Genomic DNA, 67,941 nt, shown 5'->3' with positions numbered 1-67,941 from the left:
TTATAACTGCTGAATCAGAAATGATTTGGCGTGCTAATCAAGCAAATTTGTCTGGCAAATCAAACTCCCAAACTTCAATGGACATTGATAATAGTGACATTGGAAATCCAGAAAAGGTAAATTCTGAGATAGTTCCTTGTGCCATTCCAAAAGAGTCCATCTGCTTCTACTGCCAAGAGAAGGGGCATTGGAGACGAAGCTGTCCTGTTTACCTGAGAGATCTAAGAGATGGGAGAGTCAAGACGTATGGCTCTACTTCAGGTAAAATCCAATAACTAGCTCTATAAGTTCCTATTCTTTGATTTTCAATACATGATGTGATAAGATGACATTTTGATGTTTTGTAGGATCGAAGAAAAGAGAGGAAGCTTAAGGGAAGAAGTAAGCCGAATATGATCGTGAAGAAATGGATTTCGATCGCATTGCTTGAAGATCGGATTTTTGAGCTACTACTTTAGAGTTAGAATAGATTGCTTAGAAATTGAAATAGCATAGTTTTCATTTGAATTGCATTGTAAGGACAAGTTTTTCCGCAATAAAATGAATTTTGATTTCGTCCTATTTATTTATCCTTGCAATGGCATATGTGAAAATGGATGTTTATGTATTTCTAATTTTAGCAATATTGAATTGGATGTGATTCTTGATTATGTTATTTGTGAAATGTCGAGGATTTTCCAAATAAAGGAAGATTCTCATCGCCCAAGTTTCAGTTGGACAGAAACTTGGAATCATGGAACTTGGTTGCGTGATGAATGAGAAACTTCATATTTGGAAATTAGACTAATTCTTTGACAAAGTGTCAAGAGAAGGACTAGGAGATCGAGTACACTAGGTTGTGCGTTGATCAAGTCCACCACAAGAGTGATAAAGATATTCGTCATGATTTACTAAAGTTTATTAAATATGGTTATACTTATAAGATTAAGTATAATTCTGAGTTGATTCAAAGAGTTTCAATCAATAGCAGAACGAATAAGAAGAATCGAGTAGGCAGAAAGATAAAAGTTTCTCCATTCCAAGAAGAAGGGAGAGTACCTTTTATTGTGTTTTATGATAAGTCTTAATGATTAAGAACCATATCTCAATAGATCCTCTAAGTGAGTCTTAGTGCAATTGCATGTCTAAGAAGAGGAATCGAGAATTGTAGAAATGGTTAAATCAAGAAGTCAATCATACTTCGTTCCAATATCAAGTCTTAGAGTCAAGATTCTGACATGAGTGACAAGTCTTAAGTAGGTTTATAACACTCGACAAATGTGGAATTTGGAAAAGTTTTCTTATTCTTGCACATTTGAAATTGGTAAGTTGTGATGTCTTGGATAAGACAAAGACCAACCAGGACCAATTGTGTGAAGTGTTGAACTTGACAAAAGGCTACACTAACTCTTGAATATTTGTTTGTCAAGAAATGTTTCTTGACAGGAGAATCTTATATGTCAAGGAGTCAGTGGGAGTCTTAATGGTCTTGAAAAGTTTCAAGAACAAATCAAGAGTAAACCTAGTTGATCATCACTAGCACACGACTTGAGGTCTAAAGCCTATCGTGGATGACATACTCTTTTTCTGTGCCATTCCAATTGAGTTAATTATGCATGTGACTTCTTTGAGTTCTCATTTGAATGCATAAAGACAAAGCACCTTGATCAATGGAAAGTACATTGATACGAAAGGGTGAGTTGCTTGGAAGACATGGTGGGCATTCATGTTACCATGAGGCAAGAAATCAAGATTGAACAAGTTCAGTCCATATGGTTCTAGATTTGCCGCAAACTTTCGTTTTGACAAATTCACATGGATAGGAACACATACATCATAAAATCTAAGTGTCGTAAGGTTTTCCTCCTTCATGAAAATGATTGTGAGGAAATGCTTTCACTAAGAGAGATTTTAAGAAGATAGCAATTGAGAAAATTGTATTCTCAAATTCGATTATGATTACGGCATCCCTTTTCATAGTTCGAATTGTGAGATTTGGCAATTGATTAGAACATTTGGGACTTAGTAACATAAATTCTGAATTGTTTAGACACACATGTGAGATATCTAAGGCAAAGGTGTATGAGCTTAAAAAGCTTAGATAAAGGCTTATCAAAGCATTAGGTATTAGAAATATGAACTTAAGGAATTCAATAAGCATTGTTTTCTAGAAGTTCAATTGTTTTCTGAATACATGTCAAAGCTAGTGGGAGCATAAGTGTTATGCTGGTAAGAAGATAATCATCATGTTAGTGGGAGCATGATTATTATGGTAAGTATTGCAAGTTAGCAATATTAATTATAGAAAACAAAGATTCACTTTGCAAAGTTGCAAGGGTTGAAAAGTTGTTTTGCTATAATTAAGGGAGAGAATATTATACTTCGTTTCAAAATTCTAAAGCTTAGATCGAGAAATGTTAATAAATTTAGTCAAGGATACATAGTGAATTCTCAAAATTCGATTATGATTACGACATCCCTCTTCATAGTTCGAATTGCGGGAACATGGCACATAAAATATTATGGCAGAAGGCTGATAAAGTATCACGTCTTTATATGAGACATTATGCATCGTGTCCAATACGCTTCGGGTATAGGATCGATTGCATATGCTATAATATTTGACCATTCTAAAATTTTCCAAATGCCTAGGGCATTAAGAGGGAAAAGGGACTAGAACTGGTTCTGACTAAAATAATTAAACAACTATCAAAGGACGATCTGAGGTTCACTGAGGATTTGTCGCTTGTGAGTAGTTGGAAGTATAGTACTTGATGGACTATATTGACATTATTATGAGTAGATAAGATTCTATGAAGAATGAGGTGTCATATGGCAAATATGGAAATGTTTCCATTAATGGGAGTTGGATATTAAGAAATATGTCTAGATTAGAAACTTTTATGCAAAAAGGATGTTCAAAGGAATGTACTTTGAGTGAGAGACATCACATCTATATAATTGTTTTGTAACAATTTCAGATAGAGTATTTTGTGATTTCATTGGCCAAGTCTTGATGTCTTTTGTGCTATGACTTTACGAAAAGATCGTTGCATAAAATGTTAGAATCTGACATATTGGGGATTGTGAAATGAGTATCATTGGAAAAGTTTTCCAAGTGATCTATTTCATAAAGTATGGACCATAGGAAACCAAAGTGTGCATGCTTGGAGCATGGGACAATTGTGGTTATAATTCGAGTAATAAGTTGATTTTCTGAAACAGTAAGCAATGAATAATGAGTAATCAATATGGTGTTTAAATAAAAGTGTTTTTATTTACGCTCAAAAGTTTTGGGGCCATATAGGATTAATATTATTATTGCGTTTCATTTTGCATGTTTTGACTTCCAGAATAACTAGGTTATTCGAACCTCCACAGTCGGTCATACGTTGGAAGTAAGTATGAAGGAAGACTGTCATGAATCTGTCTGTAGATTGTCTAAAGTGTTTAGACATAGCACAAGTTTGCTGCAGAGTTCATGAGTGCTTTGATAAGATTAAAGTATTGGATTAAACCCACGCTCACTTGAATCACTTCATGGTTTTATCACGAGTGATTGGTGAGACGATAATATTGTATATTCTTGAAACCAAGACGTGTGAGTTGTTACTTGCTGATCAGTTGCACATTGATGATAAGTAAACGCACCAGTAACTTGGTGTTATAAAACTTATTGGTGTGTGTGATTCGATTAGTAGGTGCAAGCAAGCATTTGAGTCAAAGTTTATCCATTCCTTTTACCCAAAGTGGGATAAAAGCGATATCTGTGGGCCCCTCGATGATTTAGTGATGACAAAGGAAAGTGCTCGGCCGGGCCAGGACTGATTTGATTTGTTCAATTAGTCAGTTGTCATAAATTGGAAATCGGGAAACGACACGTAGACTGAGAGAATGATTTCAAACCATGTCTCATGTCTATACGATATCTTGTAGAATGGAGGAATATATAATCCCTTATCTAAAGGACACGCGTATCTGATAAGATCAGAGTTGACAGCGGCTTTGAAAGCTACGATTGCTGATCAGGTTCTGAAGTCATACGCAGAATAGTTATTAGACTTATCCAAGTGGGAGACTGTTGGATTAGTGTCTAAGTCCATAACTATTTTGGTATGTACTTGACCCGATTATGAGCATGGTCCTTTTGGGTTGCCTTCACCATAGCAATATGTAGGATGAATTAAGGAGAATTATGATTTATTAATATATTATAAGAATAATATATTAAAGGAGAAATCATATTGTTTAATTAATATTAGTCGAGAATTAATTATGAATTAATTTTGTGACTAAAAGAGATTAATTAAACTTAAGGGACTGGAATTGTAATCATAAGATAATTGCAAGAGTGGGCTAATGGATTCCATAGAGTGGAGTGGACAAAATTTATGGGGAAGCCCATAAGATTTCGTCCATGACTCTAAAGAAAGGGATTCATGGGCTGCTTAGGGCCTAAGCAGTCAGATTAGGGTTTCCTAGTTGTAAACCCTAATAGCCTACACCTATATAAAGAGCCCTTTATGCCCAAAAACGTGGACAACTCTGAGATTAAGGTTTCTGGACGTTTTGGCTGCCTCCTCTCTCCTCCCTCTTCATCCAAGTTGCTTAGTGGTGTTTGTGACTCCATTAGAGGTGCAACACTTGAGGCACTAAGCTTTCTGAAGCAAATCAAAGTAAGGATTGATTGTTATTGCTATATAACAATCAAAGGTAATTACTAAACCCTTTATTTCAGTTCTTATTTGATAGATCTAGGGTTTGTAAGTCTTGGATTCAAAGCATGTACAATAGAGAAACCTAGATCCAAGCATTAGGGTTTGTATGAGCACATAGGATTGTTTCTTATGCATAAAACCCATCAGCTCAAACTATAACGATTGGATGCGCAACATCAAGATGGCTCTTCGTTTTGAGAACAAAGAATATGTTCTTGAAAAGGAGCTCAAAGAGCTTGATGAGTCTGAAGCTACTCCTGAAGATCTTGCTGCCTACAAGAAACATTACGATGATGCTACCAAAGTGGCGTGCATCATGGTGGCAACCATGTCCCCAGAACTGCAGAGGTACTATGAGGACTACTGGGCTTTTGAGATGAACAAGGACCTTATGGAAAAGTACCATAAGCGAGCTCGTCAAGAAAAGTTTGAAGTAGTCAAGTCACTCATGGCTTGCAAGATGAAAGAAGGGGAATCGGTTGTGTCACATGTGCAAAGAATGCAACGCTACATAGAGCGTTTGGTCAAGCTCAACATTCACTTTGATGAGGAATTGGCCATTGACATGGTCTTGAACTCACTACCTGATTGTTATGGTCAGTTTATTCTAACTTACCATTTGAACAATACTGAGCAGACCTTGGCCCAATTGCACAACTTGTTGCAGACAGCTGAGGCAGGAATGAAGGGTAAAAGTATACCCTCCACGCCTACAAGTGCCCCTGTGTTGGCTATTGAACAGGGAAAGGGGAAAAAGAGGAAAGGTCCTGCCAAGCAAAACTGGAAGAGCAAGGCTCAAGCTGGGTCGTCTAGTAATGGCCCAAAGGCTAAGCCCAATGGTTCCACTCCCCATGTTTCTGATCCAAAAGAGGCCGTTTGCTTTTACTGCAATCAAAAGGGGCATTGGAAGAGATCTTGCCCACAATATCTGCAAGATATCAAGGATGGCAAAGTGAAGCCATCTTCGGCAGGTATTTACACTATTTCTGCTAATAACTCATTATCTTCTCGTTCATGGGTCCTTGATACAGGATGTGGTTTTCATATATGTTCTGATTTGCAGGGACTAAAGGAAAGTGAGGAGATAGAGCGAGGAAGGATAAACTTGATCATGGGAAACAGAAAGTCTTCACCAGTGACCAAGATCAGAGTTTATCAGCTTCTGCTTAGCAATGATGTTAGATTAGATTTAATAAATTGTTGCTATTCGTCTGAGATGACGAGAAACATTATTTCATTTCATGCATTGTTCAGACAAGGTTTCAAATATTCTTTTAATGATTTGAATGGTTCAATTTCTGTTTATAAGAATGGTGTTTTTATGTTTGAAGCTTTACCTTGTGATGGTGTGTATGAAACAGTGACTTGTGTTGATAGCTTAGGAAATAGTGTACTTAATATTGACTTGTCTAATAGTGTAGACAAGGCATGCTTGTGGCATTGTCGTCTTGGACACATTAACAAGAAACGCATAGCCCAACTCCAAAAGGATGGAGTGTTGGAATCATTTGACCTAAAATCAGATGATATGTGTGAATCTTGTCTTTTGGGAAAGATGACAAAATCACCATTCACAGGGTCTTGTGAAAGAGGTGAAGGTCTGTTGGATCTCATACACACAGATGTGTGTGGGCCCTTCAGATCAACTACAAGAGATGCTAATCGATTCTATGTGACTTTCACTGACGATTATAGCAGATATGGATATATCTACTTGATCAAGCATAAGTCAGAAACTTTTGAAAAGTTCAAAGAGTTTAAGCATGAAGTCGAAAATCAATTGGGCAGAAAGATAAAGATACTTAGATCCGATAGAGGCGGGGAGTATCTTAGTATCGAGCTTAACGACTATCTGAAAGAATGTGGGATAGTCTCACAATTGACTCCTCCTAGGACACCACAGTTAAATGGTGTAGCTGAGAGGCGTAATCGAACCTTGTTAGACATGGTTCGTTCTATGATGAGTCGGGCTTCGCTTCCCATTCACTTCTGGGGGTATGCCTTAGAGACAGCCGCCCACATCCTCAATCTTGTCCCTACAAAGAAGGTTGCCAAAACACCTCACGAAATGTGGACAGGGAAAGTTCCCTCGTTAGCACATATTAAAGTCTGGGGTTGTGAAGCTTTCGTAAGACGAGAGACTCACGACAAGCTAGCAGCTAGAAGTGAGAAATGTGTTTTCATTGGTTACCCAAAGCAGACTTTTGGATATTTGTTCTACAGGCCTAGTGAGAACGTGGTCTTTGTAGCACGAAGAGGAGTCTTTCTTGAAAGAGAGCTCATATTCAAAGAGGACAGTGGGAGCACTATTGACCTTGAAGAAATTCAAGAGTCAGCCAATGAAGGAACCTTAGATGACACTAGCACTCAACCAGAGGAAACAGTTCCTGTTGAACCAATCGATAACTCATTACCTCTTAGAAGATCCACTAGGGTGAGTGTGCCACCTGAGTTGTATGGTTTTCATATTACTTCAGATGGTGACACATTCATAAGTGACAGAACACTGGTAAACTTAGATGAACCAGTCACTTATAAGGAAGCAATGGCAGGCCCAGAGGCTTCCAAGTGGAAAGAGGCAAGGGACAGCGAGATTAAGTCCATGTATGACAACCAAGTTTGGAATTTGGTTGATAGTGCACCAGGTCGTAAGACAGTTGGGTGCAAATGGATCTTCAAGAAGAAGACAGACATGGATGGAAATGTGCACACATTCAAGGCTCGACTGGTTGCAAAAGGTTTCACTCAAACCCCAGGGGTTGACTATGATGAGACCTTCTCGCCAGTGGCTAAGATTAAATCTATTAGGATATTGCTCGCCATAGCTGCCTTTCATGATTATGAAATCTGGCAGATGGATGTCAAAACTGCTTTCCTTAATGGGAAGTTGGCTGAAGATGTTTACATGAGTCAGCCAGAGGGTTTTGTTGATGCAAAGTTCCCCAATAGAGTGTGCAAGCTTGAGAAATCCATTTATGGATTGAAACAAGCATCTCGCAGTTGGAATCTTTGCTTCCATGAGAAAGTCAAAGAGTTTAGTTTCTCTAGAAGTGAAGATGAGTTATGTGTGTATATCAAGGCTAGTGGGAGTATAGTAACTTTTCTGGTGTTGTATGTCGACGACATATTACTCATTGGTAACGACGTTCCAACCTTGAAAGAAGTTAAGTCTTGGCTTGGAAAGTGTTTTGCCATGAAAGACCTTGGAGAAGCTGCCTATATTCTTGGGATTAGAATATTGAGAGATAGAAAGAAGAGACTAATTGGACTTAGTCAGAGCACATACTTGGATAAGGTACTAAAGAGGTTTAGTATGGAAAATTCCAAGAAGGGAGAGCTACTTATCCAGAGCAATACCAAATTGAGTAAGACTCAATGCCCGAGTACAGATGTTGAAATAGATGACATGAGTCGTGTACCTTATGCTTCCGTTGTAGGATCGATCATGTACGCTATGACATGTACTCGCCCTGATGTGGCATTTGCTTTGAGCATGGTCAGTCGCTATCAGGGAAACCCAGGTAGAGCTCATTGGATAGCAGTTAAGAATATACTCAAGTATTTGCGAAGGACAAAGGACTGGGTCCTTGTGCTTGGTGGCAGTGATACTTTGAGAGTAGATGGTTACAGTGATGCCAGCTTTCAGACGGATAGAGATAACTTCCGTTCTCAGTCGGGCTGGGTGTTTTTACTGAATGGAGGAGCAGTTACTTGGAAGAGTTCCAAGCAAAATATGGTGGCTGATTCTACTTGTGAATCAGAGTACATAGCAGCAAGTGAAGCGTCGAAAGAAGCAGCTTGGTTGAGGAACTTCATCGGGGATCTCGAAGTTGTTCCAACCATCCAGGAGCCTATGGAACTGTTCTGCGATAATGAAGGAGCGGTTGCCTTGGCAAAGGAACCGAGAGATCATGGTAAGACCAGACAAATCGGCAGAAAGTACCATTTCATCAGACATAGAGTTGAAGAAGGCCATCTTATAGTAAAGAGGGTGTCATCTGAAGATAACCCAGCAGATCCCCTCACAAAGGGTCTGAGTAGGGCTAAGCATATTCAGCATGCTCGGAGCATAGGACTGAAAGATGATATTAGTTTTAGTAGTTAGATTAGTTTTATTCTGAAACTTGTAACAAAGTAAATGTAATTGACTTTTGGTGATTAAATAATAAAGTATTGTTTATAAGTTTGGTTACTGCCTTCTGTCAATTGTTTATTATTGTGTTTCATATTTTGCATGTTTTACTTCCTGAATAATAAGATTATTCAAACTCCACAGTCACTCGTACTTTTAGAAGTAAGTAGTGAATTAAGACTGTCATGAACTGGATTGTAGATTGTCTAAGGATAGACATGGCAATAGAATTGTTGCAACATTCATGAGTACTCAGAAATTGAGATTTGAGTATTGGATAAACCCTCGCTCAGAGTATCACTTCATGGAATTCATCACGAGTGATACTGAGACGATAATATCTTATAATCTTGAAACGAAGATATATGACTTGTAATTTACAAGTCGGTTATGCATTGGTGATACGAAAACGCATCAGTAACTTGGTGTTATAAAACGTATTGTCATGTATAATTTGATGAGTAAAAGATACAAGCATATGAGTCAACGTTTATTCGTTCCTTTTGCCCTAACAGGAAAAGCGATATTTGTGGGCCCCTCGATGATTTGGTGTTGACTTATGAGCTGGGCCCAGCCAGGACTAGATTGATGTGTTCGATTAGAAGTCCTACATCATCACAAATCAGAAATCGGGAAACATAGATTCTGGACAAAGAGATTGATTACATCCCATGTCTTTTGTCTAGGGATATCTGCAGAACGAAGGATTATATGATCACTTATCTTAGGACACGTAACTGACTGGGTCAGAGTTCGGCAGCAGCTTTTTGGAAGCTACAATTTGCTGGTCAAATTTAGAAGGCATACTAGCAATTATAGTTACAGACTTATCCAAGTGGGAGACTGTTGGATTAGGTGTCTAAGCCCATAACTATAATTGGTATGTACTTGAACTGATAGCAACACAGTCCTTTTGGGTTGCCCTCAACCTAGCAACTGGACAAGGAAATTATGAAAGGAGAGATATTAATTTATAAGATTAATAAATTAATATGTAAATGATTTATTAATATGTTAATGGATTAATATATTAATTAGAAATCATTATGTTTAATTAATAGTTAGCCAGAAATTAATCAGAATTAATTTTGGGGTTAAAAGAATTAATTATAAAGTGCAGGGACTAGTTTGCAATTAACTAATAGTTGAGTGGAAGGATCCAGAACCCCCTTGGAAGGAGGTGGACGAAATTCATAGGGGAAACCCTAGAGATTTCGTCCAAGGGGTCCAGATAAGGCCCTTGGATCTTGCTTAGGCCCTAAGCAAAGGATAACTAGGGTTTTCCCTAAACCCTAGATCCCTCAGCTATTTAAGGAGCCTCCTGGCTCACATTTGAGGACACTGATTTCTTCGGAAGAAACCCTAAGGCCGAAATTGCATACTCTCTCCATCCTCTCTCCTCCAAGTTTCCTTCTTGCTAGTTCTTGGGTGTGATTCCATTAGAGGCATTACATTTGTGGTGCTAAGCTTCCAAGAAGATCAAGATCAAGATCAAGAGGATTATCAACTGTTTGCTATAACAATTGAAAGGTATGTAACTCCTAAACCCTAGTTTGTTAATTTCGAAATTAGCCTCTCTCCTCTAGGGTTCTTGTTTTGCAATTCAAAGTTATATGTTCAATAGTTAAAACATAGATCCAAAGTAGGTTGCATGTGAACTTAGGAATTGTTTTCTAGTTTATTTGTTTTACCTAAAACCCATCAGTGGTATCAGAGCCATTGTTTGTTTTAAATTGAATTGCTATAATTGTTGAATTGCAAATTAGGGTTTATAGCTATTAAACCCTAAAGGCCAAATTTTCGATTTCTAGGGTTTTGGATAAAAGGGTTTTTTCGAAAACCCTAGCCTCCTCCCTTGTAAATTTCGAAATTAGGGTTAGAGTTTTGAAAACCCTAGCCTCCTCCCTTGTAAATTTCGAAATTGCTAGAAGTTTTAGGGTTTCTTGTTTTGGATAATTGTTACTTAATTAGATTAATTGGATAATTATTTAAGCTTCCCGGTTCCGTCGCGAAACTTCGACGGGTCATAACTTCTTCGTTATAACTCGGATTTCGGCGTTCTTTATATGTACGGAACCCTTGAGACATATTCTACAACTTGGTTAAGATTATTTATTCTAAATAATCTTTTGTCGAAAAGTCATTTTCGACCCCTATTATCTCTAGATTGACTAGCCCGGATCTACGGACGTTACAATTATCTCCCCCTTAGGATGATTACGTCCCGGAATCATCAACGAAACAGGGCTCACATGATGACTCCATCCGTTATCTCTTCATCCTAAGTGATAACCATAACTTTGATGTTTCTTCGAACGAGTATCTAACTCTTAGACTCCTTGACTACAGGCGGTACTCGATCTCGTACCTGTTCGTTAGACTCCAAATTATGACATTCGAGTCACAATCTCTCTGGAGACTCCTTCTTCTTCTTAGGAACTGAAGATAAGTTCTTTTATTACTACAATAGACTGATGTGTCGTATTCTAATGACCTATCATCGTATATTGCAATTAGACTCAGGTCTCCAGAACAGACTTTACTTTCCTTCATGTACTAATCTCATCTTAAAAGGTAGCATTTCTAGCTACAAGAAACTATCGCGATACCTCTACCGATCGCTTTGATTATCCTTCATTTTAATCTTCCGGTTTAAGTCAGATGCTACTTCAAACTTGGTTCTCTGAACCATTTAACATACTCGTCGTAGTCGGACTCAATTCGATATGACCACTAGGGTCGGAATAACAATCATATTTTTAGTCTTTACCGAAACGATGGTAACGACATATTTGAATAAAACGATATCAATTACTAGCTTCTTGGTAACCTTGTGACTTTCCCTGATCCAAGTGTGAGTCCTGTGATTCCGGTAGTATAGGCCTCTACTACCATTCACACCTACTCATACTCGTCTTAAGTATTGTCTCGCAGTTTCCCCAAGTCACCATACAAGAAAATCACATAACAGTTTAACACATCAGATAACAAAATGAAGGTTTTATATTATTTCTTGAAACGATTACATGGGTGTTCAAGTTCACCCTAGACTATGCCTCTAATAGGCTACACCTCCTGATACTAACCGCTTGACTACTTTATAACTTGATCTTCGGATATCAGTTCTTATTCCCGATTCCTTGCATTGCCATCTGCTTCGTCAAGGATCATATGAAATGCTCTTGCCTTCGGCTTTGGCGGTACATTTGGCTTGGCGGCTTCTTCTTTCCTTGGGCAGTCTTGCTTGAAGTGTCCTTCTTCACCACACTTAAAGCAGACTTCTCTCTTGGTGGTGCATTCGCTGGCATAATGACCAGTCTTCCCGCATTTGAAGAAGGTCATTTCTTTAGAGCATCTTCCAATGTGCTTCCTTCTGCACTTGTCACACCATTATGATCCTTCCCCAGACTTTGGTAATTTTCTCTTCTCGTTGGATCTTGTGGATCCTTCAAACTTTCTCTTATCGCCAACTTCAACCTTGCTGGCGGCTCTTCCCTTGATCATATCTTCAACAGACTTGGCAGCCTAGATAGCTGCCTCTAGAGTAGGTGCCTGACGTACCGGCACTGCATACTCCCAGGGAAGTCCCTTTGCGTACTTGTCAACTTTTTTCAGCTCGTCTAGGACAAGGCGAAAAGCAAACTCCATTTTGTCCGTGAAGTTGTTGGTGTATTCATCGATGGACATGCTTCCTTTCTTCAAAGTTAGGAATTGGTTCTCTAGCTCGAGCAGGTTTTAGGCTGAGCAGTACTTACGCTTGAATTGCACCAAAAACTCTGCCCAAGTCAATTGTAGGGGCTCATTGGGGCTTAGAGTCTTCCCCAGGGTGTTCCACCAGCGAACAGCGCCTCCTCTGAATTGACGTACTGCAAACATGGTTTGTAGCTTGCCTTCGCAACCACATGTCATGAAGGCTAATTCCATCTCCGAGATCCAATCCATGACTCCGATCGGATCTTCCTTCCCAGTGAAAGTCGATGGCTTGCAAGTTAGAAAATCTTTGTACTTGCATCCATTCCTCTTGACTCCGTCATCTTGATTGTTTCTCCTAATCACCGGTGGATCAGCTTGATCAACGGTCCTGCTGTCGTTCCCTTCCTCAGACTGCCCGTCACTCAGCTCGGGATGTTCAACAGGCATCGTGGGCTCATCCCGATTCTGTTGAAGTAATCGCCTTGTTTCCTCCCTTTAACGATCCAACATTGTCTGGATCATCGCTTGCACTCCGGCCATTGTGATTGGTTCGGGAGCGGCTACCACCACGGGTATTTGCTCAACCACTGGTGGTTGATTCCTATTTCCATTCGCATTCCCAGCTCCACTGCAGGTTCTTGCCATCTTGATCTATACACCGAATACGGTGAATTTAGATCCTTATTTAGGATAGACGTTTAAATCATCCTTATCTTTCTGAAACGTTTACATGCTAGTTCTAATATCGTAATCGTACGTTTAGAATCCTAAACACATAAGGTCTCCAGATCCGGTCGGCAACAGACCATAGATCCAAAGAAATAACAACATATAAGGCATAAATCATTTAGCACATAAAGCATATTAGGCATTTTCCTAAATAAGCTAGTGCTTGTGTCTATTCAGGTGTATTACCTAAATTTATTCCTCACGATCATCACTTAGCATTCTAAGTTTAAGTCTAGAAATAAATCCATATTCCTAGTTCGCTTAAACTAATGTTCTGATACCAACTATGACATCCCCATTTTCACGGCCAGAAAAGACCGATTTGTTTATGCTTTATTTTGAAAATCAGAGTTGTGACAACCCGAAATTTTTTGCCTTGTAACGCCAGTACAATCAACCTTAAGTCATACTCACTCATGCTATCATTCAGCACTGTTTAGAGTCTGTTTGGGTGTTTTAAGCCTAGTTCATTCAAGGAAGGAGTGTTAAGATATAGCTGTTGAAGTTCAAACCATCAAACAAAGCCATAAACTTCATCATGTGGAGTTTACGGCCGTAAACATGGAGTTTACGGCCGTAAACTCAACCATGGCCGTAAACCCCTCCTATATATATATATATATATATATATATATATATATATATATATATATATATATATATATATATATATATGAGAGCACTTCATTCTTCTCATTCGTTTCCTTCCTTGGCTGAAATCTCCCCATTCTCTCTCAAGTATCATCGAGACTTCACTCCCGATCTTCATCAAAGGGCCTCCAAAGTGTGAGTAATCTTCCTCTAACTAAGTTGTATGCTAGAAACACTTGATCTACACTTTGAAATCATCCAATTCTCAAGAACAAAAGGAGTTTACGGCCAAGAGCATCTCCCTTGGCCGTAAACCCCTATAAAGGTGCCATTTGAGCCTTAAACTCTTCCTAAGGCTTGGATTTGAGGCTAGAACACTCCCTTGTGCTTTTTAAGACCTTGAATCATCACCAAACTCATCATCAAAAAGAGTTTACGGCCAGGAGTTTACACCTTGGCCGTAAACCCTTGTAGTTGTCATGATTTGGACCTTAAACACATCTAGATCTTTACTAACCATTGGAACACTTGAGCCTTTGAAATTCCTTGCCTTTAAGACCCAATAAGACACCATTTGGTGAGTTTAGGGCCATAGGGTTTATGGTGTGGCCGTAAACACCTCAACACCCTCCATTAAGTTGGTCTTTCTCATCCTTGTGTAGAGCAATGGTCCCTCAAGATTCCCTAACCTTCAAACACCCACTTATGCATGTTTGACCATGACTTTATGGCCGTAAACTCCCTTGGCCGTAAACACATGGCCGTAAACACCAAACCATGGCCTTAAACACCTTTTAGATGAATCACATGTGATTCCAACACTTGGTCAAAGTGTTTTCTAGTCCTGGAAGGTGTTTCCTTGCATTTGGTTGCTTCTAGACACTATATTTATGTCAATATATGCCATTATATGTCATTTAGGACTTGTTAAGTCTCGGGACTTCATTCGTGGAACTTCTCATCCTTACGCGCATATTCGTTGAATCACCCACATCAGGTGAGTTCATACCCCTATATTTTCCGTGTTTTAATGTTTTCAGGGGGGGATACAAGCCAAACTCAAAGTGTTTTATTAACTTTTAAACTTATTAATACAATCCAACGATTTCTACGTTTAATAACATATTCGGATATTTTATCCCTTTTTAATATGTTGAGCATAAGGGAAACTTTTATATTGGAAATCTAATTTCATAGCTTTCAGAAAGGTTTTTACAAAGCATTTTCATATCAATTCTATTAAACTATAATGGGTATAGTTTGGGATAACCCGCTAGGTAGTTTTCACCAAATCAGATTTCATGAATAAATATGTATAAACTATGGCAGATTTAGTTTATGTTATATATTTTCTCAGGAGTATAAAGTACTATTATTCAAGGTTAATTATTGTTTTATACTGTTTCTCGCTAGTAAACTAGATTATACAGAATTGTGAGGCTCTACTTCAATACTGTACCCTTTAGTGTACGAAACTAAATCCTATCATAGTATAACTAGAGTCTCCTGGAGGGAGAGCGTGAGATTTGTGAATAGATCTATTCGGGACTGACAATCCCACACCTGAACTTCTAGCTACAGTTAGGCGGGCACGCCTGGGGTGAACAAATGTCATTTAACTTAACGCCTGAAGAACGTTATAAAGGTCTCTAGGTCATATCAAGTATAGTTATACGACTCGCAAATAAGTATAAACTAACTTTGGTTTACGAACTCTAATCTTCATTTGTTTTATTTTGAGTAATAAAACTACTTTTATATATGCTAATAGTAATCGGGGATTTCTAAACTGACATCTCTACCTCTAGGACAGATAACCTGCTTTGGGGAAAATATGGGATTTTCCCAGGATAACACTGGCATTTCTAAAACTGATGATTTATCTTCTACTAATAGATACTCTTACAACACTGCTTTTCATAAGAAAATATTGGATTTTCTTGAGGAACACTTTTCAAACAGGATCAAAGAAACATTTTCCATAAAAACTAAATGCTTATGAACTCACCAGCTTTATGTTGATACTCTTTCAAAACTGCTTGTATTCTCAGGGAATTAGTAGACAGGTACTTCGAGGCTTTTGGAGAAGTCGGCGCGTTAGAGTCACGTCTTTCGATTTTACTTTTGTTATAAATAAAACCTTGTATTAAAACAATGTAAACCTTTTTCATATATGTATTCAATGTTTGGTTGTGTTTACTATGCTTGCTATGATACAACTGTTGTGATACTACGCATGACGTCAACCACCCCCGAACGTTTCCGCCGTTCCGGTTTGGGGGTGTGACAGATTGGTATCAGAGCCCTTGTTTATAGCGAACTAAGTATACCGAACCATACATGGTATACAACTATAAACACTAAGGGGCCTAAGTGCTCTAAACTAAAAGTATATTTTCGAAATATAAAGTATTTTTGTAACAAGTATACTAGTATGCATACATAACAGAACCAGAGTCATAGATAGAATGAAACAAAAGTATTTGGATGTTGGGACACTGCGGTTAAACCTGGGCAGTTATGTAATCATGTCTAGGGTCAATATAGTCTGATAAACTATATTCATTCGAGACATGACCAACATGTGCTTGAGAGTGACTGTGGTGTTGCAGCAAGCCTAAAACTTACCTAGATACCAGGAGAGTTCTAGAATCAAACATAAGGGTTAAAAATACTATAGGAGTATTTTAGGGTGCTATAACGACCGAACCGGAAACTTACCCAGGAGAATCAATCATGTAACTATAACACATTGGAAGTATTATAGATTCGATGCCTATTAACTATCCCTTTACCATCACCTCGCGTAGATAGCATGGCTGGATTCCATCTCCCTGGCGACCCGTACTTTCCCAACCAAGGAGATGGCGGATGGATCGAGCCAGAGCCAAAAGAAAACCATGAAATTCCTTTGGACGATGATTTTGCCAAACCATTTCCTGAAGAGACTGACTCGGAACCCGAAGTCGAGAACCTACCTCAAGTGACCCCAATACCAAATCCTAACCCTCAAGTTGGATTCCAAGGTCCAACGCCTATGTGGGTCGGGAGTTTGAATAGGTGGAGCCACGAGCAAGACCAACCCCTCCCATACGACGAAAACCGCAACTTCTACAATTTAAACGAAGGAGGCCCCGCGGACAGGGCCCTTCCAATCCTGATACGCCAAGTGACTCGCAATGAGGAACTGGGTATGGCAACCCTTCAGCGAACTATGGAGCTCGAAGCGGATTCGAACGCCAACACGGACCGCATTCATCGCCTCGAGATTTCTCATGCGAGAACTGTAAGGAACAATGAAACTCTGCAACGAGAGTTAGCTACAACCCGAGCCGAAGTCATAGAGCTCCGAGCACGTCAGTCAGAGTATGAGAGACGCCTGCTTGGTGTGGAGCGTCAACTGGCCGAATTAAGGTTTCACTTGAGGAGTACCCGTCGCCGATAGGGGGATACTCTACTCATCCTTCCTTTTTGGTCTAAGGAATAACTTTCATATTTAATTTCTAAGTAGATCTTTTCTGTAAACATCTCTGTCTTTCTTGTTGCCAAGATTTTCTCCTTATTAGTATGACTTAGACCTACTTTTAGGTCAAGGCTTCCGAAATATGTGTAATCTCAGTTTCAGTTATGATGGCAACAACCATATTTCAGTTAATGATGATCTTTGTCAAAAGTATACCTTAGATCGTTAGCATGCAAATTAAGCAACATTATCAAGGTCCTATCACTGTTTTGTCTTCAAAACACGTATCATAGGATGTACTTAGACGATCATTCCTTTTCCCCATCAATTTCATAGCAGTCCTCATGAAAAATTCGATGTCCTAGTCGGCACGGGATGGTTAAGCACCAAATCGTGCTGATATCATTTTCTTCGAGAAAGCAATTCGTCTCAATCTTTCCCTCTGACGAGGTCCTCCCTGGTTATAGTGATAAAAATTTGTTCAAACCTTCGTATCATTTCCTACGCCAAGGCCCAAAAGTATCTGTGAAAGGGATGCCATGCATTCCTGGCTCATGTGATTGATGAGACGCAAAAAGTTAAAGACCTCGAGAGCATCTCCGAAGTCTGCAACCTTCCTGATGTCTTCCCCAAAGACATTCCAGGGATTTCTTCCGAGTGTCAAGTTAAATCCCGTATCGACTTGATCCCCAGAACTACCCTTATAGCTAAATCTCCATATCGTCCAGAGCCGACGAGAATGTGAGAGTTATCCAGCCAGCGCAATGAGCCGAACAACAAGGAGTCTGTAAGTTTATTGTATGTGAACTTTATTGCGTTCAAATCTTTTTCTATTCTTGCTAGGACCACATCATGGGGATGTGGGTCGAATCAATGAGAGTTAGATAGCAAAACGGGAAATCCCAATGCATAGATAAATATTTAGGATACATCCAAAGGCAACCGTTGTTGCTCACAAGCTTCTTTTCTTGACATATAGCAGATCATGCCTCCGAAGGAACATATCCAACCCACTAGTAAGACACCAGTCCTCCAGATGGACTCAGCTACATTCCAAGCTACTGTCACGGCAGCCGTAACAGCCGCCCTAGCTGTTCTTAACGCTAACAACACAAATATGGGTGGAAGTGTTAATGGCAATCCAAATCTTGGTGTCAACCAATCTCAACAACAAGTGCCTACTAGAAAGGACACACCTGATCTCCAACCTAACATCCTAAAATGAAAGTTCAAAGGGAGTTGTTCGAACCAAAGACCTACTGAGAGGCAACGAATTGGGATAGTCAGTACCCCAGTCATCCCTGCTGTTCCAACACCAACCATACCCTACTGTGGAAACCCACTGCAACAAATGCAACTACCATCATCATGGAGTCTGTCGAGTGCTGCATTGCACCAGATGCAACAGGAAGGGGCACACCTCCAGCAGTTGTAGGACCCTAGTCAAGTTCATCACTCTGACTACCAATGTTGGGACAAGTACAACCTGTTACCTCTGTGGTAGTGTAGGACATTTCAAAAGAAATTGTCCTAAGGCTAAGGATGGCAAGGAAGCTCGCTTCGCAAAGACCCCGACCCAACACATCACTTCCACTACCGATGTTAGCTTAGTTCAAGTGTGCAGTACATGTGGAGAAATGGGACATATCAAAAGAGACTGCCCAACAGAGAAGAACAATGAGGAAACTGGAGGAGTCTGACCTCAGGGAATGAGGAAGCATCAAAGAACCCTGCTATGTTTTGGTATGTTTTCGCAAACCCCAATAATTGCTCATAATTGTGATTAACTCCCTCGTCCAAATTGAATCACGATGTTCTTATAAGATTTAAAGCCCTAACAAGTAAATTATGATAGCTTAGTGAATATGTTAGGTTCAGTTGTAGTTATACATGGCTTGTGTACACCAAACAATCATAGAGAGATCTAGTAAGAACCATTTCATGAAAGTTCATAGCTTCAAAACATCAGAACCCTCGTGTTAGTAGTACCTGTTAACTTCGAGTCAAACATAGAAAACACCAGAGACATTCCTCCAGGGGCATCAATGTTCTAACAAAGCGATCCTTCCAAACCAACTTAACGCGCGATCCTACGACGTCATCCTGTTTAGTCCGACTGAGTCTATGTTATACCAAACCCTGTTGTCTTAAATCGTTTGATCGCAAAACTCTCATCGCTCGTAACAACAAACTAGATGAGAACTTCGAAAATTCATCTCTCTTCGAAAATCGAAGGTATCCATGCGAAGAGTATGAATCAGAACCAGCGGGTACAATAGTGAAGATCCGCTGAAACATTTGGCGAGAGCCCGAATACAAGAAGGAGAGACTCACCTGTGTCTACCTTCGAGAAGTAATCCGTTTTCATGGTATACCTGTAATCATTACCTCCGACCGGGTTAGCTAGTTTACTTAGAGAACTTAGCAACATACATACTGTCTTTCACGTGTCGAACCTAGATAAGTGCCTGTCCGATGAGACACTTGCAATTCCCCTCGACAATATTGATTTAAACGAGAGTCAACGCTTCGCGTAGGAATCATTTGAACTCATGGACCAGAAAGTTCAAGCGCACGAAACGAACGTCGTATCCGGATAGTGAAGGTTCACTGGGATACCAAACGAGAACTTGAATTCACTTCGGAGCACGAGAATCCAAGGAAACAGAAGTAACCCCATCTCTTTTAGGTCCACGAGTCGTATCATTATTCTTGAATTTCGGGACGAAATTCCATCTAACGGGGGGATGATGTGACAACCCGACAATTTTTGCCTTGTAATGCCAGTATAATCAACCTTAAGTCAGACTCACTCCTGCTATCATTCAGCACTGTTTAGAGTCTGTTTGGGTGTTTTAAGCCTAGTTCATTCAAGGAAGGAGTGTTAAGATATAGCTGTTGAAGTTCAAACCATCAAACAAAGCCATAAACTCCATCATGTGGAGTTTACGGCCGTAAACATGGAGTTTACGGCCGTAAACTCAACCATGTCCGTAAACCCCTCCTATATATATGAGAGCACTTCATTCTTCTCATTCGTTTCCTTCCTTGGCTGAAATCTCCCCATTCTCTCTCAAGTATCATCGAGACTTCACTCCCGATCTTCATCAAAGGGCCTCCAAAGTGTGAGCACTCTTCCTCTAACTAAGTTGTATGCTAGAAACACTTGATCTACACTTGATCTACTCTTCCTCTAATTGAAATGTGACAATAGAAACATGTTTGTGATATATAATCATGGGGTTAAAATGTAACACCCGTGTTCTATATTGGTTAAACTTACTTTTATCAGGGATCACAGATGAAGTTTTGGAGAAAATCATGTGTCACGGCGTGGCCAAGGAGAGGCACGACGTGGTAATTGTTTAACGGATCGCGTATGACTATTGGACCACCACGGCGTGGCCAAAGGTTGCCACGACTTAGCAGTTGTCCTGGACCAATCCCATGGTTCTTTTAGGGGTTTCTTCATATTTAAACCCCTCTAAGTCGTTTTTAGGGTTCCTTATCAGCCTCCATCGCCCTCAAGTTTCAGAAACCCTAACGCTAATTCCTCCTTAAGAGTTGTGAGCCTATTTTGGTGACCTTGGTTGCTTGTGAAGAAAGAAGAGGCATTGGAAAGGATTGTGGTGCTTCTTGGCTGAAGTGAAGATCTCTTTTGGGCATCTCTGGACCTTTATAAATGTCCAAGTTCCATGCTTTATGGCTTTAAGTGGTTAGATCTTGAATATTGTCCCATGTTCTTCATGTTGAGCAAGTTTGGAAGGAAGGAACTCATAAAGTTGGCAACTTTATAACTCTCCTGAGTCCCATGAGCAACATATATTGTATATATAGGTTTTGGTTGAGGGTTCTTGATCTTACAAGAGTTTTGGTCATTTTTAGCCCATTTTGACCTAAAATGGATTCTAGACATGTATTGGTATGCATGCCCATAAAGCATTAAAGCTTCCACCTTCATGATAGATCTGGTATTAGAAATCCCTTTTAGAGTGGTTGGGTTAAGGACTTTTCAGATTAAGGGCTTAATGGTTAAGACATTGTGGTATTTGGCTTTATTTGGACCTACGGTTGGAGATCTTAATCTCTTTGGGTATCTTAAAAGATAAAGTTGGAAACTTTGTCTATTTAGACCATGGAATGGATTAGATATGAGCTTTGGAGCTCTTGGAATCGAAGAAAACAACTTAACCCTTTAAGTTGTTGGGATCTCAGCTCCCACTGTGTGGCCATAGGTTGCCACGGCGTGGCGACTGGGGATTTTACGTCTGTTTGATTGCATGAGGGCCACGACGTGACCAAGGAATGCCACAAGATGGCGGTTGACTAAAGTCACATTGGTCGTTGACTTTGACCGTTGACTTTTAGTATAAGTTGACTTTTGGTCAAATTTATATTTTTTAGAAGGTAGACTTAAGATTTACCTTGTATGGATTATTAGGAGGTGTTTAACACTCATCTTTGGCAGAGAGAGTTGTTGGCTATGGTCGGCGCGACATTGAGCTGGGTTTTAATCGACTTTATGATTCAGGTGAGTTTTCCTCACTATACTTGTGGGTCAAAGACACCAACGTCGGCCCACTAGGTTACGTATCTTGGTATATATGATGTTATTATGCTGTAACAATCTGTTACATCTGCATGATTATCTTTTTGCTGGTTATATGTCTATTTGTTGCATATGTCGCTATAGTGCGGTTGGGTTGAGGCAATGTTACTATGTGTGAAGGTCAACAAACCTAGGAGCAAGCCAAACATAAGTTGTAGGCCGGAAAGGCAATCCAGACTTATGTTGTGGGCTTGGGAGCAATCCAAACATGAGTTATTAGCCAGGTGGGAAAACCATACTCATGTTGTGGGCTCAGGGGTAATCCAGCCCGATGGCTGTGGACCCGAGGGTATTCCAGTCTGATGACTGATTGGACCCATCATGCATGATTGTATATGTTTTGTTGTGTGGGATATTTTATGGAAACTCACTAAGCTTTGGCTTACAGTTTGATTGTTGTGGTTTCAGGTACTCCAGATGATAGGGGCAAGACGAAGGCTTGATTGTGCACTTCATCCTAGATTTTTATGAGTTTATGATTTTGGGATACTCTGATTCATGTTTATGGATTTTGGAAACTATGTTTTGTAAATACTTATGGTTTTGGATTGGTTTCAAAAATGAAAAATTTTACCTTGAGTTTTGGGATGTTACAAAAAAATACATCAATATACACACACAAAGAGAAACCTTGATGGCAAGGACGATAAATGGTGATAAAGGTGTATTTTTTAGAGTCTCAAAGATATATGAAGAGAGAAAGAAGGTTAGATTCATAGATGATAAGGTCGATTCCATGGTCGATTTTAACAGAGAGTGAGAGCGTAGATAGAGGAAGGGTGGTGATGTGGGTATGGCGAATCCTAGCAGAACGGTGGTGGTGGAGATACAACTATCGTTAGGTCTGGAGACAGAACCAAAAACCCTTGAAGCATGAGAATTTTGAGGGTTTAAATGAGAGTAAATTACAAGAATGGTCCCTATGGTTTAGGGTAATTTGCGCGTTTGGTCCCTAACTTATTTTTTTAACTCGGAAGGTCCCTACTGTTTGTTTTTGTTACACGTTTGGTCCCAGTCTTATCTAAAAAGACTATTTTTTCCTTGATTTTTTTAATTTATTTAAATAAACACACCCTCAACCCTACCCACCCCCTCACCTTACCTTACATACCCCACCATTTTTCCATATTTAAATAATAGTTTTTTGAGTAAATTACACGAATGGTCCCTATGGTTTAGGGTAATTTGCACGTTTGGTCCCTAACTTATTTTTTTAACTCGGAACTGTTGATTGTACAGGTTCAACAAAGAGGGATTCTAGAGGAAATGTTGATCTTATATCTTTTTGGGAACTGAAAATGAATCTTCAGACGAAGAGGGTGGGTTGGGGTGATTAAACCATTGGTGATTTGGTGTATCTAAAATCTAAATCGGTGATTTGGTTTCCAAAAGAGATAGGAGAAATAGGTGAAGATAGAAGCATGATTGAAGAAGGAACCCTGATTTTTTGTTGATTTTTGGGGATACAATGTTATTCAAATTGTGAAAAAAAATATATCGGTTGAATCAAAACAGTGACACATGACATTTTCTAGAATTAATAGAAATAACTGGAAAACAATATAAGAATGACATGTGGCACCTAAAACTATTATTTTATTAATATGGAGATGTATAGGATTTAAACCTTATAAAATTATGGATACACTCAACTTCATCAATTTTGGTCATGAATATGGTCTCTATTAAAATAAAATAAAAAGATTATTTTACTTTTTATTTTTATTTTTTTACTTTTTAATTTTTTTTACCGTTTATTATAGGAAAATTTTCATTTTAACCCAACAAAGTTTTCTGTAACATCCTGATGATAAGATACTTTTAATTTTAACCCTATAATTTAATTATGTTGCATTTTGTGTAACATCATGTTTCGGATCGTCCGAGATTTAGGGTTCGTGGGCTGCAACCCGGGCATGAGGAAGTTTCGGGGCTGCGACGAGTTGCTAGAAGCGTAGGGCTTATCGTCACCTTTCCGTGGATATGAGGTTCATTGGAAAGGGACTTATAACGAGGAAGCTATGGAAGTTTGAAGTTTTGGCAAGATAGGTCCCTTATTTGAGAAAGGTGGCAGCTGAGTACGCGGGGTGTACGTGTGTGTACGCTTAGCGTACTCATGTGCGTGAAGTTGAAGCGGAGCCACCTAGTACGCTGGGCGTACCAGAGGGTACGTTGGGCGTACTAGGCAAAGAGTGGAAACCCTAATTGATGGGGTGTCCCTATATAAAGAATAAGATGGCCTCATTTCTGGCCACCATTTCCAGAAACTTAACCCTCTCAAACCCTAATTTCCATCCCTTGAGCTTGAGTGGAGATTTGTGAGCTTATAAGTGTTCCTGTGGGATTTTTGGAGTGAAGAATGAGCATGGAAGAGAATAGAATAGAGTCGGAGTTTGGAGTCCATGCTTTGGATCTGAGCTTTACTATGGTTGGAGCATCATTTGAAGGTATAAAGCTCAAAGCTTTCCCATCCTTTTGATTTGTGCATATTATGGTCCATTTTAGGGTTTTGGGTCCCAAAGCTTGAAGCTTTATGAGTTGTTAAACACCAAAGCCTAATATTTGTCCTTTTAAGTGTTTCTAATGGAGCGGATCCATAAAAATGAGGTCTTAGACGTGAGAATCACCTCATGCATGACATATGAGCATCTTTGAGAGTAAAGAGTGAGAGTTTTTGTGTTTGGGGCTTTATTAGCCATGCTATGGCTTAAAGTCACAAACTTTATGGAGTATGAGCCTTTAGGGAGTCCAGATCTGAGAGTGTAACTATGGTCTTAACGAGTTAAAACCAAGAGAGTGGGAAAAACAATACTGGACGTACGCCGGGCATAATCCTAGTACGCCCCGCGTACTGGGTTGGTGTCCCCGATCAGGATTAGTGTGTACGCTTGTGTACGCTGAGCGTACCAAGGGAGGTACTCCCCGCGTAACCTAGCTGTGGACTTTTTAGGCTAAATTTCACTTTGGGCCTTAAGTGTTGGGCCTGGATTTTTGGGCTTGTGTACTAGAGACTTTGATCACATATATATATATATATATATATATATATATATATATATATATATATGCCTTGGGCCCTTGTGTTGGGCTTGCCACTTGGACTTGGGAGTTGGGCCTCAGGAGAGCCCATTTATCATTGGGCCTTGGCGGGCCCAGTAGGTTTTGAGTTATTGATGGGCTGGTTAGTGGACTACCTTTTAGACCTAATGAGTGAGGGTTTGGACTTAGATCCTAATTGGGTTAATTGTGGGTTTGGATCAGAGATAGAGGCCGGTGCGCAACAACATCGTTTATATGAGCTGTTCATCATCCGAGGTGAGTCTTCTCACTATACTTACCTTGAGTGGTAATCTATGTGTGACCGGAGGGTCTTATGTGCTTATATTGTGTATTGTGATATCCTGCATTATGTCGTTGTGATTTATGTTGTGTATTATGCTGAGTTTACCAAGTTGAGGGACCGGAGGGTCCAACCGAGTTGTGGGACCGGAGGGTCCCACTGAGACACATTTACTAAAGGGTCTTATTCGAGCATAGCCATGAGAGGGTATTGAGATATGTGTGATATTTTGGGTAACTCACTAAGCTTCGTGCTTACCGTGTTATGTGTTATGTGTTTCAGGTTCTTCTTAGGATCGTGGGAAGGCGCCAGCTTGATTGTACACACAATAAAATTAGTTATGTTTTAAGGATACTGGTGTGACATCTCCATTTTCACGGCCAGAAAAGACCGATTTGTTTATGATTTATTTTGAAAATCAGAGTAACCTTTAAAAGAAAAGTGTTGCGGAATTTGTTCCCAGTAAAACATGATAAATACGTTATCAAAGCATTTCCGAAGAAATGTATTTTTTATTCATTTTCAAAACCTTGGGATGTCATCGTCAATACAGAAACATAAGCATAAACAGAACTTACATTCATTTATACTAGTGATCTACATCTCTTTTAAATCTCTCAGTGTAATGTAACTTCATATCGACACCTGTGATAGAAATAAACTGGAGTGGGTCAGGTTGGGAAACCTGGTGAGTACATAGGGATTTCAATCCCACAATGTTATATCATATATATATAATTTAGAACTCACAAAATATACAATTTCACCATATATATAATAGCAACTCTTACCCCACCCCGTTAATCCTCGCAACGAGACTATCCATACTCTCGGACCTTAAATTTTACCTCTTACTTAATCCATACTCTCGGATCTAATCCATGCTCTCGTATCAATAATAGTGCCCATTCCATACTCTCGGATTAGGGACAAGTGTCTACGTGTAAATCCATTCTCCCGGATTAACGACGAATAACTATGTCCTATTCATACCCCCGGACTGAGGACGATTGTCTAAGTCTTAATCCATACTCCCATACTAATGACAGTTGGCTATGTCCAATCCATACTCTCGGACTAGGGACAATGACTATGTCTAATCCATGCTCCCGGATCAATGACATATACTAAAGTTCTATTCTCTGCGTATAACTCACTCGTACTCGTAAGAAAATACTACCCAATATTCCCCATAATTAATTTAGGTTTACTCTTTATCCTAAATCATCATATATAATCAGGTGTGTTCTTTAACACGTACTTCAGGCAACATCAAATAACTCGCACATAAACATATATTGAATACTTCAATCAATACTTGTATTAAAATCATGTTCATGAAATGGACTATGCACTCACTTGAAAGGTGGTGACTCTGCACTCGAACAACGCTTCGTTATCTCAAAATAATTTTCCTTCGACAAAACCTAGTATCAATACCACTAGGGTTTAGTTTTAACGTTAACCGCGACTAATTAATAGTCTAGCTATTATTATTATTATATAAGCGTTAAACAACACTCTATATAACTCATAATAATAGCCCAAATAATTATTTTAAGGACCTAATAACATTACTATAATTATTTAAAATCTATATTAAAATTTTCATAGGCGTAGCTCACTTACAGCGGATTTTAAAGAAAACCGGGCTTCGCTTGGAGCAGCGTTTCCGAACCGAAAGACCCCTTTTTCTCGGGACTCCGGGAGCCTCGGGGCTTCCTTTGGGTGCTAGGGGGTTCCCTAGGGTTTAGGAGGGTTAGGATAGGCTAGAGAGAGAAAGTAATTAGAGAGAGAGTGAATTTTGGTGTGAAAATCTGAGAAATTTCGCCTCCTATTTATAGGCCGGAGGTCCTCGGACTACGTGGGGCGTAGCCTCGGACGCAACACGTTCTTCTTGAGACGTGTCGCTTCGTTGATGGTGCATCGTGGCTGCTCCTCGGACCGCAAAAGGCTTGACGTACACGCATCGCTCCCTCCTCGTACGCAGGGCGTACCTCGTACGCGAGGCGCTTCTTGGCTACGCTGGGCGTCCGAAGTACAGGTGTCCGAATCCGAAGACCAGACCGTGATCAGCAAGCGACGGCCCTGATTGAGCCACGTCATCAACTTCACAACTGATTTCGCAAATTCAAACTCTGACTTCTAAAAATCATAACTTTTGCATACGAGCTCTGTTTTCAACGTTCTTTATATCCACGCGTAGGCGGGAACGTACTCTACAACTTTCGTTTAGACTCCGTCGGCTAATTTTGACTTTATTTTAAAAGTTATATTTTTAACATGTCGGGACATGATTGGTCTGTTAAAAATTCATAACTTCTTCATCCGACGTCCGTTTTCGTCTGTCTTTTTATCGTTATGCTACTATTAATGAGATCTTCGATTCTCGTTTAGGTTGTGTCGGCTAAAAATTGCTCGATCTAATATTCAAACTTCGGGCTGTACACTGCTAAGTCGAAACTTCGAAAAATCATAATTTTCTCATACGAAGTCAGATTTGGGCGTTCTTTTTATGGACGCTCTCGGTTTAACGTATTCTACGACTTTCGTTTAGGTCGCTAAGGCTAAAAGTCTATCTATTGGAAATTCACTATTTACGCTTGCCGGTGTCGTGTCGGTTCCGTCGCGAAACTTCGACGGGTCATAACTTCTTCGTTATAACTCGGATTTCGGCGTTTTTTATATGTACAGAACCCTTGAGACATATTCTACAACTTGGTTAAGATTATTTATTCTAAATAATCTTTTTTCAAAAAGTCGTTTTCGACCCCTATTATCTGTAGATTGACTAGCCCGGATCTACGGGCATTACAACTGGGGTATTAATCAAACAACTGTGGAGTTGCGTTTTGTTAATGAGATAATTGGGATTTTTGTGAAATGTGTTGTGAGAATTATGTGATTTTAAAAATGAAAAATTTGTTTGAAAATTTACGGTGTTACAAGTTGGTATCACAGCCTTGGTTTGAGGGATTCGGATGTACCTTCGGGTGTGTCTGGACTCAAACTGAGGATTTGAGAAAAAATTTCAAAAGAAATGCTTTTTCTAAAATGAGAAAGAGTTTTAAGAGAAAACGAGTTGGAGCAGTGTGTACAATCAGCTAGAGCCCGAACGGTGATTTCCCAAAATACCCTTATTTATTTGTGTTATGAGTTATTATTGAGATATTAGTGATGCATGCTAGATGATAGGCTAGGTATTTCATATTTTAGGGCCAGAATTGCCTGATTTGCGATGCCTTAGCCTAGGAATTGTTGCTATCTGTCATGTGCCTTGAGTATGTGTTGAGTAAGAGTATCTAGCAGGAATCTTTTAGAGAGAGCTTTGAGTAGTGGAGTAATCTAGGAGAGATACCTAGATGTGCTTTTGAGGAATCTACTGAGAGGGCAGTTAGATGCCACGAGGGGTAGGGTTGCCAGAGTCGGTGATGCCTTTTGAGTTGTGGATAGAGCGAGAGGAGTTATATGTCAGAGTGGTTTTACGTGCTGGTGGAGGTTATTTGATGCCCGAATGCTGCTTTCTTTGTGCTTTGTGGAACTCTTGATGATGGGAGTCAGCTACCGAGTGAATATGACGATATTCAGGAGGTAGATGGCTGGCATCATGAGGAGTTCTTCAGCAGCTGATGGCAGAGAAGTGTGAGAACCTAGGAAGAGCCTGGGGAGTGACTTTAGTCAGTTGAGTACGCTGACGGAGGAGAATATTCACTGGAGAGCGACCATGTGTAACAGGATTAGTGATCGAGAAGGTTGAGCAGCTACTTAGGAAATCTGGGACAATCCATGTGGAAAGTATGGGTAGATGTGGCAGGTAGTATGGGCCCGTACTACTGAAAGCAGAGGACCCATATGAATGATGATTCCAACCATCCTGCTTATTGGTTATGTTTGGATTTGATTCTTTTTTCTCCTTATTTTGAATAATTATTTTGTCGATTGTTTAGCTTATGTATCTCATTCTTCTTTTTTAGGAAGGAAATTGGTCTTGATTGCTGGAAATTGAAGGTTATCATTTTTTAAATCATGTGTTTTATGAGAAACTTATGGAATAACCTGAAAAGGCAAGACGTGAAAGAAGAGAGTCGGAGGGAGCTATATCTTTTTTGATCTTTTTTTGTATCCATATTATAAAAGAATAGGATGTCTGTTTATTTTTGCACTTTGTTTATTTTTGTTTATTTGTAAGGGTTAATGAACTAGAAAGGTAACACACTTTGGTCTTTGTTCACATTAAGGTAACCATGTTTTTTTTCATACACATTTGGCCATTGAACTTGTTTGACCTGTTCAAAATAATGTAATATGACTGGTAATTAGCGGTAACATTACCCTATTATGAACATGTCAAACAAGTTTACTGGTTAAATATGTACGAAAAAACATGGTTACCTAAATATGGACAAAAACCAAAGTCCCTTACCCATTTTGGTAATATTAGGTTCTTTATGTTATGTGCAAGTAGTCATAAGATCCATTGATGTGACATGAAATTGGGTTGTCTGGTATTTGTGTATGAGGAGATGGTCAAGTCTTGGGCCAACCCAGTTTAGACCCAACTAGTTAGGGGTTAGGCTATATACGCTTAAGGGGCTAGGTCGTATGTGCTTTAAAGACCTAGCAACACAGCCTAGCCCATCCCCATGACTAGCCGAGACTGAACTGGGTTAGACCAAGCCTAACCTAATTGTTCATTAACTGTCCGAGCCTGATCCTAGGGCACAGTCCCTGAGACTATTCTTTTCCAAAATTACCAAAACGGGTAAGAAAATTTGGTTTTTGTCCATATTTTGGTAACCATGTTTTTTTGTACACATTTGACCAATAAACTTGTTTGACCTGTTCATTTCATAATAGGGTAATATAATATTACCAGTCATATTACCCTATTTTGAACAGGTCAAACAAGTTCAATGGTTAAATGTGAACGAAAAAAACATGGTTACCAAAATAAGGACAAAGAACAAAGTTCGTTACCTTTCAAGGTCATTAACCCTATTTGTAATTCAAATTGAACAAAGACAACTATATTTTTTTTATTTTTTGTTTAATTTTAATGTAAGAACTGATTAATGAAAGGGAAAATATTTGTTTGTGTTTATTAAATTGCAATATGTAAGTTCTGATTGATAGACGTTTTGAAATTAAAAAAAAAATCAAAATATGGCTAGAGACCTTCAAAAGTTAAGATGTAGACACAAATAAACCAATGTTTAATTTTTTTAAAAATCTTGATTTTAAATTAATTATTTATCCTTATCTTCTCATAGGCCTGACAATAAAGCGAGTTTTGAACTTGATCCGATCCAAACCCTTACGAATTATATGGGTTTGGAGCATAGTTTTTGATTCTTTTACCCGTTAATGACCCATACCCACTAACCCTTTTATTAAAAGGGTCGGGTATGGATCATCATCGATCCGTTTCATTTATAACCCGCCCCGTATAAATTTTAGAATTATACGTTAATATTTTATCTTGTCTAAAGTTTAATTTTAATTCTAATCGAAAGTCCAAAGGGCAAAAGCCAAATACCAAACTATTTTTACATAGGACTCGAGAAGTTTACTTCTAGAATTCCAGTCTTTTACAAAGAATCATTGTATCATTTCATTAGTATTTCATCACGCAATCACTCATTTCATTTTTAAATCAATAAAGTCATTTATCAACCTGAAAAAAGTTTCCAATTAATATTCTCTATCACCACATTCAATATTCAAAAATCAATCAGAAGTCAATACAATAGTGATTTTAATTCCAACTGAAAGTCCTCGAGTATGTAATGCATTTTTTAAATAAACATTTATGTTTGATTATTCAAAAAAAACAACGGGTTACAGGGTGGGTTTGGATATCTATTGATTCGGTGGATAATGGTATGTGTTTGATTATTCAAAACCATGCGGGTTACGGAGCGGGTTTGAATCATATTTTAAAATGTGTTAAATGAGTTTGGATCAAGGTCGATTCGCTCCAAACCCGTCCCATTGCGAGGTCTATCTTCTCATATGTTATAATAATAACGTGTATGTTTATTTAAATTATACCAAATATGTTAATGAAACCCAACACAACAAAAATTGAATAAAAACGTACATACCGAAAATGTTAACTTATTAATAAGTATAATTACGCTGCATATTAGTGGGTTAATGTGAGAATATTATTATATAATAACATCAAATTGGTTGTTACTTTGTAAAATTTGGAGAAGCTTTAAAATAAGGAGCTGATATTGCCACGGTAATTATTGATCCCTCCACTGAAAATCTATATAGATTGACAATTATGCCCCTAATTACTAATCTTTCTATAAAAAAACACACACATCTGAAAAGTGAAAACTCCAAACCACGCACAACAAACATGCAATTCCTCCTCCTCATTTGGTGCTGGTTCGGTCGATTCTTTTTCAGCCGCCAGCATCGGTACATCTAGTAGCCGGAAGTTGATCGTGCACATGGCTTGCAACATATTCAATTCAAACGAGTGCAGTACGCTCATTAGAAGCTTTAATCAACGGAGCCATGGTGGGTGATGGTGGTGGGGCTTCTTATTTTGAGCTTTGAGTGAAACTTGAAGCGGTGAACACCATCAGAAGAACGACAGGTGTTGATATCACATAAATTGCCCAAAAAAACCTTTTTTTTTCTTCTCTTCTCTTCGTGTGATATAAACCCAACAGCTGGGTTTGTTTTTTATTTTTTTCGTGTACAGAAATATAGCAGGGAGTGAGAGAAACATAGCAGGGAGTGAGAGGGCTTTATCCAACAATGTGAGCCCATGTTTCAGTCAGCTCCTAGCTCTGTTCTTCATAGTTTCGTTAATGATATTGAAAATCCCAGAGATGTAAATGATGGGTTGAATTACAATTTGGTTTCTCACAATTATCAAGATCTACAAACGGAGGTGGATCTTAAACCTAATTTGGTTATTGGTTTCTTTTTGAATCCTCAATTGCAATCACCTCATTATCCGAGACAGAGTACAAGTCAAGCAAGCATGGATAGTACAAATTCATATACTAGGGAAGCTCACTTGAGCTCGTCCATGACGATGGGTATTAATAATTTGAGCAAACAATCTAAAAAGGGTTCAAGTCTTTTGAGATAAAATTGCTCTCCTGCTGGATTAATCTCTTACCTCAATCACCCAAATGGTATTGTTCAATGTTCTTGATTCATGTTTTTCTCCTTCAATTTCTTCAATTTATTTTTTGGGTATGTCATGAAATCGTAATGGAAAACCACAAAAGGAAGTAACCAATAAAAATTTGAATAGCTCGGACCAAGTAAACCACCAGAAGACCTGAACGAAAAGAGGCGAGACGATGAAGGATGTGCTCTAATTTTGTTATTAATAATGCCATGAGCAGACCGGATAAAACACCCGTATTGGCACCAATTTTCTTCAATACGGAGACGGTGTCGAGAGCAGATTGATTGTAACCTCGACGGGATGAAAAGCCAGTATGCTGGCCACTGTAGCTATCTGCCTATCCATTTGTTGTTTTCCATTACTAATTTGTTACCCTTTAAATCCATATACCATATCCAAGGAACATATACCATATCTTTACATTAATATACACTTTAATAAATATGTTTAACTTTTTAAGTAAATATAAATCTGTTGACTTATATTTCTTGTGAAAGTCTCTAACATACATTGGGTATGAAATTGACAAATGAATGTTTAATGATGATTATATGGTTAAAAAAATATGTCAATCGATTAATTGCATTTCCGATTTTTAACAAAAATACATATTACATTTTACAAATGTTTCCAAAATAAGTAATCAAAAAAAAGCAAACTATTATGTCTGCCGAAAAAAAAAATCGATAAAGAAATTATTTCCCCATGACTAACAAAACATCTAATTTTGTAAATAAATATTTGTTTTTAAATCTATCATTAATGATTATGCTAATAAAATTTCAATATTTTTTACTTTGGGAGGGTTAATTTATAAAAAAAAAAACCCTTTTCTATATATCAACAAAAAAAAAATCCGTTGTCATATGAAAGAAAATGGTTTGAAGTTTGAACACGCAAGCTTTTGTCTGAGGGTTAACATCCCGTTTCCGAGTTCAACTTAACGAGAGATAAGAAAGGAAATTGATGGAAGTGAGAGGAAAGTAAAAGAAATTAGTGTTTCCGAGTTTAATTAAAGGAAGGAAATGGAATGATCACTTTCCCTCATAACTTTCCTTCCGATTTGGATGGATTTGGAGAGAACTAACAAAATGTTTAACATTCTTTTCACTTCTATCCGACTCGGGAACATGAAAGACAAATTTATTTTTTTTTTCCTAAATTTATTTTCATTTCCTTTCTCTTCTTTTCTCTTCTATTCTTTTCTTTTTCTTTGCTAAAACTCAGGAACTAGTCGTAAAAGTTAAAGCAAAAGGAAAATTGGGTAAAACAATGGGCAAAAAGGGTAAATACAATTTACCCTTTTGTTGTGCATTCTCCACTTTCTGTCCTGAGGTCCAACAATGGCAGGAACATCCGAAGACACCATCATGGAAGAGAGGGAGGAGCTCATGGTATCACCCAAACTTGCTAAACACCATCACCCAACTCGCAAAGTTGCCCGATTTTTAAAACCCTCCGTTAGCTCCATTGATGTCCAACCCTTTCCTTTTAATCTTCCTACAGCGTCTTCTGTTCCAGAAAAAAGTTCGTTGAATGTGTCCTTCAATGGTTGGAGAACCACAGGGATTGGAAACCATGGGTTGATCGCATGCATTGTCTGCACCAATCTACCTGGAAAAAAGCAGGAATAGAACAAGCTGTGTTGAATTCCTCATATGAAATCACGAAAAACGATGACTTGATTCTAGGGTTTGCACAAAAATGGTGTCATGAGACCAAAACATTCGTGTTTGTATTCGGGGAAGCTACAATCACTTTGGAAGACATGATGGTTCTCGGAGGGTATTCTGTATTAGGTGAATCTGTTCTTACTCCTGTTGAAAAAACAGAATCGAAAACAATTTTAGCGAAATTGTATGAAACAAAAGTAGAGTTTTCAAGATCGACGCTTAAAAAAGCCAATCAGGTTAGCTGGTTGAAGAAATTCAAAGACAGCGGAAGCGAAATCGAGCACGAAGCATTTCTCTCATTTTGGTTATCCAGGTTTGTATTCCCTTCATCATACTCAACAGTTGCTCGAAATGTTTTCCCCATTGCTGTTCATTTAGCTAGAGGCATTAGACTTGCTCTTGCCCCTGCTGTTCTTGCCACCATATACAGAGATTTAAGCTTGTTAAAAGCTAAACTTACTGATCAGAACGATGATCCGTCGATTACAATTTGGGCTCCTTTACAACTTCTTCAAATCTGGATCTGGGAGAGATTTCCGAAGCTAAGGCCTAATGTCGGAGGTAGCTGCAACCCAAAGTTTGCTAGATGGGAGAATAAGAAGGTGCAGATCGACAATATTGGCTCAATTTTGGATCGTGATTCAGAAGACTTCTGTTGGCGACCATATGCTGATGATTTGGGTAACGAGAAAAACGGAAAATGGGTTGTTGTTGGTGGTGATTGTTTGGATGAAGAATTGGAGTCATGGGGTCGATGTTTTAGGGTTTCTGAATTAGTCGGGATACAAGGGAAATGTATCGAACAATATCTACCTCATAGAGTCGCAATGCAATTTGGCATGGATCAAGACATTCCTGGTAAAGTCCCACGAAACAATGGAAGTCCTAAATCAGCTTGGAGCTTTTACACAAGGCCATTGATGGATCTTAAACTGTATCTTCCATCTCGATTCTCTGAGCCGTATGTCACTGCTAGATACTTTGAGTGGCGGAATAAGTCAACTGGACTCCATAGTTTGCTTTCTCCGATGGGAGATAATGAAACTAAAACTTCTGTCAAAGATGACTCAAGAACTGAAAGATCCAAAGAATCTGTAGGTGACACCAGAACTTGTGATGTGTCTCATGATGGAGCGAGCCCTGGCAACGAAGATGGAGATACATCGGGATTGGAGCTTGAAGCAAGAATCAAAAGACTTGAGGAAGTTTTTGCATATCTCAAAGCTAGAAAATATGGAAACAGGTTACTGTAGATTGTTTTACAATCCTATTTAGTGATGTATTTTATCAAAGTCTCATACAAGTGTTTGATGAAATGTCTATGTAAATGAAACAATATCCAAATATTTACCGGTAGGTTTTATATGATTCTTACAAGGGGGTTTTGATGAAATGCCTATGTAAATGAAACAATATCCAAATATTTACCGGTAGGTTTTATATGATTCTTACAAGGGGGTATAACGTGTCTTCGATGAAATGTCTAAGTGAAAGACTGTTTATATTAAACAATATACACTATTTAGTGGTAAATTTCATCTTCTTACAAGCGTATAACAAGTGGTTGTTCAAATGCCTACGTAAACTAGGGGTGAGCATGGTGCGGTTTTAAGGGAAAACCGAACCGCAAACCGCATGGTGCGGTTTTTGCATTCTTAAAACCGTTGGGTGCGGTTTTTCAATAGTTCGGTTTTGCGGTTTTTAAATGCGGTTTCATTTTGTATCGGTGCGGTTTCGGTTTTAAACCGTGTCTAGCCTTTGGTGCAGTTTTTCTATGTTTAATGGTGTAGTATTTTTGAAACCTTGATAACTAAAAACCATGTGCATTTAAGCTTGTATGGTGTGACTTTTTTTTTTTTTCATTTTTGAAACCATTAATTTTGGCCCAAAAAACTAAAAACACATACAACTTATTACCTTTCACTAATTACATTGACAAATTTAACACATTGATCTGGAAAAAAAATCATCAACAAAAATCAAAAGCATCGCATTGAAACAGAAAGAAACAAATCACTAGCCACTACTATTTTCTACTATCTAACTCAAAGAATGACAAAATTTCTTCTACAAAAGTCATTATATAAAATTCAGAAAAAATACATTGAATGATAAAGGGTTAAGATTGAGACTTTGAGTGCAAGCCACAACAATTCAGCAAAGAGTTAGGGTTCATTAATAGATCAGTGAACTCAAAAAAAGAACCTGTAGACTATGATGAAGTCGTGACTATCGTTGGAGTTTGGAGTTGTAATGGAGAATCGTCGGAGGCTGGGACTGATGTCCGAATATGCGCACTTGCACAGAGACTATTATGATTTGTGTAACAGAAGCCGTAGGGGGAGAAGGTAAAAAATAAAAAAAGTAAAAAACGGTGGAGATTGGACGATTGAGCTTGTGCAGCGGTCGCATGGAGCCCTGGAGGTAAATCAAATTATTTTTTCAATATGGGAAATATGCCTATGGATTAAAATATGGATTTAATGAAAGCAACGTCAAAATCAAAAACTCAAAGTCATATATATATATATATATATATATATATATATATATATATATATATATATATATATATATATATATATATACGGTGCGGTTCGGTTTTGGTGGACCGGTTTTTGGATAAAAACCGCACCGCACCGTTGACCTTCGGTTTTTGCAAAAACGAAATCCGCACCATCGGTTTTTACATCGGTTTCGGTTTGTCGGTTGCGGTTTATTGCGGTTTCATCGGTTTTTTTTAGTCGGTTCGGTTTTTGCTCACCCTAACGTAAACCTCGATATTTAAAATGAAACAATATCCACTATTTAGTGGTAATGCCATCATATATGGAGGACACGTAAAGCAGCTCCGTCTCCCTACCATTTCATTCCTTCTCACCACAATTTCCTTACACACCAAAGTTTGGTGTACAGGCAATGAGAAGAAGAGAGAGGAACAACGAGATGAAGAGAGACTATTGGTTGTGGTCTCTCATGGTATATAACACATGAGGCCATGATCATGGCTCCAGGTCATCACCATGGGACCTCTGGGATGGTGCGCACGGTGGTTTCCCTCCTCCAGCTCATCACCACCAACATTTCATGCCATGCATACCATATGACCTAAATTTCATTAAATTCTTATAAGTGTATTGACCCAAAATTTCATTAAATTCTTACAAGTGTGTAGCATGTGTTCGATTAAATGAGTAAGTAAACGGTTGTCAAAAATACCACTATCAAGGTGGTTTAATGGTGATCACTTTGTATGCAACAGAAAATGAAGTTGACCCACGTTCAAATCTCATTTGCTTCAAGATTGAGGTGACCTGCTATTGAAAATTCGGCTGTCAAAATAAAACATATCCATTATTCATCACATTCTTACAATAACAAGTGTTTGATTTAATGCCTAAGTGACTCCTAAAATGACACCATCAACTTTATGGTGGTAAATTTCATCACACTTAGTAATTCCATAAAAAAAATCATATTAAAGATATAACAAGTGTCCGATGAAATGTCCTAAGTAATATAATATCAAAATGAAACAATATCCATTATTTGGCGGGAAAACCTCGGAAAAACCCAACGTATTTTCATTAAATGCTTAAAAAACTATTATATTATTTTTTAGTACACTAAAACCCTTATATTTTCTAAAATTCTTATTTAAGGTTTTCTGACCTAAGAAAAACCTAAAACCTAATTTATTTTCATGAAAAGATAAAAAAATCATTATATTTTTTTATTGCATTTAAACCCTCATATTTTTAAATTTTTTTTTAATATAATGAATTGTAACAATAGAAACGTTAAGAATCGATAACCTAACATTTTTGGCTATCTAGGACTTACCGAACTTAATGCCTTAAATGATACATTTTAAAAAATATAATGGTTTTAACGTACAAAAAATAATATAGGTATAGCTCGGTTTTTGCCGCCGACCTATGTCGTCTAGGTGTCGTCTCTAAACGTTGTTATTCTTGTAGTGTCCATGCAGCATGCATAAGTATGCCACTTATACAAAAATATACGAATGAAATTCACCTTCATTATTTCTATTGTTTTTCACATGGTATGCTAGAAAAAGGACTCCAAATTGAAGTTAAACGCCTATCTAAGACTTCGAGCCAGGGACTTGATGAGTTCAAGAATGAAGTCATTTTCATTTCAAAACTTCAGCACCGAAATCTTGTTAAACTCCTCGGATGTAGCGTACACGGGGACGAAAAGTTGTTGGTCTATGAGTACATACCAAACGGAAGCTTAGACTCGTGTATTTTTGGTCAGAATCACATAATTGCCAATAATTTGAAGTTTAGGAACTAATTAAACATTCACAGAAACTAAAAGTTCAACTATACCTTCATGTTGGGCAGATAAGACACGAAGCATGCTACTTGATTGGACTACATGTTTCGACATTTTCAAAGGAATTGCTCGGGGACTTCTTTATTTGCATCAAGATTCACGATTAAGAATCATCCATAGAGATCTTAAAGCTAGCAATGTTCTACTTGATTTGGACATGAACCCCAAGATATCAGACTTTGACATAGCTAGAAGCTTTAGAGGAAACGAAGACACAAGCAAGCACACAGAGAGTTGTTGGCACATAGTAAGCTAAATAATCAAACTCTATATATTTTTAAGTGTATCTCACATTGGTACGACATATCCTGATAAGGACGCTTTTGGAGATACAATCTTGAATTCCACATATATCTTACATATACGTACAATCTTGAATTCCACATATATCTTACATATACAATCTTGAATTCCACATGCATGCAGTGGGTATATGTCCCCGAAGTATGCAATAGATGGTGTTTTCTCTATAAAATCTGATGTATTTAGCTTTGGTGTTTTGGTGCTAGAGATCGTGCGTGGAAAGAGAAACAGGGGATTCATTCATCTTGAATATGACAATAACCTCATTGGACATGTAAGTACACCGGCCTAAAACTACTCCTTTGATTTACAATAATATAGTCTTGTAACTATTTCTACATTAATTATATTTAGGCATGGAGAATGCATAATGAAGGCAGGTCAATGGAACTCATTGATACAACTTTAGGCCAGTCATACAATCCGTCGGAAGTCATAAGATCAATTATAGTGGGGTTGTTATGTGTTCAACAAAGTCCAGAAGACAGGCCAAACATGCCATCAGTTGTTCTAATGTTGGGTAGTGAGGGTGCATTATTGAAACCTAAGCAACCAGCCTTTTTCACGGAAAGGAACTTAGTTGGTGATGATTTTCTTCAATCAGTTAGCCAACAAGTTCAACCAATGGTTTAATTGTTACAAAAGTTGTTGCTCGATAGAAAGAACATACATAGCTTCAACCTTAAATCTTTTTCTTTTTTCTTCTTGTTAGTACATCTTAGTGTATATGTTTTTTATTTGTATTTATTGTAAATGTGTTTATTTGTATTTAATTAATGAGGAGAGGATCTTTACGGGAAAATATCATATATTACATGGTGACAGAGCATACCAAATCCTCTCCTCCCTCTTCCTAAATTTTCTATCTCTGCCATTGACATTTGACTCGATCTGTCTTGAAACCCTGTTACACGGCAACAAAGATACGAATTGCGAAGACAATACAATTGGATGGAAAATTAAATTGCGATCACAGAACAATGCACCAGAATGAAGACGATCGTTGACCTCCTTGATGTTAGAAAAATAGGGGATGAATAGATTGCTTTGATTCTCTGAAAGTCGTGATTCACTATCAAATTGAAGTATTTCGATGGTACAGATCGAACAATCAATTGGATGAAATTCAGAGAACGAAATCTGAGAATGTATGTGAAAATGTTCTTCAAGATGTACCAGAAAAATGACCAAAAAACGGATATATCATTTCTGTCTGAAAACTGTCAATAGACAGTTACAAACTGTCATAAAACTACCAAACCTGTCAAAACGGATCTCAGGGAAAAAAGGGTCAACTTTCTAAAACGGATCCCAGCCAGGGGCTCTGCCCCTTGGACCCCGCTAGGGGCTGCCGCCCCTGGGACCCCGCTCCCAGGGGCGCTGCCCCCGGACCCTCGTTCATTTAGGGGCTTCGCCCCTAAATAACAATATACTTTGAATCTTGAAAAACTTGAACAAGTGTGCACTCCTACACCATCCTAACTTGTTCAATATTCAACAAGATCACTTTTGGTCAACAAATTTAATCCTATTACACTTAAATAATATTGATGATATAAAATCACCAACACTTGACAACATAGAAGCCACGTTGGCACGTTCCCTTAAAAGAATCTAGTTACGTATATCATCAATGGTCTATCCCCTAAGTTTGACTATATTGCTAGTCTCATTCGACATCGCTCTCCGCTCGATTCCTATGTTCTTGGAAACCCATTCGATGCTTATATATACCGCGCTGGTCAAAATAGTGGCAGATCCAACTGAGATGGCAGAGGGCGGTAGTCACGGCGGTCATGGAAACTCCTCCGATCAACAGTCGCAGCCTCAGCAGTTCTCGCCTCATGGGTGGGGGTGTGGATGGTACCCGTGGGACCACTCCCCACCATTCGGCCTGCTCCATCTCAAGCGGGCCTCCTGCTCACTCTAGCAGCTCCATTGCAATCTGCCAAAGCCTAACAATAGCAAACCCAACCCATTAATGGTCATCCAACAATCATCAGACCCCCGCTTTCGGGCCTCAAGCCGCCTTTCTCGCTTAGATATTCAATGCAATGTCATTAAACTACCCCAAGGTATGAAGGAATAGTATATGGTACATAGACCTGGTGCTACATCCCACCTCCATGTTGATGCATGTATAATTGCATCCCTTGGACCAATTCCAAGGTTAGCACTATATATCACACCATTTTTTTTGTAAAAACCCCACAAAAATCATTTTCAACTCCAACCACACGATTAAACATTAATACTAAAAACATATTTTAATATTATAATTATAAAAGTAATGTTTTTTTATGGATAAAATTAAATATATGTAATATTATAATATGTATATATGTTTATGCATGTCACCTCCATGTTGATATGGTACATAGACCTGGTGCATGGTGCATAGACCTGGTGCTACATCCCACCTCCATGTTGATGCATGTATAATTGCATCCCTTGGACCAATTCCAAGGTTAGCACTATATATCACACCATTTTTTTTGTAAAAACCCCACAAAAATCATTTTCAACTCCAACCACACGATTAAACATTAATACTAAAAACATATTTTAATATTATAATTATAAAAGTAATGTTTTTTTATGGATAAAATTAAATATATGTAATATTATAATATGTATATATGTTTAGTGGTGATGAATAGTTCCATACAAATTTGCTGATTTACTGTAGCACTATACAAAAATGCCGGAGAATATACAGGTCTATTGGAGGAATATGGGCTTGTTAAACACAAATTTTTGGATTTGCTCTTAGTAATAATTGTTTTTCTTCTTTGGTATTAGTCAATACTCAATAATGGATCAAAAATTTCTATAAGTACCACAGAGCACACCTCTCTTAATTCATCCAACCTTTATCGTCCGTTAACATCCCTAATTTTTAAGTGCCCTACTTTGGGACTACAAATTTTTTGACCTAAATGCATAATACTATGATATAAAAGTTCCAATGTGTAGATGAGAAAGTAAGGAAGGCAACTCAAAAAGAATAATGCCATTTGGAGCTAATATGAAGAAGTTGAGCTATTTTGTAAATGTTATGTTACTAGTTTTTGATGATTATACTATGCAACAATCTATGTTTGTGGCTATAGAACTCAGGCTTAAGTGCATCAAAAGAGTGTCTTCGTGGTTCTGTTGTGGTTCTGAGATGTAACCAAGACAACAAAGAATACTTATAAAAAAAATGATCATATGAAAATTTTAAGTTTTGAAGTACCCATATTTGGGGCATGTAACTCAGGCTATACTTATCCAAATTAATCAATTCTTAACCCTAACATGTAGCTAAGACAGAAAAGGAAGATGCAAAAATTATGAGGGTCTGAAGGCGGCTACAAACCCATTCGGTAAGAATCCGAGAACTTATGCTAAAACATAATTAATAACCAAATTTTTGAGACTGATATAAATGGACTAAGTCATGATATAAGGTATCTTTAATGATTAATCAGTAGTATGGAATGAACAAAATTGTTTTTTGAGTAAAAGGCATGCAAGATCTAGGTAAATTAATTCTTTAAGCATATCCAAATGACAAATGGCCTACTTTGGAGCCTCAAAATTCCATCTTAGTATTATGCAAATTACGATTTAAACTCCACTGTGTAGTTCCTATGTGAAAGTTATAAATGTTCAAAGTTAGAAAAAATAAAAAATTGCATCAATTCAGATCTTACAATCCCGAAAGGGAACTTTTTGGATCCAACTAACCTGGCCTACACGCAGTCGTGTGAGGCCCACTCTCAACACGTGGGTCAACCTCCCATAGGCACTTAAGAGTGCGCGGGGGCTTTTTTCTTGAGACCTTAAGGTGTTACCAAGACTATAATGACACTAAAGATGCGCAAAAGTGTCCTTAATATGAATTTGGTAGCTTAGATTTCATATAACATTTTGGAGAAAAATTATTGATCCTATGAAAATGTATAGGACAAAGACAAAGATAAAAGGTATTAGTTAGTTGACCTTACTAAGGTGATTATAATTTTTTCTTTCAATTTGGGATACATGGCAATAACTAGAATGATTTTATATCATAAAGATTTTGTGAAAATAATTCTTATTTGATTCTCATGCATGCTAAGTGTTTTACTTATAAACTGTATTTAGAGTAATTGATTTTTTAAAAAATTATTATCAAAGACAAAGCATGTTATTTGATTTATTGTTTGTGAGTCCAAGTTTGTTTTGCATGAAATTACTCATAAATTATTAATGTCTTTCTTGTTAGGCATAGTTATTTTTAAGCATTTGCATGTCATGACATTTGTGTGTGAGGATATGCGTAAAAGAAAAGGGGTAAATCATGCATACATTGAGTGTGATTATATAATAATAAAGTAATGTTCAAACAATAAAGATATCCCAAGAACGGGATAAGGAAAGACTATTGGGATAGTACATCTCTTTGCAAAGTAGATGTCTAGTGATATTGATACCTTAATGGGCTGATTTGTTCTTCCTATTTTGGTAAGGTTGATAGAGTGTCATTTTCGTGATCAACCCTAAGGTTGTTAAATCGATATTAACCGATATACCATACGAAAATACAAAAGAATGATACGGAAAGGCCTCTAAGGTTTTGCATTGGATTTTGATCATGTATGGCATACATAGATTATTGTGCATAAACTCATGTAGCTCACAAAACATTATTGTCTCACGTATTTTATTTTAAATGTCATGTATTCCAAGTTCATTTACAAAGCTTTGGAGGGTGATTGTCCTCGAGATGATCTTTTGTGATGAACTAGATAGAGTGAAGGCACAAAGAACATGAAGGGGTTAGGGCGGGATTGGTGTGTGGTGGTGATTGTTGGCAGCATAAATAGGAGCCAATGGATGGTGTTGGAGGGGGTGGTGGTGCTACATATGGAGGAGAGATAAAGGGGTGTAAAGGGATTGAAGATGAAGCGTTGGAGTGGGGTAGGATGAGGGTGGCGGAGTTGTATAGGACTGTCTTATTCAAACAAATATTAAATAAAATGAAAAAAAAATTGTAGGCAAATTGGTCATTTTACTTTGAACAATGACCAAAACCACAATAAAACCATGCCATAAGGGAGTTTTGCGATAAATAAATAAATAAAATTAAAACCTTCAGGGACCGATACAATGAAAATGACATGCCACAATGATCATTTATGTAGTTTACTCTAGATTATATAGATACTCTTTCAGGGTATAACATGTGTTTGAGTTTTGGAAGTACATATGTATCGGATGAAATGCCAAAGTGAAACTGTCAACATGAAACGATATCCACTATATAGTGGTAAATTTTATTAAATTCTTACAAGGGTATAAGAATTGTTTGATGAAATACATAAGCAATCGGACATAAAAGGAAACAACATCCATTAATTAGTTATGAATTTCATCAAAATCTTATTAAAAAGAGTGTATCAAGTATCTGATGAAATGCCTAAATGATGGAATGTCAAAAGGAAATCCACCATTTAGTTGTAAAATTCATCAAATTCTTACAAGGGTATAACAAGTGTTTTATGAAATTGTCTAAGCAACTGTCAAAATGAATTAATGAAACAATATCCATTATTTAGTAGTAAATTTCATCAAATTCTTACAAGCATTCAAACAAGTGTTTGATGAAATGTCCAAGTAAACCACTCTCAAAAAGAAACAATACCAAAACAGATTGAGCCAATATCACATAAAAACTTTTCCTCAAGTGCAAAAAACAGAAAAACAAACCAAGGAATATAATAAAGCCTTCATCTTGTTTGATCTACATTTGATGTCAAAGCCAATAAAACCAAATCCAACACCTATCTCCAATCAAAGATTACAAAATTACAAGAATCAAAATCAACTAAATTTCACATAATTATGCATCTTAATGGTTTATTTCTCTAACTGCTGCAGATCAATATCCCAAACTGATGCCAGCTGCAACAAGAGTTGATCTGGCGCCATGCCTTCCCAGTCCTCAGGAGGCTCGATAGTTGAAGCCGCTTCAATCAGATTCATCAAAATTTCCCTTTTCAATTCCATTGGGATTCCCACAATATCTGTTCCATTTTCTATAATCATATCGAGCAACTGTAGACAAAAAAAAAAAAAAAAAAATAGAAATTCAAGTCAAATATAAAGAAGACTGATTATTTGAGTTAAATGTAGAACTACATAGTTTCCTCGGGGCAATATTATAAATATCTGTTACTTAGCTTTGAACAACTACTAGTTATCTGAAAACTTATTATTGAAATAAATGTAAAATTACCAAACTACCCCTACCATACCTGTTGAAGCCAAGACAAACATATATCAAAAACGTTTTGATCCGGAAGAAACTGAGCAACCGCATGCAAAACTTCCGTCCCCACCTCACTCGACAACTGATCAATAACTGGACCCGTTCGATCCATCAATTTGACAAGCAACAAATCATCACCCGTAGACAAAACCTCAGCAAACGCCGTATCAGAATCACCCACATGAACCGCATCCATCGCGTTACTCCACGCTGCCCAAACCGGGTCCCGATCCTGCCCGACATTCTCATCTCCCATCGCTTCAGCCGTCATTTCCGGAACCGCCACCCGGGCAGTTCGGGCAGGCCCGTTGTTGTTGTTGTCTTCACCCGCCACCCTAATCGCCTCCAATGTAGCCTCATCTTTTGAAGCTTGCCACACACTTCTAGCAGAAGGCCCCTCACCAAACCTAGCTGCCCCCCAACCCCTCCTATTGTTATTTTCCATTTCATTTTCTGATTTAGGCGACCTACTTTCCATACCTCTCCTCAAACCCATCTGCCCGTTTCGACCGTATGGGTAGTCCCAATTTTCGGGCACGTCTCTTCGGGCAGCTCCTCTGCCCCTCATGTAAGAAGACATGGTGTCGTCATTCCGACCTAACTTATTATAGTCGGAATAGCCAATTCCGTTGTACTTTCGACCGGAATCCTCGAATCCCATCATGTAATTCCCGCCGCCTCTTCGGTTGTTCAAGGAAAGGTCACGGGCCATGTCTTCAACAACCCGTTCAAGACCCCGGACTCGGTTTTCCAAAGTCACCATGCCATCGTGGGACCCACCCATGAAATCCTGCAACATGTTCATTAAATGAGCTTGTTGTCTTTCCAATTGTAGTAATTGTCTTTGTATCGCGAGCCAATTCCCTTTATTGCTTCTGGTTCCGTCCCTTTGATCATTCATATCATCGTATTCCCGCCTTCTAGAAGGACCACCCATTGATCTGTCAGCTATTTGGTGAGTCTCTTTAAAATGTGGCCCTGATTCTGTATCATTTATGACAGAATTAGAATTTTCACCATTGAGGTCATTTTGGTCATTTGAGGACTTGATGAATCTACGGGGGACAACTACTTCGACTTCACCAGAAACCCGTCTTTCAAGTCTTTGAAAAAACTCGGGGTTTAATTCTTTGTCACTTAAAGCAGGTGCCTTTTTTTTCAAGATTCCAACTGTCTTTTCGGGTTCTTCATTTTTTACTGGAGCCTCTGTCTTTTTATCATCCTCTTTAGCAGGTTCAGATTGTTCACCATCTGAAAACATTTCAAAGGAATGGAATCTGTCAAAGAAGTTGGAATCTGAAGGAATCGTAATCTGTTTGGTATAAAATGAAATAGAATTCAATTATATTTTTTGTTTATTGTAAACATATAATGTTAAACTTTTTATTCTTATAAACTTTAGTAAGTATATAATGAGGGTATTCGAGTCATTTAGTGAAAAAGAGAATGATTTTATTTATGTTCACCATGATTTCTAGGTGTTTTTTGATCTTCAGATCCTCCTGCAAGACCCTGCCATTGCTGCAAAGCCTCTATTATACTGTCTCTTGCTGGTTTTATCTGTGGAAGTTGATAAGGAGTTAGTAAAAGAAACTAAATTTTAGTTTTGTTGAACCAAATAGCAATCAAAAGTAGCATTTCGAAAACAGGGTAAATGCAAGAAATAGCAATGTTCATTAATCTGTTTACTATAGCATCCCACTTCTATTTATATCCTATTACAGCAATGTATTTTGAAAAATCTACCCAATTATAGCAATGTCATTTAAATACATATCAGCCTTCAGCGCATGATGGGTAGACTTTTCAAATTACAATATCCTAATTAAAAAAAATGAAAGTACTATGCTATAATTGGATAGAAAATTCCATAGTATAATTCATTGATAACAAAAGATAATTGAAAGTACAATGTTGTAATAGAAAGAAATGAAAATAGGATACTATAATACACAAATAAATGAAAGTATGTTGCTATTTCTTGCATTATCCCTATAAAAAACTAACCTTATCAAAGCGACAAGCTTCAAGGGCAGTAATGGTAGAACTCGTTTTTCCAATGATCAAGTTGCTTGAATGCAGAGCCAAGGCATTCAAAGCATCAGCAGCTGCCTTTCGAGTTGCCCAATCAGTATTGTTAAGACATTCATGTATACTTTGAAGCAGTAGCTCTAAGCCTTGAGGTGAAATAGCTCCAACCTGCAACAAAGTTTATATAAAGACTTATTTGCACATCATGTCATGCCATTTAGATTTTAGGGGGTGTTTGGATGTGTGTTTTGTAAGTGATTTATTATGATATCAAATGGTTATAACTCATAAATCAAATAATCGGCTGTAACAGAAGATAGTGTTTGGATGTGGTTCTGCTACTTGAAGTTGTGATAATCAAATAACTAAGGGCTCGTTTGTTTTTTGGCAAAAAGACTTTTTGGGCGCTTACTTACATCTGCCGGCGGGTAGATGTTTACCAAAAAGATTGTTTGTTTTCTGGAAGACAAAAAACCTCAAAAAGACTTTTTCATCTCTTTTCCTGAAAGACCTAAAAATACCGCTTCTAATTGCAGAATACATTCATCGCCTCCATTCGCTCTTTCCCTTTCACGATCCCACACCTCCGGCGGACATCGGTCCTTGATCCGCCTTCGACACTTCTTGCTCTGCCTCCGTCACTCCACATCGCCGCCGCCGGGTCATCAGGTACAATCTGTTCCATCGCTCTTCGTTCTCCTCTTTTGTTTCTCTTTTCTTATCTCCCTCTCAACTTGTATTATTACTTTAAACTCCATTAATGGTGAAATCCCATCTACCATTTACCATTTTGTCAATTAAAAAATAAAAACCTCAATGTTGTTGATTGCTCGAATAACTTCCTGTTTATCTGTTTGATTTTGTTTTGTTTTCTACCGGATCTAATTGATTATGCTTTGTTTAAAATGTAATTTTCCTGTTGTTTACTGCTCTTATACCAGAAAACTATAAGCTGTTTCCTGTTTGAACAAGTAATTTTCTTGTTTCTTCTTTGAAATCCCTTTGGCACCAAATCTGCTGTCCAAAATTTGTAGTGTCCAATCTGTAATTTAGATGTGAATGTGTAGTGTCCAATCTGTAATTTAGATGTGAATCTACTCCTTCAGTTGAATCATAATGAATAATTGCTTTGAATTAAGATTTAGGAACATCTTATTATTGTATGTGGAGTTTTTTCTTTTCATCAGCTACATCTGTATATGAAAATGTCACTGATTCAATTTTTCAAGGCAAACTAGGATATTGTAAAACAAGATTTATGATTTATCCTCTCACACAAGACGCATAAAGCCATAAACAAGCATCAATTACTACAGGGCTAGTAATTTTTTGATACCCTTTTCTCATCTTTAAGCTCAACTTGTCTACTGTGCTCTCGCTTCAGAAGCACTTGCTTCTTCTTGAAACCAACATCGGAATCATTGATTCCAAACTCAATTTGTTGTTTACTTTTTTTGTTAAGTAATATTTACTTTGTTGTTTATCTCTCATGTTGCTGGTTGCCTTGAGATTTGAGTGGGTTGATCACATGTTATCTCAATTACATGCCCTTTCTTATTACTTTGCTGGTGTTTTCAAGACTCATGTCAAACATTGACCTTTTTGCCCTTGGTTTTATTTTGTGTTACAGGTGCCTGCTGCTCCTTCTAGTGCCTTGGTTCTAGTACATTTCTGGTTTTTGGTTTCTCACTAGTGTAGTTTTGGTGTTTTGACGAATATGCCCTTTGATAAAATGACAAAAAAGATAACCTTCGGGTGCAACTCCCACGATGGCAATTAATGGCTACTAAAATAAAAACAAAATTTGGGTTTAAAAAAAAAAAGACTTCACATATATTGGTAAACTTGGGTCATTTGAAAAAGACATTAAAAACAAACAATCTTTTGTATAAAGACTTCTTGTATGAAGGCATAGAAAAATACTTTTGGTCCATATCTTCTGCCGCAGACACGGAAAAAGACTAAAGACATTTTACCACTTCCAAAACAAACACCACCTAAGTGTTTGAGTGCTTCGAAGATGCATTGAAGTCTAAATGAATTAGATTTAGATGTTGTTTCTTTCTTGACTTAATACAGAAAGAACGACTTAATAGAGAAAGTCATGGAATGGGGCTTTCCTGGTTAAGTCCTAACCTTTTACAACTTTGCCCTTGTTTATTTTTTTCCTCAAGCTGTCATTATCTCAAATATCATTTATCCAGACAATACTCAATGAGAAGTTTGATCATAAACCTTCAATTTCAATAGGAGGGCACAAAATGATTCATGTCCATGATGCCTACAGGGCTTCAACTCTTTATAGTTTTGTTATGTTTCAATTTATGTTTACAATAAGATTATTTGACATGGCTGATTTATGAGTTCCCCTCTTATAAGATTCACAAATTATGACCTAACAGCTAACTCACATGATTTGACTTCAAGTATATACTTATAATAAACATAATGTTAGAATCACATACCTGAGAAAGACTAGAAACAACTTGCAGAAGTGCAGCCTTTGCTAAGAAATTAGGGTTATTAAGATACTTGCAGATCCTTGCACAAAGCTTCTGAAAAGCCGCAATAGGTGGGTCTGAAGCCATTTCCACCATTTTAGCCATACACATTGCTGAACCAGCTTGTACCCCTTTGTTCTGATCATTCAAAGCCTCAAATAAAGGCTTCACAAACAACGAAACCACAGACCCAATATTCTCAGACCCATCCCCCTTTAAATACAGCGACGAAAGCTGCCCAATTGACTCGCGACAAGCGTCTTTAACGCCGGAATCGGAGTCCTTAAGCCTTTTCACAATGTGGGCTATGATTTTGGTCAGATGCGAGGCGGCTGATTCAGTGTGGGTGGCGCAGAGGAAGAAGAGGAGGCGGATTGCTTCTTTTTTGGCGGCGGGTTTGTTGGCGTCGTTTGTGGCTTCGTAGAGTGAGTTGAGGAGCATTGTGATGCCGTCGGGGGAGAGGGTTTGGATGATTTTTTCAAGGTCTTCGACGGCGATCTGGTGGGTGTCTCGGTCGGAAAGCTTGGAGAGGGAAGTCAAGATTCTCTGTTTGAGTTCAATCATGGCAAGATGGGAAGAAAGAGATGAAGATCTTGATGAATGGTTTGGTGGTGATGGTGTTGATGGGGGTTTCTTGGATTTCAAAGATTTGGTCGCCATTGTTGTGATGATGCCTCCAGTTCAAAAATGGTAGTGAAGTTGAAGATGGGGATTCAAGATTTTAGAGGGTGTAATGGGTATCAGATTAGATGAAGATCTATAAATTGAACCCCAAACACCGTAGCCAATATTATTATTGATTAAGAATAAATAAGTAGACAAATTAAAAATAGTAGACAGATTAAAAATATATATTATTTTATGAAATGGCTTTTTAAGGTGAAAGGTTTTGGAATTTGAAATTTAAAAAGATAACAAAAACAGCAAATTTCCCTTTTGAATTTGATATTTCTTTCTATTAATCTAATATTTGTGAAAATATAATTTTTTTGCCCTTTATTAACTAAGTAATGCATCGGATTCCATTTTATGTGATTAAGCTATTGTTGTTGACTTATGCACCATATAATTAAACAACTATCGTTTTATGTAAGATTTAACAATTTAAATGTAATGAAATAGAAAATGATTATATATATATATATATATATATATATATATATATATATATATATATATATATATATATATATATATATATATATATATATAAACAAGATCGGGTGATGACTCATCATTTTAAAGTGAGGACTCGTGAGGACACATTAAAAAAATTGAAAAAAAATCTAAAAAAAATAGAAATCATAAAATCAAGCATAGATCTATGTCCTAGAGAAAAAAAATTAGATCATTAAAATGGAATCATGGATCATAATGATGCAAAATAAAAAATTAAATTTGAATCATGAATCAATTTTAATGATGTCAATTTTTTTCTTCCGGACATTGATCTATGCTCGATTTTATGATTTGTATTTTTTTTATATTTTTTCAACTTTTTTAAGGTGTCGTCATGAGTCCTCACTTTAAAATGAGTTTTCACAGAAACCGGACCCTATATATATATATATATATATATATATATATATATATATATATATATATATATATATATATATATATATATATATATATATACTAGGTTATAACCCGTGTACTACACGGGTACGGGTCTGCAAAGTAAAAAAACTTTTAAACTTAATACACTTAATGATAGTTAATAACACACTCATATCAAAATTTGTGATGTAAATATTCAAAAATATGAACACGCGTTAAGGATAATCATAAAAAATATGAACACATATGACATATCAAAACATGAGTTTGATGGAAATTAAACTAACAAATATTTTATTTACAACAAAATATCAAAATGATTATATTTGATGTGAAATTTAAAATAAAAGACAATCGTATGTTTACATACAAACAATCCAGTCATATCATCACGAATAATACCATTGTGGCACATATATTTTTAAGATGTATGTCATAAAACATGTACCATGTAAAAAGGAGCAGTTTCTTATGGTACTCTATTTTAACCCCGACATGCAACGTTAAATGGACAAAAAGTCTATAGAGGCATTTTCGTCTTTTCATCGTGACTTGGAAGTAGATAGAGATTTCACATTAAAATATATACTCTTATCAGGTACCCATATCTCTCCACTACCGAACATATCACTCGGGATAATTAAAGTTATGTCAAGTACTCTTGCAACTACCACATATTGCAAACATGTAGTGAAGCTGAGCATCGGGCTCATCACCAACAAAAATTTTCAAGTTTGAATTTTAATAGAATACAATAGCAATGTAACACACAAAGTAAGAAAACTCAAAACTGAAATATAACATGCTCTTATTGGTCATCCATCTGCAAAGTCGCAAAAAATAATTTAATTTCATCACATTCCATCAAATAACTAAAGTAAAAAGAGAAAATAAATAGAATGGTTTCATCTTGTCTGATAACTACATCGTCCTTATGAAATGGGGAAAGAAATACATTGGGATGTATGGATTGATTCCTAGCCTACAATCTTTAGTATATAGAACAAAAAATATCCAAAAGCTTGTTGAAGCTGAGTAGAGAGCAGAAAGAAGACATCATTCCACAAATACCCAACTAACTTTCATAGTGTGTGTGTGTGTTAAAAAGAGTATCGGAGAGAAAGAGGTTTCATACTGTGTAAAATATAATTTTTAATGAGTTCCATGAAATTTTAGAGGTGTAAAAGGTAGAAACCTTATTTTTGCTAATCATAAAGTGATGCTGCGGATGTTGAAACATAACTATGACATGTACATCGGCGAAAATCACTTCCTCCACTAAATAAAACCATTTTTTGTATGGTAATTGCATAATTGCAGGGCTTGCCATCATGAAGTTGCAGTGTTTGCCAGCATGGCTATAAGACACATTTATGCTGATATAGTTGCATCTTCAAATGGAAATCGGTTACAAATGGAAATACAAAAACACAAGTCAAAGATAAATATGATGTACAAAAATAATGCAATTATAAAATTTAATTTCTATAGGGAACCATCTGGCTTTTTCGTCGAGTTCTGACTTTTTTGTTTGATTCTTTAGTAATGGTTTGGGTGGGAATAATTTTCTGAGAAAATGGGTATTTATAAAAAGGACATGTGGCATCTTAAAGAGGTTTTTATTAGGAAGAGGGATATATATATATATATATATATATATATATATATATATATATATATATATATATATATATATATATACACACACTATAAAAAAGTATATGGACAAAAATACATTTTTGGTTCATGCGATTATGTGGTTTTCTGAATTATATTCATTTCTATTTTAACTTTGATTTATTTCGTTTCCGGTCCTTAATAAATACAAAATAACTAATTTTTCTATATCACAATTATTTTTGATTTTCTTTTATTTTGGTTATTATTTGTAATCTTTTAAAGTTGATAGGTCGAGAGCTAAAGGTGTAATTAAACCAGCTGACCCGAAATTGAGTTTAGGTAAGCTTGGGCTCGACTCGTTTTGAGTTTAATTTTCAAAACTCGAGCTTGACTTGTAGAGGATTTAAAATGCTCGAGCTGGACTCGTATGTTAGGCGCTTGGCTTGAGGTCGTCTCGGTTAATTGTCAAATATCAAGTCCGCTTGTGTATTTAAGCTCGTCAAACCATTGTCACCTCCGAGAACCCATCATCTTCTCTGACGAGTACCTGTCCTTACTCCTCCTCCCCCTTTCCCTGTCTAACTCGGACATGTTTTTAATTTTTAACATCCCTCCTATGCAACCCATAGACACCTTCATGTTTGATTTGTTCTCTGTAAATCATCGGATGAAACCCTACAACCCACCCTCACCATGGTACGATCAACAAGTTTTCAAATATCTAACCCAAGATCTTCATCGTCACAAATTGATAAAAGTACATGAAGAAGCCATACCTAAGGCTCACAGACATCTAAACCTTTCTCTATCCCTTTCCCATTGAATTATTCGATGCATCAAAATCAACCCTAAAGTTTAACACAAAAAAAAAAAATGTTCTGACTTGTCATTATTAACCCACTAATTCTATTCCAAACCTTTTCACCCCCCCTTTTTAACAAACACTCTTTTCATACATAGACTTTTCAGTCTTAAATTTAGTTAAATCATTCTCAAGATCAATTGTGTGTTTTGATGGCATGTGAAAAAATGTTAAATTGCACCATTTGAATGGTCTAAGTTGAACATATCTCAAGGTCTATCATATATAGGGAAATCGCGAAGTACTAGTAATATTTTTGGTGTGTCCGAATTTAAACCTTAGACTTCGTGCGTAGAGTTTCTGCATCAGACACTAGACTCCCAACATAGATGCCATTTCAATGTCATATGTGTGCAACTTTTGATGGGTTTCTCTATTGGAGCTTTTCCACTGTTTGAAGATCCATTCCTTTAAGAACACAAAGATGATGAGGCATTTTGTTAAATTTGTGAATTTTATCTCTCTTGAACTTGTAAAAACTACAAAATTAGTCTTTATGTTTCTTATTACTGTGAACCATGAGGTTTGAATCCCACCATAACAAAAAACAATGATGTTTTACTTATGGGGGTGGCTTACGAGTGTGACAACCGTCAATTTCTAGTCAAGTCAAAGTCAAATAAAGTCAACAAGACAAACTGGTCAACTCATTTAACCCTTGTATATTAGGGTTTACATCGTGTTTACTATTGTACAACACACCATCGTAATGCAAGTATCACTTTAAGTCTTCCTGTGTTCAGAAAATCTAAACCCTAATCAGTGTAACTGATGGAACAACTCAATAAAACATTAATACATACCCTTCGGGGGCGTATAACGCTCATAAAAAGGCAAAACGGGGTTTACAAACCTTGCATTTCGAAGTTAAAACACTCGCAAAGGTCGCAAACAAAGCCTCTCTCAATCTCTCTCACTCTATCTAAATCTCTCCCAAATCTCTCCAAGTATGTGAAATCTCTCCCAAATCTCTCCAAGTATGTGAAATCTCTCAAAGAATATGAAATCTCTCCCAAATCTCTCCAACTATGTGAAATCTCTCCAAGAATATGAAATCTCTCCCAAATCTCTCCAAGTATGTGAAATCTCTCCCAAATCTCTCCAAGAATATGAAATCTCTCCCAAATCTTTCTCAAAATCTCTCTCAACTTTTTATAATCACTCGGGGCATCCCGACCCTTAACTTGGTCAAAAATACTCAAAACGGGAAGATAACTTGAAAAACAGCCCTATAGGACTGAAACCTCTTAGGAACCGAAGCCTTCCTATAGGAACCGAACATAGCCTTAAGAACCGAACCTGCATAAGACCGAAACTACATATGGGACCGAACTCACCCTTCGGTTCGGATCAGGCCTCTCGGTCTATTTCGCTTCATCCGAGCTTCGGTCTATTTCGCTTCTTCTACCTTCGCTCCTCTTCCGTGTTCGCATGCGAAGCTGCTCGGACCGAACCCTCCTCTCAGTTCTCATCTAACAACCGAACCTACTTTCGGTTCTAGTGGCTGGGACCGAACCTCCGGCCCTGATCTCGCATGTTCGCTTCTATCTTCCCGGTTTTCGACCCCGACTTCGTTTTAAGCCCGTTTTTCATGATTTTAACGTGGGATTTTCACCCAAACTCATATTTTGACATATAAGACCCTATATATTCATATTTTAATCAGTTTTGAGGGAAAATCTTAGTCTAAGAATAAAATCTATTGGATAAGATTTTTTGGTGGAGTGTTGACTTTTCCATAAATCTATGACACAAGCAACCTCTCATACCCACTCCATGTCACTATTCATGCTTTATGTCACAAATCTCATCATCCCTAGTCTCTTCCTTGTCCCCTCACACCCTTTTTCCAGCAAGTTATCTTGATCAAAGATCTGGGAAAAATCCTTATCACTCCTCCCACCTTACTCACTCTTCACCAAAGAGCAAACTCATTTCTCTCTCTCGTTTTCTCTCTCTAAACTCGAGATTTCAAGGTTGTTCTTGAGCATTCCCTCCAGTTTTGGTAAGTATCTTCATCCTACATTTGAAAACTCTTTACTTCTTCACTCAAATCATGAATCTCTTACACAAATATCGTCATATTTGTGCCTAGAATCTTCGAAGCTTCAAGCATCTCCCAAGTGTTCTTGACTTGGAAACCTCTCTTCTTCGACATTCATCTCAGGGAATCACTCAAGGTGAGTTCGTACCCCCACATTTTCATGTTTTCTTCAAGTTTTAGGGGGGGGGGATACAAGTTAAAATACCAAAAACTTAACTAAATTCAAACAACAACTATCATCAGAAAAGTTGAGTCCTATTCACGGACTGTTTTGACCAACTTAGACTTAATATCTTTCAAAACTGTTTAATATGCAAATATTTCAGGTTTATACCTTTAAAATGACTACTTGTACATCTCCATACGATTTTTCTACAATTTATGGCGATTTTTACAAAACTGTCTATCATTTCAGAAACAAATTTGGACCAGTCTGTGAATATGAACATTTTCACACAAGTTAGAGACTTCTAAAAATCATAATAAAAATTATGAATAAACTAGACACAATTTCTAAACTCTCATAGTTTACGGATTCAGTTTTCGACTTCGTACAATTTTTCTATGATGTTTTTAGAACAGTGCAGAAAGGTTAAAAACTAGTTACATAGCTTACAATATTAACAACACTTTGTAGTATGTTGAGCAAAGTGCATAACAATAAGTTTCTAAATGTTGAATGTATTTCTTGTTAGTTTATCATCATAAACAGAAATTAGTCATTCATGAATAAGATTTTTCCATTCATTTCGAACACATATAATAAACTACAATAAGTATAGTTTATGGATTTTACGATAAAAGCACACAACAGAAAAGGTTTTACTCTAAAAAACAAATGAGTTTTTCATATACTACATGATAAACTATAATATTAATAGTTTATGGATTTCATATCACGAATTTATTACATAAAAGGCGATTTCACTTCCAGCACGGAAGAGGTTTTATACTCAAAATATATGTAAACTAGTTAACGTAAGTTGTGAGACAATTCTTCCATCGTACTCTTAGAATACGGGTTAAAATTCTTGTAAGTTATAACCAGAGTCTCTTGTAGGGAGAGCGTGATAATTGTGTATAGATATATATTGAGATTGACACCCCACACCTCGCTGCTAGCTACAGCCGGACCTACAGGTCTGCGGGTGACAAGAGTCATAGGATCTTGACGTCTGGAAAACGTTTTTGCAGGTTAATTCTCGTTGTAGTATGGTTATAACGACTCACATAGGGAGTTAACAATCTTTCAAGTTTACAGGGAAAATTCTACTTTGAAAAGGGGTTTTATCTATTTAAAACTACAAACACGTTATAGGTACAAAACACACACATATTCTCGGTCTTGGGATTTAAGACTATATGACTTTTATAAGGAAAATATTGGATTTTCTTTGGAAACACATCACTATTATAAACATTATAAGTACAAAACACACACATATTCTCGGTCTTGGGATTTAAGGCTACATAACTTTTTATAAGGAAAATATTGGATTTTCTTTGGAAACGCATTACTATTATAAACATTATAAGTACAAAACACACACACATATTCTCGGTCTTGGGATTTAAGGCTACATAACTTTTTATAAGGAAAATAAGGGATTTTCTTGAAGTATACATGACAAAGTACCAGGTTTACACTAAATGGCTTTCATGATATTAAAACTACGTTTCATCTAGAATTGTTAGACTTCAGCTATAATTTGCTAAGTATACATGTTAGAGTTATATAAGAATTTAGTCGCAATCGACTTGGAATTGGTGGGCCCGCCTTACTTCCTATTCCTTGTTTGGTTGTGGACCTAAGGCAGACCCATTATATTCGACGGTTTATTTAACTTAAATTTTATATAACTTATATACACTGGGTGATTATAGAAGGAATATACAGGTTTTTCTAGGGTACATTATTGCATAACATAGGAGTGTTCATTTCACACTTAATAAAGAAAATATTGAATTTTCTGGAATCATACTCTATCGCTTTTACAAGGAAAATGACTTCTTTCTCAAATAAAACTCTTATGAACTCACCAACTTAATTGTTGACACTCTTTCAAAACTACTTGTATTCTCAGGAAATCAGTGAAACAGGAAATCAACAGCTTTTGAGGATGGGACGTTAAATTGTCAAACATTTCATTTTGTCATCATAGTGTAATTGATTTGAAACATGTAAACACATACTATGGTGAAACTTTTTCAATTATATCTATGATGGTTGTATTTACTTTGAGCACTATTATATTCGTTGTTGTGATACTATACATGAAGTCCTCCACCCCCGGACGTTTCCGCCATCCTTGGTTTGGGGGTGTGACAACGAGGGAGATGGTATTGGGGCGAACATAAGGGAGGGGAGGGGTAGGACAAGGATGAAAATATGCACTTATGTTGTTTTTTGTGTAAGTATGTTTTCGTTTTGTGTGTATTTAATTAACTGGTTGTATATAAAAATAAAAATGATATTTTTATCTCAGATTTTATCTTAAAAAATAGTAAATGACTTATTTAAGTAATTAATTAATATTTTTTTTATCAAAATGTGCAATGAAACAGAGTAATAGACCTTCATATCAATTTATGTAATTATCTCTCATTTTGTTATAAAAGGTGATCAATTTATTCATGCAAACTTTTGATAATATTATTGTTGGTTTATGGACTTCAAGGAGACATAATCGGGTTTGTTGAAAATAATTATAAGCAAACTAAAATATAATTACATCAATAGATAATAATATTAAAATTTGTAGATAAATGAACATTTCACTTTGTAAAAATTACTAATAGTTCGTACAAATATTTATAATATTAAATTAAAAAGTTTATCTATTGTGTTTTTGTTGATTTAAACATGTGATCAACATTTAAACCACAAAATAAAATTTCCATGAAGTTATAATATTTTCTTACCCTATTTTGCAAATGAATGATAGGTTCTTAATAAAAACTTTATTTACTGTTTTTTTTGTAAGTCGTAAAGAATTTGCCCTCAATAACAAAGTCCACGTTCATGGTCGTTATTCGTTAGGTTGTTACATCATGTATCATATCATTACTTTATGCAACCACTTTCTTTATGCAATCTGTCTTTAACTATATTTGCATGTATGATTTGTGAAGTCATATCATTCTATTTAATGTTTATTATCAATTAGATTCCAATAATAAACATGTAAAAACAATATTTATTATAAAATCTTTGATCAATAGAACTTGGTTTAGATACAAATCTTTAGCCTTATTTGATTATGATTATGGTGGTTTATGTTTAAGTCTTAATAAGCTTATAATTTATAGGCAAGTCACACAAGGTTTTTTGTTTGAAACTTCTTTAAACATGTGATGACTTATTTAGTAAATTATTGGGGTTTCCTTTCCCCATTAAGCTCTATAGTTTCGCACAATTTCCATTTATGTTGTATGATTGTTTTCTCTAAAATATCTTATTCAACATACTTAACAAACAATTATTTGTATTTTATTTCTAGAATAGTGTGTGTCCATACATACTTCTTCAACTAAACATCATTAGTTTATATAGTTTAACAAAAAGACCAACAAGATATAGTTAAAGATTTCAAGTAGTATATGACTAAATATTAATTTTACATGAAAGATGATCGAGAATAATATACTCTTTATAATATAATTAGGTTATAAATCATATATTATACGGTTCATAAAAATAAATAACATATAAAATATATATTTGCAAACATATATTTTATATAAAATTAGATATTCGTTTTCAATAAGATCTAACTAGAAACTTTGCATATTTTTCTAATGTCGATTTGATTTCATCGAACAACAAAATCATAAGTGTCAAGAAAAAAACCTAATGAAAGTGGGAGGGTTAGGGTTATCACACAAACCAAGAAAAAACAGAATGAAAGTGGGAGGGTTAGGGTTATCACACAAACCATGTTATGGGGTTAGAAGATGAAGTAGTGGAGTAGCAACCGAAAGCAACGAAAGTAACTTCCAAAAGAAATTGTAAAGCGGTTTTGAAAGAAATCGTAACCCCTAATTTCTTGGGATTTTATTTATTAACATATTATAATTATAATTATTTGAAATTAAAATCCTAGAAATTTGAAACCTTTAGCTTAAAGGGTATATTCGATAGTTCGTTTTGGAAGTTTTTTGGTTGAGAAGACGTGATAGGCAATAAATAGACTATTTTATTAGAATATAGATTTTTAAAGTTATTGTAATAAAAATATATAAATAAATTTGTGAAAATACAATAAATAAGAATTTTATTTTTAAAAATCTCAAAGAACTAGAAAAATAATTATAATATATGTAAAATATTATTTTGTTATAAAATTGATGTACAAAAATATTTCGTTTGGAATTAATCACGTATAGGAAAAAAAAAATCTTACTGGCCCCCTAAAATATCTCGAACTACAAAATTGTAATTTACACCACTTTTTTTTTTCTATTGAAACGGTTATACGTGATGCATCAACATTTGTACCTTATGCATCACCAGTTGTATCTTATGCATCAAAGTTCGCAGTCTCAACCGGAGCGTCGACAACTAGAAGCAGGTAGAAATTTGGCGCAAAATCCGTACGGTTGTGTGTCACACTCGCATTGGACAGACCATCTTCAATGGTGGTGGACAGCTGAACAAGAACACCTTTCTGGAGTCATCGCAGAAAATGGCGTGCCACCTCTCTACTATTGCCACCGGAAAGTCACCGGTATTGCTCCTTCCACCGCATTCTCCCCCAATCGCCAGGTATCCCCTTTCTCTCTAGGGTTTGTTTAAATTCACCTCCTAATATAGTCACTAAAATGTGTTTTCCTATTGCTTCAATTGGTGGAATTTGGATAATTGACCTGAAGGGAGTTGTTATTGCTACAGAATTGCAATGTAGTGTTGATTGGAATTGGCAAATGTGATCGGTTTTAGGGTTTTGAGTCTTAAATCGGTGCCTTTTTTCTTATAGCATTTACATTTGGGTATCTGTACTTCAACAGGGTCATTCTTGTCTTATTGAATTTATGTCGATTAAGGATATGATGATACAAAAGAAGATTAAACCTAGAAATCCAGTGTTTTCAATTGTTAGTGTTGATTCAACTTTATGGCTTCTATTTCATTTGTAATCTCGGTTACTGTAAATCCTGTAACCTTCATCTCTACATACAGGAAATTGCCAGCAAATACAAGGTTCAAATGTTGTATCAAATCACCATTAACAATATCAATCAAGGATGCAACTACACATCTTGTATCAGCACTTGCTTCTTCCTTACTACTTCTATCCTCAACAAATCAGGTTGGTGGATCTAACCAAATGTCTAATATACCCTTCAATAAGTGACACATTAATTATCGTAATCATTCCCTCTTTTCAGGTTTTGGCTACAGAACTTTCACATAATAATTTATGTCAGATTTCAAGTACCACTAGCAACATGCCAACTCTTCCTCTTGATGAGGGTTCAAATCTTATGATGATGAGAGGCATGACAGCAAGAAACTTTGATCCTGTAAGATACGCGGGAAGATGGTATGAAGTTGCATCACTTAAACGTGGATTCGCTGGACAAGGTCAAGAAGATTGCCACTGCACCCAGGTAGTTGACAGTTGACAGTTGACAGTAGACAGTAGACGATGGATAGTGGACAGTGGAAAGTAGACAGTAACCGATTATTCTGATTGCAGGGGGTATATACGATTGATATGGCAACACCAGCGATCCAGGTGGACACATTCTGCGTGCATGGAGGGCCTGATGGGTATATCACTGGTATACGGGGTAGGGTTCAGTGCGTTTCAGATGAAGATTTTGACAAAACACAAACAGACCTAGAAAAACAAGAAATGATCAAAGAAAAGTGTTACCTCCGGTTTCCCACATTGCCCTTTATTCCTAAAGAACCTTACGATGTCATCGATACCGATTATGACAATTTCGCCCTTGTTTCTGGTGCAAAAGACAAGAGCTTTATTCAGGTACACCAACATAGATTTCTACTTTCATTAATCTTTACAATGTGAAACACAGTACAACCTGTTCTATTTTGTTCTGTTCAGATATACTCAAGGACACCAAATCCTGGGGCAAAATTTATAGAAAAATACAAGCTTGTGTTGGCGGATTTTGGGTATGATGCAAGCAAAATTAAGGATACACCACAGGATTGTGAGGTGTCGGATAGCAAATTAGCTGCAATGATGTCCATGAATGGAATGCAACAAGCTTTAACAAATCAGTTTCCTGATCTTGAACTTAAGTCTTCTGTTGAGTTTAATCCTTTCACAAGTGTATTTGATACCTTCAAGAAGCTTGTTCCGCTGTATTTTAAGTGATCAAGGGTCTTTTTGGTATTTCATTTTGTGGAACTGCTAAATACACTAGCTTGTGTATACAACCATACAAATTTCGTTCATGTCCTCTCTTAAAAGTTATGGATTCATTGAAGAGAATGAACTTGGATTTTGATTTTGTTTTATATTTAGTTTGAATTTTCGGTATAATATTTTTTGGATTCGCATAGAAGAAGATGAAGGAAATGAAGATAGGGGCAAAATAGTCATTTTACTTAAACTTGATGGAGCCTCTTCTAAGCCAAGATTCATAAGTACAATGAAAGTGATGAACTATAGGGACCATCCATGCAAAAAGTAAAACATCTTGACTGAATTCGTAACTTTTAAAAAAAGCCAAGCCGCATGGATGAAATTTGTAATTTAGTCAAAATTTAACTTTTTTCTTCCTAATTCACAGTTTGTAGATTTCAATGGGTTAAAAGTTCATTAGTAAGTAGTTGTAATTGATGTATTTTGCACTCTGTTTTCCGTTAAGCCTGTTTAATCACTTGTACTTTCATTTATAATCTCTTCAAGATATAATCTATGCAATTATTTTTTTCCAAAAGAAAAAGGACAAAGAGTCGTTTCAAAACATGTTTTCAAGTAGTTTTACTTTGGTCAAAGATTCAATCAAGTACAAAAAGCAATTTTACGAAAACACCCAAAAAGCCAATTGCCATAACTCATAATGGAGACAACATGTTTTTGGCTTCATGTTCACAACTCCACATGACATGTTATCACATCTTGGTAATGATTTCCTTCCACACAAGGAGAATTTGATATATTTTTGCATAAATAAACAAAAAACAAGTAGTCAACAAAAGCCCCTTATCATATCCTTTCCATGATTTAAAATAACACCGATAAACTTGAGTAAATTACATTTTTGTCCCGGAGTATAGCTAGTTGTTTCAATTTTAGTCTCAAAATATTTTCTCTTGCAATTTTGGTCCTTATTTGAGATTCTTTTACTCTTTTTTTGTCCCCAGTCCAAGTAATGAATATTTTCGAGACAAAAATTACAAAAAAACATTTGTATTAAACGGCCCAAAATGATCATTTTACTAGGAATAGGAATCAAGAAACGTTAAAGAACCTTAAATAAGGACCAAAATTGGAATAGAACCGAAATTGCAAAAATCGGCTATACTTAATGACCAAAAATCTAATTTACTCGATAAACTTTTGTAATTTGTTTATTGCTAAATCCATTACACCGAAAGCTTTGAGAAACTAAGTTTCTTGAACTTATTTGTAATCGGATTTGCCCACGACTTATCGGGCACTCCACATTTTACATCCACAATTTCAACAATGCAAGATGCCTTTTTGTCATTCTTCTTTCTACCCGAAGTTCCATTTCCATCCCCACTGTCAGACCGGAGAAAAGGATTCCGGCTAGCCGTTCTGGCATGGTGATGCTTCGGTTTCCGGGAACCACCACCGGTTTCTTTCTCATTCGTGGTGGTGCCACCACTGCAACTGGCGGTTGCTTCCTCTGTTTGTACTTTTGGTTTCGGTTTTGAATCCATGGCAGCATTATTAGGTTGTTCCAAGGTTGTTTTTGGAGATGGAACTTTGACTGATTGTAGTTCCCTTGACATTAACGCATTGATGGTGCCGGTGGTTCCAACTTTTATGGATCCACCACCACCTTTGATGGCTTCTAGTGTTTGAGCCATGATCTGTTAAGTCGTTCTTTCTGTATTAAGACAAACAGAAACACGCATATATCGCTTATCAGATTAAGTAAAAAGAGAAGAACACCTATGAAATATTAATATCCCTATATTCAATTAAATTTGGCACTTTTTAATATCTCTTCAATGTTTCAAGTAAATACACCTTTATCAGTTTTGCTAATTTTGGTAACAAACTATTTTCTTTCTCAATTAGGTCACCAAACAAACATTTTTATATTCAATATGTCAAAATGATTACAATTTTTCAGTATTGAAGACACTCATTAGCATTCACATGTACATCATTATCTGAATGTCGCTAAAATAACATTTTTAATCACTTGGTGACTGGATATTCAAAATCATGGTTACTAATAACCCAAATAATGGGTTTCCCAAGTTTAGTGACCTAATTGGCAAAGAAATATTTTGTTACTAAAACTAGCAAAATAATGAGATGGTTGTTACATCAGCAAGATTCACACCTTTGGTTTTAGAATAATTTGTTACTCAAATTAGAAATAATTTGTTATGATTTTACTCTCAAAAAATCAAAGCAAACCCATAAACATGAACATAGCGCAAGGAAGATTCACACCTTTGTTTTCAAAATAACTAAAACCAAATGAAAATAAATCATACTAGATCCATCAACTTGAACAATAAGCAAGCAGGTAGCAGTTTGCTAGATGATGAATTGATGATGACACCTAATTTAAACCCTAATCAGATGCATTGAACAAGTTTCAACATCTAATCAATCAAGAATCCCAATACCCAAAAAAAAGATTTAAAACCCTAATACTCAATCTTAAAACTGATCATAAACCACATACTCGACGTGTCTGTGAGTGAACAATGGTGATCTGTTAATAGAACATTATAAAGAGCTTGAACAACTTAGAAGTCATTATTGAGTGAACTTCAGGTACCGAAAACAGATTTGAACAAGATAGGAACGAATCAAACCCTAATCGAAGAAGATTAAGAACGCTTACCGAAAAGCAGAGTAGTTCCCAAATGAAAACTTATTATAGTAATACAAAGCTCTTGAACTTTCAGGTTTTAGGGGTGAGCAACTGAAGAAGATATGCCACATATGTGTGTGTATAGATGGAAGGTAATGAAAGCATAGAGGTTCGTAATTTCGTATAACCAGTGTAGAAGGAAGCTGAGACAAGATCCGGCATGAAATATCGAATCTACGTGGGAAATGGAGCAACTGGGAAGGACCACCGAAACCAAATTTCAAAATAATTGCTTGAGTAAATTACAAGAATGGTCCCCTTGGTTTGGGGTATATATATGTATTTGGTCTCTAACACTTTGTTATTAACTTTGATCGTTCTTTTGGTTTGATTTTATTTCGAGTTTTGGTTTGATTTTATTTCGAGTTTAGTCTCTAGCCGACTTCAAATGTCTAAATGACCCTTAATATCATTTTTTTTTGTATTTTATTAAAAAGCAAATTTAGAAAATATATGGTCCCATTTTCCCTGACACTAACTATTAACGTCTTATGACTTCACCCTCCCATTTTCTCGTTCCGCCTATCATCCTCATCTTCTATGTTTTTCCCACTCTCTCATCGGCGAAAACACTGTCTTTGTCCCACTCTCCTCTCTTATCTTTATCATCAACAACCAAAACTACCTATCGATTCGTGGAATTGAGTTTACCTGTCTGACATGCCCGATTTCACCATCGACGTAAGGTGGGTCTTCGGGAATTAGAGCACCCCAATCTCTGCAAATATCGTCACATATCTACATCTTCTACTCCAATCTTTGCAAAATCCTCATCCTTTCTCTTTGACCAAACATCACTTCATCATTTTTTTTTGAAATCACGTAGGTTACTTATGTGTGGATTCAATGATTTAAAGATTCTCCAATGAAATCAAGTGTGGTTTTTTGTATAAGGTTTATAACTTACCGGTGTTGGTCTTGAGGTAAGCGGCAAAAAGATGTGACATGACGAGTGACTGACAAGAAAATGTGGCACTAGGTTGGATAAATCGACAACAAGCAAACAATGTCGCTTTGGGTTGGAGATAGTAGGGTGGTGGCAGACAAAAAAATAGGTAGGGATGTCGGATAGGAGGGGGAAGGGAAGGTCGGTGGCCGGAGACAGGAGGGTGGTAGTTGGAAAGGAAGAGGTGTCGACGATGATGTTTTTGTAGAGTGGGGTGAGTGCATCGACAATGAGTCATTTTCGGAGGTGATGGTGTCACCAATAAGATGAGAGAATAGAGAGGTAACGTGTGAGAAAATAAAGAGATAAATGTCAGTTTTTGATAGGGGTCAGGTTATGGTGGATCCTATTTTAATTAATATTATGAAAAAAGGTAAAATAATAATAAAGAAAAATTGAAAATTAAATACTTAAAGATATAATAATCATTTTAAATATGATAGGTACTAAACTTATTCCAAATCAAACCATAAGAATAGTCCAAGTAAAAGGTTAAAGACCGTAAACTGCTCCAAACACAAGGACCATTCGTGTAATTTACTCTAGTGATGTGTCCCGTCCTTCTTTCCTGCTACTTTTGTTGACTATGGTCTATGGCTTGTTGAAATCAATTTTAGTAAATATATTATTAAAATCTACATGATAATTAAATTAATGAAACCAAATTAAATTCTATGATACTATTTAATAAAAAACTTCTTGTATTTTTTTTTTTTCTAAATTCATTTTAAAATTTGTAAGTAAAAAATCTTCAAGTTTATAGATATGTACAAAATATATTTATCATATGTGTGGTTTCTATGTTGACTTGCATATAATATGTATTGTCGATTTGTCGCTTATATATGTGATTAGTTTCCCTCTACAAAATATGACTCGACATGGTCATGAATTATGGATGTTTGTAATAATTTTTTAAAGATTTTTAAAAAGTACATCTTCAAGAATTATGGGAAACAAACATAGAGGAAATAAAGAGTAAATTACACGAATGGTCCCTATGGTTTATAGTAATTTGCGTATTTGGTCCCTAACTTATTTTTTTAACTCGCAAGGTCCCTACTCTTACTAGTCAAATGGCGGGGAGTTAAGTTTCTGTTCAACAATCAAAGAGTACTCCAACTAAAAAGGAGGAGGTGCCAAAAGTTAAAAGATGTGTATGTCCGAAAGCACGAATTAGAGATACGTGGTGCTATTCTTTCTGTTCCAAAGCATCCACGTGTTGATCAAACTCTTTTCATTTTCTTTATTCCATCAGCTTGATTTATTCGATCTGATTCTAATACAAGAGTTTGGTTCGTTATGAGTCTTGTGCGTTATAAAATCAAAGGTCATTAGAATAAGACCATACGAGTTGTTGTTATAGCAAAAGTAAAGGCCTTATCTTGGGTTTAGTCTATAAACCAAGAAGGAACGGGAGTCTGCAATGAGAATTGAGTTTTAACTCAAAGATTAGGATCGAAGGCCCAATAGAGAATGATGAGCGGGTGCAGGTTTGAGCGCCGCTAGTAATTAAGAAGTTTGAAGAGTTTGACGATCTTTTGGCAAACTAAAAGTTAAATATCGTACATTTTAGATTACCACAGAGGAAGTAAGTTAGGACTCGAATGTTGTGACTAGTAATTTCTCGTAAACTTTAGATCTGCTCACATCTTATTTGATTGTGATGCCTCAGATTCTTTCATGCCTTATAAATTCGCACATTCTTTTCAAATTGCTTATTACGCAATTGTCCAATAATTTCATATAGATAACATAGGAAATATATCATTACTTGCTGACAAAGTCTATAAAAATAGTGTCATAGGAATTGAAAGTTATAATCTTCCTGCTAACCTAATTCCTATCTTCTTTCCCAACTTTGATATTATTCTCGACATGAATCGATTGTCAAAGAACTACGCAGATCTCTTGTGCTACGAAGAGATGATATGCATCCCTATCGAAAGGAAGGATTCTTTTATGTCTACGGTGAAAATAATAAATTTCTTTCTTAAAAACTCGTAAATTTATATCGAAGGGATATTCTACTTATCCGGCTTATACAGTTAATACCTTGAAAGAGGAGAAGAAAACTGTGAATGATAACCTTTGGATAATTATCGACCGGCTGATTAAGAGTGCATATTTTCTCGCCATGCGTACAACGGTTCTAATGGAGAAATACGCACAAGTTTACTTAGACGAAATTATGGCGAGACATGGTGTGCCACTAAAGATTATTTCCGATCGTGATACTCGTTTCACTTCTCACTTTTTGGC

At 36.7% G+C, this 67,941-nt stretch overlaps 3 protein-coding genes and 2 pseudogenes across 3 annotated transcripts; 3 read left to right on the top strand and 2 right to left on the bottom strand.

The window, feature by feature from the left end:
• Positions 1 to 33,514: 33,514 nt before the first annotated feature.
• LOC145125782 (protein MAINTENANCE OF MERISTEMS-like) lies at positions 33,515 to 35,482 on the top strand (annotated as a pseudogene).
• A 2,991-nt stretch (positions 35,483 to 38,473) lies between these two features.
• Positions 38,474 to 39,387, top strand: LOC145127243 (G-type lectin S-receptor-like serine/threonine-protein kinase At4g27290 pseudogene; annotated as a pseudogene).
• Positions 39,388 to 44,479: 5,092 nt separating this feature from the next.
• On the bottom strand, positions 44,480 to 50,355 carry TOR1 (ARM repeat superfamily protein). The gene is made up of 5 exons (XM_079059422.1): positions 49,549 to 50,355; positions 47,060 to 47,251; positions 46,519 to 46,612; positions 45,039 to 46,303; positions 44,480 to 44,838 (listed from the first exon to the last, which is right to left on the bottom strand). Exons 1-5 carry the CDS (start codon positions 50,242 to 50,244, stop codon positions 44,641 to 44,643), a joined length of 2,445 nt encoding a protein of 814 aa, XP_078915548.1. The 5' UTR covers positions 50,245 to 50,355; the 3' UTR covers positions 44,480 to 44,640.
• A 9,864-nt stretch (positions 50,356 to 60,219) lies between these two features.
• CHL (chloroplastic lipocalin) lies at positions 60,220 to 62,160 on the top strand. Its single transcript, XM_079063002.1, has 5 exons — positions 60,220 to 60,435; positions 60,850 to 60,979; positions 61,059 to 61,280; positions 61,370 to 61,660; positions 61,742 to 62,160. Exons 1-5 carry the CDS (start codon positions 60,356 to 60,358, stop codon positions 62,015 to 62,017), a joined length of 999 nt encoding a protein of 332 aa, XP_078919128.1. The 5' UTR covers positions 60,220 to 60,355; the 3' UTR covers positions 62,018 to 62,160.
• Positions 62,161 to 62,834: 674 nt separating this feature from the next.
• LOC145123544 (hexon) lies at positions 62,835 to 64,961 on the bottom strand. Its single transcript, XM_079058751.1, has 2 exons — positions 64,704 to 64,961; positions 62,835 to 63,725 (listed from the first exon to the last, which is right to left on the bottom strand). The coding sequence occupies exon 2, from the start codon at positions 63,703 to 63,705 to the stop codon at positions 63,235 to 63,237; it is 471 nt and encodes a 156-aa protein (XP_078914877.1). The 5' UTR covers positions 63,706 to 63,725; positions 64,704 to 64,961; the 3' UTR covers positions 62,835 to 63,234.
• Positions 64,962 to 67,941: the final 2,980 nt, after the last annotated feature.

This window comes from Lactuca virosa, chromosome 7 (genome assembly GCF_052849685.1).
Source record: "Lactuca virosa cultivar CGN04683 chromosome 7, Lactuca_virosa_CGN04683_v6, whole genome shotgun sequence".
NCBI lineage: Eukaryota > Viridiplantae > Streptophyta > Magnoliopsida > Asterales > Asteraceae > Lactuca > Lactuca virosa.
This window is presented reverse-complemented; position numbering and strand designations above follow the sequence as displayed.

Bases quoted from the DNA above. Each gene is read 5' to 3' on its own strand.
- TOR1 (XM_079059422.1), bottom strand. From the start codon at position 50,244: ATGGCGACCAAATCTTTGAAATCCAAGAAACCCCCATCAACACCATCA. The intron at 46,613-47,059 runs GTTAGTTTTTTA...CAACTTCCACAG, and splicing joins AAGCTTGTCGCTTTGATAAG to ATAAAACCAGCAAGAGACAG. The intron at 46,304-46,518 runs GTGAACATAAAT...AAATGTTTTCAG, and splicing joins AAAAACACCTAGAAATCATG to ATGGTGAACAATCTGAACCT.
- CHL (XM_079063002.1), top strand. From the start codon at position 60,356: ATGGCGTGCCACCTCTCTACTATTGCCACCGGAAAGTCACCGGTATTG. The intron at 60,436-60,849 runs GTATCCCCTTTC...CTCTACATACAG, and splicing joins CATTCTCCCCCAATCGCCAG to GAAATTGCCAGCAAATACAA. The intron at 61,281-61,369 runs GTAGTTGACAGT...TTCTGATTGCAG, and splicing joins AAGATTGCCACTGCACCCAG to GGGGTATATACGATTGATAT.
- LOC145123544 (XM_079058751.1), bottom strand. From the start codon at position 63,705: ATGGCTCAAACACTAGAAGCCATCAAAGGTGGTGGTGGATCCATAAAA.